The sequence below is a fragment of the Podarcis muralis genome, chromosome 5 (genome assembly GCF_964188315.1).
Source record: "Podarcis muralis chromosome 5, rPodMur119.hap1.1, whole genome shotgun sequence".
Classification (NCBI taxonomy): Eukaryota; Metazoa; Chordata; class Lepidosauria; order Squamata; family Lacertidae; genus Podarcis; species Podarcis muralis.
The window spans coordinates 60,160,809-60,232,711 of record NC_135659.1 but is presented as its reverse complement, the minus strand read 5'-3'; the positions used below and the strand labels follow the sequence as shown (position 1 = coordinate 60,232,711).

Below are 71,903 nucleotides of genomic sequence, written 5' to 3'. Positions count from 1 at the left end.
TCTAGCTATAAGAAACATAAAAATAACACAATCAACAGAGCCACTAAAAGTAATCACCACAATAATCAAAACTACCTCCCCGACAGGATAAACACAATCACCATTAAAGCCAGTGGGACTAAAATAAAACCCAAGAGCAATAAAAAACGTTTTTTAAATTCCCCTAGGAGAAATAAGAAATGTCTTTGGTCTGATGCCAAAAATATGTTAATATGGTCACCAGGTGAGCCGTCTTAGAGAAAGCATTCTATAATGGGGGCAGGGAGGCTGACCACTTCTCTCACATATAACCTGTCTCCTCCATTTTGCTGGGGATGGGGCATGCCACTTTCCCCAGTCCAAACATATCTCCGTATCAAGAAACCATTTTCAAACACAGGTGTAAGGAATCTTGGGCCCTCCAGATGCCGTCGAAGTACAACTTCCTTCAGCCCTAAGAAGCATGGCCAATGGCCAGGGATAGTCGGAGTTGTAATCTAGTGACATCTACAGGGATAACAATTAGCTCTCATAAAGATACATCAACTGATTATTGAAAAACATTCTTTCATCTAATGATGTGTGCTGTCAGGTTTAGGGTGGGAGCATGTGGCTTTCCAACATGGTTTCCAAGGCCAATTGAGAGGCATGTCGGCCCAAGTATGGCCCACAGGTCAGAAGTTCTCCACCTGATTCAATCCCAAACTCTGATCAGCCATCATGTTAAGATAAAGTCATAGTAATAGCCCTATTCACTACAATCCAACAGCAGACCCTCAAGAGTATTATGATGGAATTTGACTAGCTTCCTTTCTGTGAGAACACTGCTGCCAAATTAAATTAGTGCAAACATCAGGATTCTTGAAATTGGAAGGCTCTACAACAATGCTCAGCACAGAATCTTCTAACCTAACACTCAGATTCTTGAGAATTGTGTATTTTATATTTTTTAAAGGACCAGCCTTCTAGCCCTTATGGCTATAACCCTTATGGCTAGCACTTGTGTAAAAACAAAACAAAAAACAAAACCATAAGGTGATTTGCACAGGGTTTTCACCATGGGGTGGAATAATAGTTTCCCTACACCACTTTATGGACCCATCCCACTAGAAAGGACCAGAGCTAGCTCTGGCAAAGTGGTCCAGTAGGCTATCGTGGTCAACAGGACCACAGTCAGGCCAGAAGCCAGCCTAGAATGAATCCAAATAAATCAGTATCATCTAGAACAGTGGTTCCCAACCTTTTTTGGCCATGCTCCACCTAAGCATCTCTAAAATCCTGTCCCCCCCCCCCCTTTGACATATAATTCTTATTATTCAAAAAGTGAACTCCTATTCACGTGGAGGAAGCCTAAAAGACCATTGTTAATAACTCATTCTCGAATTGCCCCCCCCCTAAAAATCAAATTGCCCCGCTGTGAGGCATGTGCCTCACGTTGGGAACCACAGATCTAGAACTTCCTGGAGTTGAACCATAAACACATCCCTACAGCGCCGTGCCCAAGAATAGCAAATTCAACACTGGATTGTCATCCAGTGTCCAGTCATTATATAAATCTGCCATGAATCAAGCCTGGTTTTCTTTAAAAGGGGTTATCACCACTTTCTTCAAGAAGAGCAGAGCCCCACCATTCCTTAAGGAGACACTGACCACCTCCAAGGCCCAAGGTTTGATTATCCAGATCTGACTATTTTTACTTGTTGGGACAGAGAGTGAATCAGAGGCAAGTGGTAGGCCTCAAACCTCCAAGCAGCTTGCCAACATACTCCTGCTGCATGGACTTAAAGGTTCAAGTGATGTGTGATTATTCAGAGATATGTACTTATGTCGGAATAAAGGTCACTGAATTCAGTGGGATTTCTTTCCAAGCTGATATGGCTGCCCTTACCCACAGGTATAAAAAAGCTGAAGTCACACAATACCCTACTATTAGGGCCAACATTCCCCAACTTGGTGTCTTCCATGTGTTTTGGAGTACAACAGCATGGCTATGCTGGCTGGGGCTGATGAAAGTTGTAGTCAAAAACATCTGGAGGGCATCAGGTCGAGTACATTAGCCAGCGTCTGTCTTCTATAAGCACTCCTAGCACAGCACAGGGAGAGAGCCTCAGGTGGCCAGTTCAATGGAGCTTGATCATCTTGTCCCATTGGAACGATGCACATCTCAAATCAACATATATGCAGATGGCCAGACGTCTGTGCATCCAGCTTGGCTCACTGCACTCAAATTGTTAATTTGTAGCTGCTTAGGAAGAATCTCTGGAGACAGGTCCTATGCTCCCCCCTGGGGGGGGGGGGCTGGGAAGCAGAGACATTTGCAAATGTGAGATGAGCAACAGCCTATCTTGAGAGAGGTCATGAGCCGTCTGCTTTTCAGATCCCTATTTAGCTACAGAACTGGGCAGGCATTTCCTGCAGACATGCGGGACGGCTTTCAGGTATTAATCCTTTTCTGATCTACCTAAAGGGCTTTAAATCAGGTGATGTGAATTCATACACACACATGGGTGAGGTTGCAGAGAGAGAGGGGGAATATTTTACTTTCCCCTTCAGTGACTGAACAGGAATGGGAAGCTTTGGGCTGCTGCTGAAAATTTCCCTGGTTCTACTAACATGAAAATCACTGACTGCAACCCAAACCTGGAATTGCACAAGCACAGGAACACAACGAAGCAACACAAGTAGCCCTGCTCTTGCAAAAATTACAGATAAATATCCAGTGTGAGATTGCCTCGATCCAAATCTGTTCATTTCTGCCACCATGATAAAGCACTGCCGGGATTGGTTTGTAATGATATAGGAGGGAAGGTCTAGGAAGCACGGCACAGACGTAATAGGGGTTCAGGTGAGATTCTGCAGTGCTCCAGAGGGAGGGTGCTCCCTGCATCACCACTATCCCCAGAGCCATTATAAGGTGGCAGTAACCTTGGCACTATGAGTGCACATTGGCTTGAGCACCATGCCTTGGCCAGTTATAGCAAAGAGAGGAGCAATGATTTCTAAGGTTGAAAAATGCCAGATAGGTTTTATCCTATTTTATAAATGTGCATTCATAGGAACATTGTAGTAAGTCAGACCATAGGTTCTTCTAGCTCAATGTTGTTGACACTGACGGATAGGGATCTCCAGAGTTTCAGGAAGGGAACATGGCCAGCCTTACATGGAGATGTTGGGGGTTGACCCTGGGACCTTCTGCATCCAAATCAGATGCCCTACCACTGAGCTAGGAGTCCTTCACCAAAATCCATGTTCTCATCCCAACAGAGAAGTTGCATGTGAAATGTAATAGAAGAGTACAGTGATGTACTACTATTAGAGGCAGTTATCATCACCAGCTTGGATGGCTTTAAAAGAGGAATGGGTCAATTTATGGAGGATAAAGCTACCCATGGTTACTAGGCAGGCTATGCTCCTGCCTTCATGGTTAGAGGCATTAATGCTTCTGAATACAAGTTGCTGGAAGCTGCTGGTGGTGTGAACGCTCTTGTGCTCAGGTCCTGTTTTGGGGTTTCCCACAAGCATGTTTGGCAACTATCACAACAGGATGATAGACTAGCTGGGCCACTGGCCTGATCCAGCAGCCTCATCTAATGTTTCTACAGACTATTATCTTTGGGTTACTGGCTGTGTGATAAGAAAGCTTTCACTCACCACTGCATTTCCTCCACTACAAAGCAGCAAGTAGAAAAGCTACCATTCTAGTTCTTTTGTGCAGCAATTCAGTCTGTTAAAGATGTTAGGAACACCTTAGCAGTCAGCCACTGGGGACATTTCCATGCACATTTCTCCTTATGGGAGACGAACAAAGAGAAGTAACCACACATTTGACAGGTCTACCCACTTTTCTGTTATGGGAGGCATGGGAAAAATCTGATTGAAATCTGTACAAAACTGCATGTGGCACTGGTGGTTACCAAGAAGTAAGGCCCACTGCTTCTTTCTCATGGAACTTAGCATGAGATAAAATGATAGCTGAACACTACTAATGTACAGCACAGGTATCATGACTACCACTTGATGTGCACAGAAACGACAGCCCTGTGCTCTAAAAGCAGTGGCGCAACCGCTGTGCCGTTGAAGGCACTAGAACATCACTACTTTCAGGGCACTCAGAAGCTTTAACAATAGAGGTTGGGGCTCCACAAAATCAATAGCTTCTACAGTTCTCACAGATTAGAGGTCTGAATGTGTATTTGAGCAAGAAACCAGAGGCAGGAGCACTGGCGAGAAAATAGAAGTCTGCATGTTACTTCAAATAGCTAGAATCAGAATCCAAGGAAGGAGTGACAGATTGCAACCCACCCAGAGATTACTCCTTCAGCCTTGCTCATGCAGTTAGAGAGGTCGCCATCAGTATGCCTTTCTCTTCATACCTGGCCCTGCTTACTGAAGTGAGGACAACTTTGGTTTTGCTCCACAGCAAAGAGAGGAGGTTGTTGTGTGAGGAAGCCCCAGATGGAAGCGGGCAACAGCAGCCTCTCCCATCATGTATGCCAGAAATGGGGACCCTCTGTCCCCAAACCTCACAAGATCTTGTCCTCCAATTCCCATCAGCCTCCAGTGGTCAGAGGTGATGGTGATTGCAGTCCAACATTTGAAGGGTTGACAGGTTCCCTGTCCCTGATATGCGTTAAAGATACAGTACCAATATCTGGGTTGAAGCCCAGCTACACGATATCTAGGGAAGCACAATACTGCTCACAGTATTTCAGGGAGGTGACTTAGACCGCTCAGGATCTGTGGTGCTTTGGGGCAGAGTGTTATCTCCTGATCATCTTACACACACAGTTACGAAGAAGAATCTCTCATGCACAGAAGCGTAGCTAGGGGCAGTCCAGCTGGTGTCCCAACACTGGGCGCAAGATCTGTGGCAGGGGTGCGCAAGACTGGCCCCTGCCTTTTGTGTACATACTGCCTTGTGTAATGTATGTATTTTAAGAGTTTGTGAGCATTAGGACTGCCAACACAAGACTGCCCTGTAAATTATTTTTGTTTGTTTATGTAAAATGGCAATGGGGTAGGGGGTGCACAATATATTGTTTGCACCCAGGCACAGTTGTGGTTAGTTACAGAACTGTTCCTATAAGAAGCAGGCCTTCAGCCCCAAGGCTTAGAGACAGCTATTTTTGTGTTTGGAGAGTCTGGGACATAGATAATGATGGGTGTGGCATGAATGGTAGAGAAAGGCGATGAGCAGCAGCTTAGGATTTGGCAGTCCCAGATAAATTCTGGAGGGGAGGGTCTGTGCAAGAAAGATGAGGTCTAAGCACACTAACTAAAAATAAACAAATCCCTGTTTAATTGGCCATGATTCCAGTGAAACCTGGTTGTGGTTGGGCTGCAACTTTTCTCTTGAAAGGTGAATGCTAGAAAAAGCCTAGAGTGTGTTTTCTTGAATGAGGAAATAACACACACCCCTCCCCAGGAGCCTGTGTTACGCATCCAGAATTCCAAATTTCCTGGACATGTTCAACTGCATCCTTCCCCGGTCTGTGCTATTAATTCAGCTGAGTGGCTCTGGGAGAAGTGTTTTCAGTTGTCATGGTAACAGGTCCATGCAAACTTGAATTTGGAGTATCACTGCCACCTACTGGTTGTGTGCAGTAAATGGGCAGTTTTAGGTCAGTTTCTCAACCTGCGTACCTTATTATTGATCCCCATCTTATCTTACTGGTTTCTAAAATTAGGGGGGAAATGCTTTTTTAAAAAAGTTGCCATGAATGTGTTCGAGAAATTCAATTAAAAATGAGCTATTCATTTTTTAAAAATAATGGAGGGAAGTACATTGGAAGCTGCATTATTCAAATAACCTAGTGCCAAGGGTGAAGAAAGGTATTACGCCCTAGCAGAGGGCATAATATAATCCAGTGCATTAAAATCCCCAAACACAAGGAGCTCCAAAAGCCCTGATCAAACTGGGAGAGGGGCAATGAAAAAGCAAATGGCAGTCAACATATACGTCTACAAAACAATGTGCACCGCTGATGTTTTAAATTGCCTACAACTCACCCAGGAAATATCTCTCGGTTATAACAGGAGAAAGCTGCTGCAGCGGCAAGGGCAAGCATTCAGTGCAGGGAATTCTTAAGAAAAGGACTGAACATGTTTAAAGTGAGTTTAGTGATCTTGTTGTACAAATACAGACATTCGACTGCAGTGGCGGCTGATGCCCATTAGGAATGCTGGGGCAGAAGGCAGGGAGCTCAACAGTGAAGTACAGCCAGATCCAAGGACAGGTGGAGTTTTGTCCTCATCTTTCTCCTTGCTGTGTTCTAGAAGGGCAGCACTGAGACTGCTAAGGAGGAATCTGACACTGGTGTAATGGTTAACTTGTCAGAGAAGGACCTGGGAAACTATTTGAATAGCCCTACATGTATAAAACTTAAGAGAAGATACAGAATAGCCCAACTAAAATAATCAGAAGGATACATCGTGTTTCCTGTGGTGAAAAAGGCAATTCTTTTTTAAGGACAACTAAGCTGAATATAGGAACGCGGGTGGTGCTGTGGTGTAAACCACTGAGCCTTGGGCTTGCCAATCAGAAGGTCGGCGGTTCGAATCCCCACGACGGGGTGAGCTCCCGTTGCTCGGTCCCTGCTCCTGCCCACCTAGCAGTTCGAAAGCACGTCAAAGTGCAAGTAGATAAATCGGTACCACTCTGGCAGGAAGGTAAACGGCGTTTCCGTGCGCTGCTCTGGTTCGCCAGAAGCAGCTTAGTCATGCTGGCCACATGACCTGGAAGAACTGTCTGCGGACAAATGCCAGCTCCCTCAGCCAGTAAAGCGAGACGAATGCTGCAACCCCAGAGTCATTCGCGACTGGACTTAACGGTCAGGGGTCCTTTACCTTTACCTTTTTTAAGCTGAATATGTAATTGGTGGTATTCAACTAATGTACCTAACTTGCCTCATCTTCATTCATTTCAATGGGTCTACTTTGAGTAAAACTTAGTTGAATGCCACCCAATATACATATGGATGGTCTAGAATGTGCAAATAGACAAAACCTGAGAGGCATGTTTAGCCACGTCTTATATGCTGGAAAAAACCCCAACTTTAGCATCCAATAGCATTTTTCAGGAAGTCAATCAGTATGAAACCTACCTTTCTGGAGAACGATTTGAAGGGCCAGCTCTACACAAATCTACTGCAGTAAAAGGATTCAACTTCCCCTTCCATGCCACATTGTTTAGGGCTCCCTTGAGCCCAGGGGTGGTCAAATCTTAAACCTTTCTAGAAAGATGATGCAGTGCTTCCCAACCCCATGTATGAATGGCTACTTACCCGTTTCTAGGAAGCTTACCTCTACCAATTCTCCATGGAGAGAGACTTTTGCCCCAATTTGCCTCCAAGTCACAGCTCCTTAGAGGGCTCCCTGCTGCATAACTTTAATATGTTTTAGTATTTTAACTTTTGTATGTTTTAAAGTATGACTGCATTTTTTTTCTTGATTTTCTTGTTTTATGTTTTCGTTTGTATCTTTTTGGAAACTGCTTTGAGGGTTGCTGTTGGGTTTTGGTTTTTTTTACAACCAAGCATGTAATTTTTTTATGAAATAAGTAAAATAATTAAAACTGACATGTCTTCTGAAACTACAGAGGTACCTCAGGTTACATAAGCTTCAGGTTACATACGCTTCAGGTTACAGACTCTGCTAACCCAGAAATAGTGCTTCAGGTTAAGAACTTTGCTTCAGGATGAGAACAGAAATTGTGCTCCGGCAGCATGGCGGCAGCAGGAGGCCCCATTAGCTAAAGTAGTGCTTCAGGTTAAGAACAGTTTCAGGTTAAGAACGGACCTCCGGAACGAATTAAGTACTTAACCCGAGGTACCACTGTATAGAGAAAATGAACAGCACAGAGGAATACACACACACACACACACACACACACACACACACACCGGTATATACTTTAAAAATCCATTGTTACCTATTCTACTTTTTGAAAAGAAGCTCCCTGGAAGGTTGAATACACTTGCAAAACTATGGTATGTCACATTTCAAATGCTACATGACTGCTTTGCAGTTTTTTTCCAGATAGTCCTTCAGACTCTATTAAGTTTAATGCATACAAACTTCACTATGAATATTTGGTTTAGGATTGTTAGTTTCTTCAGCAAATACCCAGCATGCCTACATTCACGACAGCCTCACTGCTAAAGACTGCTCAATATTTTTCAAGCTTTTATGTTAGGTTCACTCTACCAGATCTGTCATAACAAAGCACCTGCAAAAAAAGAACTTCTAGCAAACCACCACCACACAAATACACCAATGCCCACCTGCTTAATCTTTAATTAAAAGAAGAGAACAGGCAAGGGTGAGAAGGAAAGCAACTAGTAAATATTTAATCTGGGCACGGTGATTACGTTAACAAGATCACTGGGGTTAGAGGAATGAGAAGTGGCACTTACTGAATGGTAAATCCCGACAAAGCCACCAAGGGGATAAATAAAATATCCCAATAAGGCAGGGATAAAAGTGATGCAGACACCCAAGGCATTGATTACCGTTAATGGGCAATAGATGCTGGGGAAAGCATTAGAGGTTTTTTCATCCAAACGCTTAAAGGTGCACAGCACTTCCACGCGGGGATTAAAACCATGAAGATAAAGTGAGCAATATACATGTCTATCTGCGCACTAGGAAATAAATTCCAAATTGGGAGTCCGCGGCGCCCAGGGGGTCTGAGGCAACATTCCCATAACAAAAACTACCATAGAGTTATCATTATTTTTTCAAAAGTAGGGCATTTATTCTACATTCTACGTTTACTTATTGTTGGTGTTGCTGTGGCTGCTTTTCACAAGGACACTTTGTCTTTATTTTGTTGCTTTAAATACTTAGTTTTATTTTAGGATGATGTCTCTGAATTTAACACATTTTAAGCCACCTTGAACTGTTAGAAGATTGGGGCATAATGAACAAACAAATGGGGGGGGGGGAGTGAATTTCACTCACCATTCTGAAATAACTGGCTGAAAATGCCCTTTCCCCATTTTCCCTCATTATTTTTAATTTTTTTCCAATGTAGCAAAAAAATTATCTGATGTTAAGGAAGTGGACCTTAGCGCACATTTTGTGCATCCCAATGAACTGAAAGCTGCTTACTTCCAGGTAAGCATGTTTCGGATTGTAGCCTTAAGGATCTCTGCAGTTGATCTGTGCAAACATTTACCTCAGAATCCAGTAACATTTTGGCCGACCATTAGTGAAACTTGAGTACAATCAAGAGCTTTTAGACCAAAAGAATTCAACTATATTAGCTTACTTGAGCAAATATTCAAATTCACAACCTTGGTGAACTTTATCTGAATGGCTTCAGAGTTGGAATATCTGGATTTAATTCCATGTGAATTCAATCATTTAAGCAGCCAAGTAATTAATGCAAGTAAGTCAACCTGCATTAATTTCATTTTAAAATTAATTGCCTTATTAATGAGAATACTAATAACATTAATTAAAATTAAAATTAAACAGTGGTAATTATGTTTTGTTTAAGCACAAGCTTTTAATGTTAAATGATTAGCAAATCCTAAGTCTCGTAATCACACTAAACACAATGCACATGTGATAATAGCCAGTATCACTTCTACGTGGTAAGGACTTCTGGAAGTGAAAGTGCCTAATTATCCAAAATGTTTTCACATACTCACATCAAAAGCAATAAAAAGAGCTAGCCATTCTTTTTCCTTGACTTCTCTCAGGACCAAACAAACCCACCTGACCTCGCAAATCAGTTTTTTTTCAGCACAGCTACAGACACGTCTAAACCCAGGAACACCTGTCAATGCTACTTTCAACTTGGCATGGTTGTCATAAGTACAGTGGTAGGCTAGGAGTAGGGAGACCCAGGTTCAAATCCTGACTCAGCTTTGAAGCAAAATAGTGGTGTTGCGGGGGGAACACTGTCTGGAGCTCCTTGCAGTGGCTATGGAATGGAACCACTACATTCAGACCGTAAGCCAGGATGTAGAACTGGACCTTGAGACCTTATAGCAATCTCAGAGACAAAAGATGCATACATACATTGGCTGCCAGATGGTTTGCAGGCCCAATTTAAGGTGTTCAGCCTTGTGTTTAAAGCCTGGGGAGGGATCCCGTGATTATTGCTGCGAAGAGATGCTGAAAAGGAAGCTTCAGACAGGAAGGCTTAGTGGAGACAACATTTCATCTATTCTGGTGGGAAGGGCCACGGATCAATACTAGAGCATAGGTTTTGTGTGCAAAAGGCCCTCTGTTCAATCTGGCATTTCCAGGAAGGGACGGAAAAGCTCCATCTCAAGAAACCTAGAAGGCTGTTTCCACTCCACATAGAACATGGTGCCCTGCAGATGTTGCCGGACAACAACTTCCATCATCCCTGACCAATGGCTATGCTGCCTAGAACTGATGGCCACTGAAGTCCAACATCTGGAGGATCCCTCCGGTGCTGATCATACTGAGCTAAATGGACTCAGTGACATGGACTCAGTATAAGCCAGATGCCCACACTCCACTTTACCCTCTGAGCAGTTCCTCCGCATCCCAGTTGGTATGAATCTACAAGAGATCAGGCACCACCAGAGGGAAACCCCATGCTATTACAGCAGGAATAGGGAACCTGTGGCCCTCACAACCCATTAGCCATACTGGCTGTATCTGATGGGAGTTGGGGCCCTCCAGATGTTGTTGGACTCCAGGTCGCAGTGGGTGAGCTCTTGCACTGCACCCTGTGGGAAGGGCAGAGGTGGGACTTGCGTGGGCCTTTCCCACCTAATTGTGGTCCAGCAGGAAAGGAAGCACACACCTAGATAGAAGCTCCATGCCACATTTTGTGTACAGATAGCAAGATCCATGCCTGTGCACTTGTCTCCGATTAAGACCTCTTGCCGATGACAGATTAGTAAAGAGCAGGTTTGCAATGGGAAAGATTGCTCTAGATAGTCTGCCAGTTTCTTATTAGCATGTCACTGCAATAGTTCACTATTCCTGTGTGATGGCTGTCCCTCTAGGCCTTTTGCTAACACAACAAGCAGTCTGTTCCTTAGGAATAGAACCTGAAGTATGTCCAGCTTTTGTCAACTGCTGTTTATTACTTGCAGGGATCTGGGATCTCTTCACAGGCCTTCATTAGGCAGAACAGCAGGCCTCTTGTACTGTAGATTTTAGAGGAAATTCCAGAGCCAGCTAGCTAGCCCACATACAATATTCATCTACAAATGCGGCAAGCTGCTTCAGTTCAAAAAGGGGGGGTTCTGGTGACATCAGAAGCCATGGAAACAAACACAGGAGATATGGCATCAACATTAATCACAAAGCCATCAGTGTAGTTGACAGCTAGAAAGCAGGAAATAAAATGGAACATGGAAAAACTTCAAGAACACACATTACTCAGGCAGGCTCATCCCTCAAAGATTTCTATCACCAAACAAGTTCCCGCTGCCTCATTTGCAGTTTGTTCAGATTGGAAATGCTGAGAAGGAGGCAGCCCAAGAGTCCCTGTATTTCTCATCTCTTGCAGGGAGAATCTTCAACAGAGGGTTCAAAGGCAGAAGGGGCAGTTGGCACAACTGAGCTACCAAAATGCTGTGGGACTCCGGCACCTATAACCTCCAATAATCTGGCGTTACATATTTCAACATATGGGGAGCACCAGATTGACTACCTCTGTGAGAGAGGGTAGTTGCTCTGCCTTAAAACAGGACCGACAAGCATGGGGTTGTTTTTTTTGCAGTAATTTCTCCACCCTATCCAGTTGAGCTGAAACATTGCATATTTACTTAACAGGATTTAAATACCACTTAATCATTAAGTAGTTTACATAAAATATAAAACATTCAATTAAAATACAGATGAAAATTACATGTTAGAAACCAGATGACCTAACTTTATCAAAGTGAAATCAGCAGTTTTTAAAGTACACATAATAAAATTGCATGTCTTGGTAAGCTTGACTGAATGAAAGAGGTTTTTGGTGGGTGCTGAGAATTCAGCCAAGGTACATGCTTCATTTAAATAAATAAAAATTCACCCTTGGTAGTAACTTTATTAGGACAAAGGTTTAAGAAGCAGGAAGCTCGAGAGCAGGTATAGCTCACCAGCGCATCTTAGCTCCTACTTCTCATACCGTTTTCCTTACCTTTCGAGTATGTACCTTTCGAGTATGTACCTTTCGAGTATGTACCTTTTATCAATAAGTCTTCCAAAGCCAGGGCTGCCTTCCTATATTTGCAGAGAGCTTGATACAGCAGGACCTTCCTGCGTTTCTAGGGTACTTCAGCAACACCTTAAGCAGCAATGGACATGAAGCTCATCGGACAGATCTCTGCAGAGAATCCATTGCCACATGTTCTTCTTTACTGAATACCAAGCGAATGCACTGAAAGAATTGGAAAGCATTTCCTTGACAAGATATCCCGTCAAGCAGTCCGATGCCAAGGTGAACAATTCCATCACACTCTAATAAACTCTTCTATGTTTTAAAGAAAGACAGAAAGATACACTATGTCTACAAGGCAATCCAGGGTCAGGTGTCTGCTTTTCAACCAGAAGCAGGTAAAAAGCTCTTCAGGCAAAGGTGCAAATTCACATAAATATATCTTCACTCTTTCTCACAGGCCTGACCCAGACACCTGGAGTTTTGTAGGGGAGAGTGAGCTAGCCAGGTATTAATAGCGCAATTCAAAATGAATGCAATCAGGAAAGACGGCAAACTGCAGTTTTTCCCCAAAGCAAGTAAGCACTAGATGTACTAGGTCACCACAATAGGGGGGTGTAATCCAATGGCAATTTGCATTTCCAAGTAAAAATTACTTTGCAAGTAAGCATGAATTGGATTACACTGTAATTGTTTGAAAGAAGAAGAAGAAAAGTTTGGATTTGATATCCCGCCTTTCACTCCCCTTCAGGAGTCTCAAAGCGGCTAACATTCTCCTTTCCCTCCCCCCCCCCCCCACAACAAACACTCTGTGAGGTGAGTGGGGCTGAGAGACTTCAAAGAAGTGTGACTGGCCCAAGGTCACCCAGCAGCTGCATGTGGAGGAGCGGAGACACGAACCCGGTTCCCCAAATTACGAGACTACCGCTCTTAACCACTACACCACACTGGCTCTCAGCGAAAGGTAGGTAGCGAACCCAGCAGTGAGGAAAATAGGAAAGTTGTTAGCTTAGGGATGGGGAATCTGTGGTCCTCCAGATGGTGTCAAGACTCCCAACTCCCATCAGCCTCACTTACCACAGCCAATGGTCAGGGAAAAGTATGCATGGTGGTTGTTGGCATTTGTCTGTCTCAATATACTATGGCGGCGTGTCTGAAATCAAACCTCTGCATTAGCAGCACCAAAGTAACCTCCCCCAGGTGCAAGACTGGGCAGCCTATATGGAGGTCCTGGGCTGTCCAGATGACAAGGAGGAAGGAGGTGAACAAGGATCCATCTGTCTCAGGGATAACATCTGGAGGGCCACAGGTCTTTCATCTCCGCCTTAGCTAAATTTAACCAAAGTTTAACTGGCTAACAGGTTTCAGAGAAATGCAAAATGGGTGGTTATCCATTTTGGAACTGGCCTTTAGAAATCTTGTTTCCTCACATTTATGGAAAATACTTCCTCTTGTAGTCAAAACCCAGTTCCCTCATTGCCATCTCTGCAAATCCAGGGAGGTTGTGGAACTCTCCTTGAGATTATTGTGGAGGTAAGGGGGATAGAGAGAAACTTCATCCAGACATGATATAGCAGTGTGAATTTGCAGGTGTGGTGGAAAGAGATGGCGAGCCCTAGATGGGAGGATGGGAGCTAGTCCTGGACTCGGCACCATCTGTGGAAGCACAAGTAATGGCTCAAGCTGCTATACTAACCACAACCTTGCCTAGAAATTGGATTATTCACTAGCCACATTGCCTAATGAGCCCTACCTTTGAAAATGGTTTCGAAACTTCCAATGGAGCAAAATGCTACTGGTAAGGGGAAAGGTGATTTCAGCACATGGAACCTATTCAGACACCAGTTGCCTGGTCCATTCAGACACCAGGTCCATTCAGACACCAGGTCCATTCAGCTGGCAGGCCTGAGGAACAGGGCCTTTTGTGCAATACCCTCCAGACTGTGAAACCACCCCCACCCTCCAAGGCGTGCATGACCTCCACACAAGAGTTTTCAACTGAGTTTTAAAGACTAGTATTTTCAAGATGGAGCAATATAGAGAATATAGCTCTGACAGCTATTGCAAGTGAGCTGCATCAGTTTTTTGTTTAGCTGGCCTGTTTTAAGGAACTGTTGATGCTGCTATGTTTTTAAGGCTATTTTGTTGTTAAGAGCAGCCTTGAGTGGGCTATGCCCCCAAAAGTAGCACATAAGTATGTTTTATAAGTAGTATAAAACTTAAAGGTTTTATAAGTAAATAATACATAGGATTAAACTTGTGTGTTCCCTCAACCATTAGTGAATCCAGGCACTCGCAATGCACTTCCAGTCTCTACCTGACAAGGAGAAGGAATATTGCTGCCACAATTCCAGGCCGCTGAATAACAGCTTCTGTTCTTTATCAAATGAATACTTCTCTCATAGCATATTTGACTCCTGTGTGGCAAATTTATGTCTTGTAAGGCAGAAACTTTCAATGGAATTAGATTTTTCAGGCCTAACTATGTTTAACCCATTATGATACGAAGAGCTTAAAGGTTGTACAGTGGTACCTCGGGTTACATACACTTCAGGTTACATACGTTTCAGGTTACAGACTCCGCTAACCCAGAAATAGTGCTTCAGGTTAAGAACTTTGCTTCAGGATGAGAACAGAAATCATGCTCCGGCGGCGCGGCAGCAGCAGGAGGCCCCATTAGCTAAAGTGGTGCTTCAGGTTAAGAACAGTTTCAGGTTAAGAACAGACCTCTAGAACAAATTAAGTACTTAACCCGAGGTACCACTGTACAAAAACCCAATGGAACTAAAGTAAAAGTTATCTTGCCAATTTGTACTGAACCTGGTGTCAATGGTGATGCTATTCAAGCCAGTATATAACCCCTAATCTCATAAAAATTTATATGGCTGTACCATTTTTAAGACAAGACATCACTTTGGTTAACTTTGCTGAATTTGATGTAGCAGACCACATTCTCATTCATTCATGCACTAAAGTTCCCTAGCTAAGCTGAGAACTGTCTAAATGCTACAAAAGGAGGTTCCTTCTTGTAAGTAACTGATGCCATCTAGCTGCAGCTGAACAAAACTTCAGACATTTCTGTAGAGCAAAAAGCCTTTTTCCTTTTAAGTTGTGGGTAATTTTTATCTCCTCTCTTACCATCTGAAGATGTTTGTGATGGGAGGCGGGGAAGCAAAAAACAATGCTCCAGGCTTAGTAACTTTGCATACAGATGTTATTATTTATTTCATAAAATTTATACCCCGCTTGATTGTAAAAAAACAACCTCAAAGTGTTTTACTGAAACATAAAACAATAAAATCCAGAAAAATTTACAATCATACATTAAAATATATAAAATTAAAATATTAAAACAGATCTACCTCTCAACTCTCTAAGCATCAAGGTAACCTTGTCTGAACAATTGTGTTTTATCAGGCCCCGAAAAGTGTACAGTGAAGGTACCTGCTTGATCTCAATAGATAGGGAGTTCCAAACTGCACTAAACAACCGAGTTCATATAAATGGGAAATGGGTATTATGTGGTACCTGTAGTAGTGCCAACTTTTGAAACCAAGGACTGCCAAGTATTTGCATGTCAAAATGTTACACAGATTAACACATTCAGAAGGGCCGCAGGACAAGGGGAGAAACTTCCAGTAAGGAAGTTTCAGACCTAACCCACAGTTCCTCTAATGTTCCACCTTAATTAATTGTATCTGCCTGCTCCTTAAAGTTGGTCAACATTTGTGTTTTAATTCTCATGGTTCTTCTGTGAAGCCAAGAGAAAATATCCAAGTTAGCAAGTCACTATGAGATTTTATTTGTGTAAGAAAGTCAACGGAACAGCACTGACAATTTAATTGGATACTAAAAACATATCAATATAGCGCATTAAGAGCACTACATGTTCTCATTATGTCTATCGGCCAGCTAGCAGGCAACAAGGACTTTCACTTTTCATTGAATTATATTCAAATAAAAATATAGCAAAAGTAAAGATTAGCACATTTCCTTTTCTGAAATACAAATACATACATACAAATAAAATGCTTTGACTACCTAAGGAGCATTTTTTGGCCAACTTCAACAACAGGTTCCCCACCCACCTAGTTATCTCTGCTCCAAGTTTCCTACCACTTGGAAAAACAAATGTTTTCAAAAGTCCTCAAACAACACTAATGCAAACACTGGGTGCATCTTAAGTTTGCATTTACCGGTAATTCATATTTGTACAGTCAGCCAAGAACACAAACCAGAACAGGAATGCTGTGTGTGATTTTTAAAAAAACCAACTATTTAAAAAAATTAATTATGTGTCACATTGAAAAATTAACTAATTTGTTATCTATAGCCTACTTCTGTGCTACCAGTAGTCAAGCAGTAGTGTACGCAGACTAACACCTTTCTTTGGCTCTTACCGCTATCTCAAAACACACACCAATTATTAAGATAAGGATAAAAGAGAGGTTTACACACTATGCTTCTGACCACTCTCCATTTGGCAGTTTGGGATTAAACTATGCTTATCTTGTCCCCATTGTTAAACTGCATTCCATTCCCACAAATGATCATTCTCTTAGCAGCTGAAAAGGGCTTGACAGGATGCTTATTCCATTTTAAACCCCCCCCCCCCCCAAAAAAACCCCTCATGGTCCTCTCCTTCCTTTAGCATCACAACCACTCTTGACCATGGATTAATGGTGATTTGGATCAGTCCTTCTGATCATACTCTAACACTCTAATGGCTATACCACATCAGTTCTTATAAATGTCTTGCAATAAGAATATATATATATATATGTTCATAAATGTACCAAGTAAACATGTACATAAATATATAAACCACATGTCTGAAGCATCACAGGAAGACAGTCCTGAAACCATTTTAACTCTCCCAAACTGACCAAATGTTTCTCTACAAGGAAAGAGGAAATGGGAAAAAACCTTCCCATTGTCTCAGGAATTAAGTAATTGCCATCTCAAAGGAATGGCCAGACTACCAGAAAAGGCAATCAGATAAGGCATTATCAGATAACCTGGCAGAAAGGAAAAACAACATTCAAATTTCTGTTGTAGACCACCTTTTCTGTATGTATGATGTATGGAGGGGTGGTCTGTGGGATTTGGAACTTAACAGGTTAAGTTTTACCCAAGATGCCACGGCATTCTGACATCAGTTTTCGAAGGTGGGAGGAGCTGGGAGGAGTCGAGCTCAGTTCTCTCTGTGCGTCTGAGAGAGAGGGACATGCTTTGCAATGGCTGCCAGCAGTGATGGCTGAAACGTTCCAATAAAAGCTGTAAATAGACAAACCGGACTGCGTGTGTTTGTCTGGAAACTAAGCTAAGGACATAAGGCTGTTTTACAACGCTGTGCTTCAACTCTGCTACTGGCGTGACTGGACGAAAGAGCGAAGGAACAGAGTCTCGCAGGGAAGTGTGCCGGGCGGCCATGCATAGCTAATTGAGGGCCAATAAATCAATTAGCGGGGGTCGCGGCAAACCAATAAATCGTGTTTATTGCACAGGTTATGGGAGGTCAGCCAATGCCTCGTAAATCAGTCGTAAAACAGCTTCAGGAGGGCTTTGAAGCTGGGATCTGAGAAACGGAGCTGGCCGCGTGTCGGAGGCTGCTTACAGTGAGTCTCGCCTGATGATTGCGTCTAAAAGCACAGAAGCAGCTGGGAGCTGAAAAGGAGCTGAGAAATCGTTTCTCCGGACGGGTGCTGGATAAGCTGTAAGTAGGCTTGGGCCCCTTGGGAGAACGGGAAAAGATGGCGGACGGCCATGATTCATTCTCCGTGCCTTTTGAAAAACTAAACGGCAAGAATTGGGCAGAATGGAGTCGAAAGCTGAAGGCCTGGCTGGTAGCCAAGGGTCTGTGGGAGGCGGTCTTAGGGCCTCCACTGCCTCCACCAGCCGCCGGAGCTTCGGCTGCTGACATTGCAAATGTGCATGCCTCGCAGAGAAAAAATCAGAAAGCCCTGGGAGCTATAGTGCTCAGTTTGGAGGGCTCACAGTTACCCCATGTGGAGGGTTTGGACACTGCGCATGAAGCTTATACTGCTTTGGAAAGAGTGCACCACAGGACCACGGCTGGTGCAAACATCCACACCACCAGGCGTTTGTTTGAGATGAAGCTGCGTCCAGGTGGGGACATAAGACAACATGTTACAGAGATGCTCTCTGTGTTTAATGAGCTGCGGCTGTTGCAGGTTAACTTCACAGATGAGCTGAAGGTTTATATTTTGCTCAGCTCTCTGGACAAAAGTTATGACAATCTATGTCTAACTTTGGAGTCTATGAGTCCGCAGGATTTGACTCTGCCGTACGTCACGGGACGCTTGGCTGACGAACAAGAGAGACGCCTAAGGGAGGGCAAGTCTGGCGCAGGCAGCTCCGCCGGAAGCAAGGGGGGGGCCAGGCCAGATGAGAGCTCCGTTCAGGCTTTTTCCATTCGTCGGTGTTATTCGTGTGGGTCCAACAGCCATCTTAAAAGAGACTGCCCACAAAGAGCGGGGGCAGCTGCACAGGAAGGCTTCAAGGCCAGCCAGCTGCACCCCCATGGGAACCAGTCGGGTTTCCATGGCAACAGGCCTGGGAAGACAGGCAGGCGTGGAACTGAGTCTGGTGGACGTGACAGACACCAGGAGGATTCTTATCAACTCGCAGCTAGTCTGGCTTTGTCTGGGGACAGCTCAACCAGCTGTGGGACAGGCTCGGAGCTTCGTTTTGTTGTTGACTCTGCAGCAAATTGCAATTTGATTCCAGATACCCTGGCTGTCGAGATGTGGAATTGCAAGGCAATTCCGGCTGGAAAAACTGTACTTTTTGCAAATGGACAGAAAAGGAATGTAACTAATACTGGCAAAATGTATATTTCTATTTTACAGGAAAAGGTGGACTTTTGGACCGTTCCTGGGATGCACCACTGTCTTTTATCTGTACCTTATTTGTTGAATAAGGGGTTTAAGGTTTGTTTCGAAGATACTGTCTGCATAATCTCCAAAGGAGGGAGGATATTTGCCAAGGTTGAAAAGGGGAAAAATGATCTCTTTGTTCTTAAAACACCTCTGGAGGGTGAGGGGAAGGTTGGGAAAGCACAGGCTTTACGTGCAAAAACCAACAACCACGAGCAATGTGCTCATGCGTGGCATACAAAAACAGCTCATGGTTCTCTAGAAGAACTGCAGGTGCTGCCTGAGGTTTCCAAAGGTTGTAAAATTACAGAATGTGGATATGCTGTAAGTTGTGAAACCTGCAGGCTGGCAAAGGTAAAAGGATGCAGTTATCCAAAGGTGAAAAGGGTAACCGCAAAATCTTTTGAACTGGTCCACATAGATTTGTGGGGTCCTGTAAGGGAAGCAAGTCTGGGAGGTGCAAGGTTTCTCCTGACGGTGCAGGATAATTTTACCCAGAACACTTGGACCCATGGTCTCAAATCCAAAGATGATGCAGCACAGCTGATCAAAAGATGGATTGAGGAGGTGGAACAAAGATTTTCCACCAGAGTACAAGCGGTGACCAGTGATAGGGGAGCTCAATTTACAGGGTCTGCTTTGCAGAAATTCTTTCACAAGAAAGGGATACGTCACACAGTGACTTCACCCAATCAGAGAGGAGTGGCAGAGCTGAGAAGGGAGGCTCTGGTTCAGGCTGCACAGGTGATGCTGGCAGATGCTGGGTTGCCTCCAAGGTTTTGGCTGGAGGCAATCAAGTACGTGGGCTTCACCTGGAATCGTACCTACAATTCACTGGTAGGTGACACACCTTTTGGGTTGTTGCATGGCAGGAAACCCCAGGTTCATTTTTTGCGAATGTTTGGTGCAAGTGCGTCTGTGCCGGTACCTGCTGCTTTGCAGGGGACAGATGGATCCAAGTTCCAGAAAATGATCTTCTGCGGGTATGAGCCAGCAGCACGTGCATGGAGGTTTGCATATCCTTCAGGTGATCAGAGTAAGGTGCTGATCAGTAAACGCGCTGAGTTCTATGAGCAGGATAAAAGGTCAAAGGCTGCTGTCCAGCGTGATCTGCTCTCAGAATGTCTGTATGATTCTGAGGAGGAAAGGGAAGCAGAGTCTGATCCCGATGATGAGGACCAGGTCCAGGATCAGAGTTCAGAATCCGATGATGACGATCAGGTCACTGACCAAAGTCAGGAGCAAAGTCAGGAGCAGGATGAGGTTTCGGTGGCTTCTCCACAAGTTGTTAAGAGAGCACCCAAAAGCGAGCCTAGTTCTCCTGTGAGTGTAATGGAGAGGATTCGAAAGCGCTTTAAGTCAGAGGGGGAATCCCGTGATGCTGAGGACACACCTTCTGGTGGCGGTGAGTCAGAAGTAACATCTGAGTTTGTGCCTAGAAGGTCCAGTCGCGCAACAAAGGGTGTTCCACCTGAAAGATCAGGCCACAGGTGCGTGGATAAATTTCGCACAGTGTGATTCTGAGAGTGTTGAAGGGGTTCAACAGGTGCCTGGGAAAAATACTGGAAAGAGGTACAAGGCAACAGGAAAGGTGTTGAACTCAACAGGGTCTTGTCAGAATGCGCGGCAACGGGGGGTGTGGGATTTGGAACTTAACAGGTTAAGTTTTACCCAAGATGCCACGGCATTCTGACATCAGTTTTCGAAGGTGGGAGGAGCTGGGAGGAGTCGAGCTCAGTTCTCTCTGTGCGTCTGAGAGAGAGGGACATGCTTTGGCAATGGCTGCCAGCAGTGATGGCTGAAAAGTTCCAATAAAAGCTGTAAATAGACAAACCGGACTGCGTGTGTTTGTCTGGAAACTAAGCTAAGGACATAAGGCTGTTTTACAACGCTGTGCTTCAACTCTGCTACTGGCGTGACTGGACGAAAGAGCGAAGGAACAGAGTCTCGCAGGGAAGTGTGCCGGGCGGCCATGCATAGCTAATTGAGGGCCAATAAATCAATTAGCGGGGGTCGCGGCAAACCAATAAATCGTGTTTATTGCACATGGTCTTGAGCTCCAGGGCAGGGAATTTCAAAATGGATATAGAAGGCCTTGCACGCCATTGTTTGAGGTCCTCCTCCTCCTCTCCCCTGCGTGTGAGGGGAGCAGCCTGTTGCAACAGTTTTAATAAAGATCAGGCTTACTAGCTGCTTTGCTTCTCAACATTCTCTGGTTGGCCTCTGTTATTTTCTCCTACCGATGGAGAACCTACAAAGGACTCTATAAGGGCTCTTGTGTACCCCATAAAGGAATAAGGGCAGATTTTGTTTACAACAGTCTACAGCATGTTACCCCAGAGAAAAACCCATAAAAGTTCTCTTGTACCTACAAACAAACATGCAATTCAGGTCATCATAGCCATTTCAAAATCACAGGAGACCAGTATTAGCTAGGATAGCAGAAGGCCCATTTATTTAATTTCAAACTGTAATTTCAGTCAGTGCAATAATGAAGTTCAGCATTGTTTAAAGATGAGATGCATTTGGAGCAACTGAATTCCAGAAGCTAAAAAGTCAAAGGCCTTCCAGTACAGATAACAGTATTTCAGGGGTAACAGTGTTTGCTGAGATAGCTATTTTAGGTGCATTCTGCAGTGGGCATTTGCAGATCTGGCTGGAAGAAAAGGTGCTGCAGCATGCTAATTGTTTTATCTTGAAATTTAACCTCGTTGCTGCTCTGTAAGTCAACTTTGCATCAGAGATAAATATTAACATTTGAACAAAGCATCACATGACACATGTCTGATCAAATTGAGTAGAATTGCATTTCACACACTAGCAATTTTTAATTTGAAACAATGACAGAAAGTACAAAGCAGAGGCCCGATTAAGCCTACAGAAACACCCACCCACGCCGCAAAAAAGACCACTTCCATTTTGCACCACATCTCTCCTCAGCCAGGAGAGGAGGGGATGAGAGGGAGAGAAGGTGGCAGACGGACCAGCCCAGGCTTCAAAACAGGTCGAGATGTTATCCTCAACATTCTGATGCTACCAAACACACTTGAGTTATCGCAATCCTTCATCCCACATTAATAAATGTTTTACCTTTAATGTACATAAATTTTGCATTATCTCAACCATGAGCGAGGATGTGGAAACTCCCAAAGCAACATCATGACACAAGGAGAAGGTTGAGAACTCTGAGGCTATTATTTTCAGCGGCAGCCCCAAATTGAGGAGGACATCCTTCAGATCTTGGTATTTAGAAGTTTCTTGAAACAAGTAATTCTAAACTGTTTTGGTTTTAAAAGGTTTCACATGTGTATATATGCATACAATGTTAACAGTGATTTTGATTATCACGGAGAAAAGCAGGTTTTCATAGTGCTGTGATCAGGGAAATCCCTGGTACCCCTGCACGGGTGGCCCGGCTTCCCAATGACTCATGTGATGAGTTGGCAGAGAACAGATCTCCTCCTCCCCATCAGCTATGTTTCAACCCTTCTTGACACTATGGGTGAATCTGGGGAGCCAGGAGAGAGCAGGAATAGCAGAGCAAGAGCAGACAGACAGGAAAAACAAACAAAAGAAGAGCCAAGGAAAATCCCTTCCAAAATGGCATTCCTGCCTTTTCTCTTTAGCCATGCCTGAAGCTGCCGGCAAGAGCAACCTGCAGTGGAGCTGGCAGGAAGATGAACCAGTCAGGGGGCTGCCCTATCCACCAGGCGTGCCCTCTCAAAAGTCTGACTTCCTGCCAGTGGGTGGTGACAACCCACACTCCTTCCTCCACTAAAGGAGAAACAAGTCCCTCCCTTCACCACCACCACCACCCACAATATTTATAAACAGCATCACTGTAATAGACAAAAACTCAGCAGTGGTACTTCAGACCCCCACTGCCAGGGGCGTTTTAAGGAAAATAGGTTTTTGTTTTCTTCTTCTTTCAAGCTTCCCCATTTGGGAAATATCAACCATAAGCAGCTTGCTGGCAGGTAAACACTGAAATAGCAGAAAAATTAAGAATCATCCATAAAAATGTTTGCTAAACTCACACAAAAAGCCACCCACACCCCAATAAGCTAAGGTGGTCAACCTATGCTGCCAAAACAAATTGTTAATGGCCACAGATGAAGAAAAAAGATACAGCGGTTACAGGGCCAGTTAAACTGTATGCCCTCAGGGGATATCTTGGTCAAAGGGGGCTTTAGAAGAGACCAGGAAGGGATTCTAGCAGACAACATGCCTGAGGGAGGTCAATGTCAGGTGCATCACCCAACCAGTACCATAAAGCTGCATTTGGAATTCTAAAGCAATAGGGCATTCACTATATATGCCAGTTTCAATATGCCAAAGAAAACGTATGTCTGGGAACAATCCTGTAGCGATCCCAAAAGAATGGAGTAAATAGATGACAAGATGTATCTTATAGGCTTTAAAGTGCAAGATGCCTCATTAGAAGACTCACCAACACAAATCCTTAGAAGGAACGAAGGGTGCCAAAAGAGTTGAAGAATATTAGTTTCATATTCAGGACTATTTGAGTAGGCCTATCTTCAGGGTTCACAGAGCTATTTGCATTTAAACTACAGAGATGGGGAATCTGCATCTTAACAGATTATGTTGGATGCCAACACCTATCAGTCCCAGCCAGAATGGTCAAGGACCAGGGATGATAGGAGTTTAAGTCCACAAATATATAGAGTTCCCAGAGGTCCTATTGTTATAAGGTCTGTTTCTGCCCAGCCCTGAATCTTCCTGAAAAGGTATCCCATACCCTTACATCAAAAGTGGGACAAGAAAAGAGTTAAGGAGCAATAACGAGGAAGAAGCAAGAGCAATGCCATGCTACAGAAGTTCAGAAGCAACTGCTGGGGAACAGGCAGATATAAAGGGGGAGGCAGAAGACCCTTCAAAGAACCTGATTCTCTCTCTCTTGTGCACCATTACTCCAGATATCTGCAATGGCAAGATCTTTGGCAAAATCACTGGTAGGGTTATGCTACATTGGATATACATTGGACATTGGATATCTACATTGAATATAGACAGGGCATTTATCTTTTCATCTAGTAATGTACGGGTTCGAAAATAATGTCCATCATGGCTAAATAAAAACTTTTTTAAATTATATTTTATGATGGGCAACTATATTTGCCCTTATTAAATCTTTTTCAGCTTCTCAAAGGCTCTAGCTGGTCACTCTTGAAAAACTGACTGTCGAAAAATCAATTCTTTCAGATACTAAATAAATTGTGGACTATTCTTAAAGCTACAAATAACTTAGAAAACTGAGAGAGGGTGTAAGCCAGCCTTCAAGCTGGTGCCTTCCAGATGTTTTCAATTGCAACAGTCATCAACCCAAGATCTGGAAGGCACTGGGTTCGTGAAGGCTGATTTAAGCGTTAGCTACATCATCATATTGTGAAGAGCCTACACCCAGAGAGGGACATGGAGCACCACCGCATTAACATTTCACAAAAGAGGGGCCATCATTAAGAACAGCCCCATGCACATAAACTCAAATTGAAGGTGCTTTATTCCCTAATTCTGAGGGGTGAGAATTGCACAGCTATATTTCCTAACAAGCATTCACACTAACCTTTGTGAATATTTCCAATACCACAACAAAAGTTATGCAAAGAGCAGGTATCTCTGCTCATGGGTTAAATTGCACAGTAAGAGAAAAACACAGCTTGATACATAGCCACACAATAAGATTTCTGCACTTCAGAACTAGCACCATTCTGCACAAAGAATTGCTCATCTTACGGCTTTTTCATAGGCAGCTGACATAGTTATAACAAAGAACCCTTAGCCAGTCAGTCTGATGACTGCATGCTAATTTCCAGGTTGTATAGTCAAGAAATTTGGCTCACGGGTTTTCCACGTTAGCAGGGTTTGACGTATTTCTTTTTGGAGTTCACATTCCCCTCTGGTAAAAAAATATATATAAATATACTTCTAAATATAAATCTTTATCCTTTAGTTATAATCCACTGAATGATGTTCCTTGGTCCGCAGCACCTGACAAGCGACGCTGCTATGCTATAAAGGTCCTGATCACCATCTGAATCTGTCTCTTACACACTGGGCAAGGTGATTGGCCTTTTTTCAACATTTTTGCACAAGTGAAACAGGCCACCAGGTGAGCTGTCCTTCCATGGACAATATTCCCGTTCCGTGGCCTCTTCTGACACATAATGCAAGGTTTCAGCAATTCTTTGCTACTCTCAAGGGACCATTTCTCTTTGTGCTTACCAAACTGCAACAAAGGCTCTTTGCCTGCAAGATCCAGAGAATCCACAGAGCTTCCAGGACGTAGGTTGGGTTTGATTTCTGATCTGCACGGGTCTTTGGACTGCATAAGTGGAGCAGATACTGTCCTTCGGCAGTCTGGGACATCTATCCCTTCTGTGTCCTCTTTGCTTTGCATTGTTGCAATGTTGGATGAGGAGAGAGAATGTGCTAACATGGGGCAGTCAGAGAACCAGTCTTTCCGCAAGGCCCAGCAGCGGAAACAGTACCGTTTAATGGGAGAGTTAAACTTCTTGCATTTTGTGCACTGCCAATAGTCCTGATGAAAGAAAGACAATCAAACCAATCACAGGTTTGTGCATTCACATAAAGGCTTTCTTACAGTAGAAGCAGTAACCAGCTGCATGAATTCTGTTCTTAAGTCATGGATTAAGAGAATGGTTACTACCTACTCAAGAGTGTCCATAGGCACTCAGCACCCTCAGATACCCACCCTTAGTTCCCAACAAAAAAACTCTTCCAATTCTAACTTTTTTAAAAAAGGTGTTTCTTTTTTGGGGGGGGGCTGTCTATGTTTAGCTCTCTCTGTGTTTGAGCAACACAAGTTTTGTTTTGGTGAAATTGGTATTTTTTTGTGTAACTATTTCTTAGATTTTCCAAAACAGTTGGGGATCATTGTAGTTGAACCCTCTAAATGAGATGTCCTTTTTGCTGAACCTCATCTTTATTGTGCCCCCTCCCATAATGTCTTTGAAAGAACAAAGTCTCTACCCTGTTCTCTATATTGAATTTTCAATGTCTTATTCTAAATTCAAAAGTAGATAGCTCCTTGAGTCAGTTAGAAGGATATTTCTCAAACTCTATAAATATATAAAATCTATTGAACCTACACAATTGATGGTGGCTTACTTGATTACCTCATATACCAAGGGCAATGGCTTTTTGAGTTTAGAGCTATAGTTCAGTTGTCTGGTGCCAGGGACAGTCCAATTTGTCAAACTGGCACAGACTCTAAACTATACTCAAGCAGCAGCAAAACTTGGTTCTGCATGCTATGAGGAACAGGATGACTACTACTTCCATTGCAATGCAAAACCAGAAAAAGAAAAAATTGAGCAGAGAATAATGAAATAAATTCTGTTGTCCACTGATAAGTACTGAGAAAGTGTCTTTGTGCTGGGATTAAAAGGGCAATTTCAGAAACTAACCAGAACACTGCCACAATGATAGAGATCATATCTCTTCCCTCCCTATAGACTTGATTCATTTGGAAGACTAGAAACCACGAAACCTCTGTGCTGATCCACTGAGTATCAAAATGCTCCCACAATGACACAGAACAGTGTAGTCATGTAGCGAGACTATATTCAACCGGCTCTGTAAAAATATCCCGATGAATATATTCCAGGCAGCAAAAGTTTCTTTTTTGTCCCTTCTCCAAATGTGGAAAGATCATGACCAAATGAGACAAGATGGGATGCAGACACACACTTCTTTTCACGTCTGCATCATTCATATGTAACATGGAGATGGGGTGTTTTGCTTTAACTGTCAAGGAGTATAGGTAAAAAGGGCTGAAACCTCCTCCATTGTTCTAGCCAACTTTTCACTATTTCAGACTCACTCCCTGAATCACAGCAAGGAAGGGAAAGAATACCTGGAACAACATTCTCTGGGGAGGCAAGGCTGCCTTCACCAGCACACTATTTTTACTGCTTAAGCAAGACACCCCTTTCCAAACCATACTAAAAGCATAGGCCCATGAATGATGGTCTACTTTGACCTTCAGTTATCAGTTTAGATATTTACTATGCTATAAGGGCCTCTAAAAACTCTATAGATGTTCTAAATCTCTCACTTCTCAGAAGATATAAATTGGTCACATATCAGTTTGTGTCACATACCAGTTTTCCTCAGCCACTTGCTAAAAACTGGCCTCTGAACACCTGAGCTGTAAGCTATGAGGTTAAAGTAGTTTTCCATACAGGAAATAAAGTAGTTTTTTATACTGGTCATAAACATACCCATAACCAGTTACAGATAGGTAGCCGTGTTGGTCTGCCATAGTCAAAACAAAAAAAATTCCTTCCAGTAGCACCTTAAAGACCAACTAAGTTAGTTCTTGGTATGTAAGTTAGTTCTTGTGTATCTGAAGAAGTGTGCATGCACACGAAAGCTCATACCAAGAACTAACTTAGTTGGTCTTTAAGGTGATACCCATAACCAGCTATCGGAAGAATGGGAAAATGGTAAGAAGGCTGAAAGCCTGCAACTAAGCAGACTGCAACTGTTGAACCATGGAAACTATTGTGTTCAGTTTCCTTAGCTCAATCTTTGGATGATGACAAGCTGAATTACCACCGGTTCAGATGGTCCAATAAAACCTACAAATTGATTTGACACATCTGCCCTTTTAAACACAATAAAGGGACAAAAAGATGCGCTGTATTTTGTTGTTATGGATGCAATAAGGAACTTCAACTACCTGAATAAAAAAATGCTTCTAACTTTTGATGCTCAACTTTGTAGCCAAATTAGGGCTATTAAGCCTCAAGTACATTTACCTTGGAGGGAGGATCTATGTCTGTGTCATCGTTTAAGGACTGTGAATCTTCAAAGTCATCAGATGATTCAGCTTCACTCACCTGCAAAAAGTACATAACAAAAAGGAACATGTATGGCCATAAATAAATGCATTTTCCCCCTCCCCCATAAGAAAGCACTTCTTTACTGTCATTATTTGCATGCGGCACAAAAACAAAAATCTTGCAATAAATAAAACAATTTGGATAAAAAGAAAGATGTAAAACTGTAAAATCAAAGCAGGTATCAACACTGATGGCATTCTCCTATGACTGCCAGCAATTATGGTCAACTGATGCCTGTTTTGGCCTAATGTTGCCTGCTACTTAATTCCTTCTGCTTCCAGAATTCCTTGCAGCCAGGGCCTACATTTAAATTTAAAATGCAGCAATATGGAAATATTCTTTAGTTTGGCAAGCACGAGGTTAAAAGCCCACTTGTGTGCTATTGATGAGGCCAGTAGTGTGTGTGGTGGCCCAGAATGGAACACCCATGTTAAGTGTGGACTCCCCCGTATCCCACAGGGGAGCTGAAGAATGAATGTGGTTTGTCAAAAAGATTGAAAGCCACTGCACCAGATCATTGCAACACTTTTAGTGACTGTATTCTCCCCTCACAACCCCCATGTCATCACTGCTATCTAGAGCAGTGTTTCCCAACCTTGGGCCTCCAGCTGTTTTTGAACTACAATTCCCATCATCCCTGACCACTGGTCTTGCTAGCTAGGGATGGTGGGAGTTGTAGTCCAAAAACAGCTGGAGGCCCAAGGTTGGGAAACACTGATCTAGAGAATGGGAATAAATTGCATCTCGCAAAAGATCACAAAGCAAGACCAGTGTCCCATGGCCAAAATCCTATGCATCAGCTGCTAGTCTATGATGGCTCTCAGATTCTGCCCATCTGTAAAACAGATTAAATAACGAGTATGTCAGTTGACTCACGTAATCATGCATTACTCTTGAGGGGGAAATCTGCAGGTTATTTTTTATGCAAGTTGTTCTTGTCTTAAAAACTTGCTGAAAATCTAGACATGAATTCCTGCGAACTACTGAAATATGGAGAGCTTCTCGCCCATCTATTACCATGAAATGAATCACAGAGGGAACTGTCATCCAATGTGACAAGCCTATGACATTGCATGGAAACCTTTGCTACAAAGAAAAATAAACCACTGAAAGTGCAAGCCATCAGATTACTAAAGATAATGGCAGAACTGGTGTGACAAAAGGTGTGTGAATCTGAATTTATGATATGGTTTATCTCTGTAGATCATGGCCTAAGTATAAGATTGGCTTAACTATAATATGACACAAAAATCACCATGAACCAGGAAACAAGCCTGATCCCAATCACCTGCTGAAAGGCGTTCAGGAATATCCTGAGTTCACGCACATCTGATCTAAAGATGAACACATGCAAATATATGGTTCCACAATGGTGAGGTGATTTAAAGGCAGATCACAGACAGATGCCTAGGTTCACATAAATCCTCACAATCACAAATCTTTCATCTTTTTGTTAAGCAAACAGGAACAGGATGGGCAAGGTGAGAAATAGGCAGGAAAATCTGGAAGGGGTTATGGAAATTGTAAGAACCACTCATTTCACAGCCCCCTCCCCTCTCCACTGGCATGCATTGGCAAAAATGTATGAAAAAACCATTAGAGTCCAAGGCTAGTGGGCTCTCATAGCTCCAACAGGACAGAACTTATCCAGTACTCCCTAGGCCTCTGCATACTTCTGCTTTGCCTTAATGAGAGGTATACTTTCCTTCCCCTCCCCCCTTTCTAGTGTTGGTTTATTGCAAAATTGTCATGTCCGTCCTTCTGTGGGCATTTTAGAATAGTTAGGTATCTTCAGCAGGATGTATTTGATCATACATGAATGCTGGTGGTGCACATGTGAGTCTAGGAACACACTTGTAGAAAAAGTAGTAGTAGTAGTAGTTTAGATTTGATATCCCGCTTTATCACTACCTAAGGAGTCTCAAAGTGGCCAACATTCTCCTTTCCCTTCCTCCCCCACAACAAACACTCTGAGATGAGTGAGGGAGAGACTTCAGAGAAGTGTGACTAGCCCAAGGTCACCCAGCAGCTGCACGTGGAGGAGCGGGGACACAAACCCGGTTCACCAGATTACGAGTCTACCACCCTTAACCACTACACCACTGGCTCTCATAACACTGGTTCTCTTTAGTGCTCTGATGGGCTTACATTTCCAGCTTAACATCCATGCTCATTTGGTGGAACAAGCACCATTCAGTTCCTTTGCTCTCGGGACTTACAGTTTTGCTGCCATCTTTTCCTTCTTCACTGGAATGGTCACAGTCAATTGTTTTCGCTGGGATTGTAACACCAAACTGATCCGAAGCAGCTTCATTGAGGAACCACAAGTCATCAGTGGTATCTGAAACAATGGTGGTGTCTACATCCTAGAGCAAAAAGAAGACAGACATGGCATTTACTGATCTACAAAGACTTGTTCTCATTATATTCAATGATGCCTGAATAAAGCTGCAATATATGATATTGAAAAATCCCTTCACCACTGAATCAGAAATGGTGCCAGAACAACTTGGTAGAGCATCGTAAAAACATGCTCTCATGTTGCCACCCTTAGGAGGCATACACTCATCCAATACAACAGGACTCGACAACGTTCTGGACACCTCTTGAGATTCAACTGCTGTAACAGTGGAGTCAAGGTCCTGGCAGATGCAAGCAATTTTATCCTTAAAATGATCTGTAAACCAGTCACAGCAAACTACAATTGATTAACATCCTTCTGGACCGTCTAGAGGGGTTGGGAGCTGGGGGCACTGTCATACAGTGGTTCCGCTCCTTCCTCCTGGGCCGTGTCCAGAAAGTGGTGGTGGGGGATGAGTGTTCAGACCCCTGGGCTCTCACTTGTGGGGTGCCTCAGGGTTCTGTCCTCTCCCCCATGCTTTTTAATATCTATATGAAGCCGCTGGGAGAGATCATCAGGGGGTTTGGACTGGGTGTTCATCAGTACGCAGATGACACCCAGCTCTACCTCTCCTTTAAATCAGAACCAGTGAAGGCGGTGAAGGTCCTGTGTGAGTGCCTGGAGGCGGTTGGAGGATGGATGGCGGCTAACAGACTGAGGTTGAATCCTGACAAGACAGAAGTACTGTTTTTGGGGGACAGGGAGCGGGTTGGTGTGGGGGATTCCCTGGTCTTGAATGGGGTAACTGTGCCCCTAAAGGACCAGGTGCGTAGCCTGGGAGTCATTTTGGACTCACAGCTGTCCATGGAGGCGCAGGTTAACTCTGTGTCCAGGGCAGCTGTCTACCAGCTCCACCTGGTACGCAGGCTAAGATCCTACCTACCCGCGAACTGTCTCGCCAGAGTGGTGCATGCTCTAGTTATCTCACGCTTGGACTACTGCAACGCGCTCTACGTGGGGCTACCTTTGAAGGTGACCCGGAAACTGCAATTAATCCAGAATGCGGCAGCTAGACTGGTGACTGGGAGTGGCCGCCGGGACCATATAACACCGGTTCTGAGAGACCTGCATTGGCTCCCAGTACGTTTCCGAGCACGATTCAAAGTGTTGGTGCTGACCTTTAAAGCCCTAAACGGCCTCGGTCCTGTATACCTGAAGGAGCGTCTCCACCCCCATCATTCAGCCCGGACACTGAGATCCAGCGCCGAGGGCCTTCTGGCGGTTCCCTCATTGCGAGAAGTGAGGCTACAGGGAACCAGACAGAGGGCCTTCTCGGTAGTGGCGCCCGCCCTGTGGAACGCCCTCCCATTAGATGTCAAAGAGATAAATAATTACCTGATATTCAGAAGACATCTTAAGGCAGCCTTGTTCAGGGAAGTTTTTAATATGTAACGCTGTACTGTTTTTAACACTGATTGGGAGCCGCCCAGAGTGGCTGGGGAAACTCAGCCAGATGGGCGGGGTATAAATAATAAATTATTATCATTATTATTATTATTGTCACCTCCTTCTGGCCAAACCGTAAAAGGCCCTGCACTACCTGGAAAAGCTCTGCTGGATGGCACAATGAGAATGTGATGGAAGCAGCAATGTATGCTTTCTTTCCTGTCTTCACTACATAGGCTCGATGATGAGCCCTCAGCAGTGTTTGACAGCATTCAAATGAATGATTCAAAGTCTTTGCAGGTGCCATTTACCCTGCACTACTTTCACAAGTCATATTTTGCAGGCCATTTCTTTCCTGAAGTCTATCTATCATCAGCAAAGTCAAACTATGGAGAGTCTCAACAGTAAAGAATGCTTGAGCTGGAAAGAGCCTATAAATATCTCAGGAATTAATGTTGACCAACATTTACCTGATTCGTATGTATATCAGTTGAGCCATTACTTCTAGACTTGTAGTTGTTTCTCAGATTCCCTAAAAACCACCATGGAAGACCAGCTACATCCCACTCTTCAAGCACCAAATCCAGTGTGGGTTGTTCTTTTGAAAGGTTATCTATAGGAAACAACCGAAGTTCAGATTAAAATGTAATTATTTTCAACTGACTGATAATCCTACGCATTGAGACACAGCTCACTCTCAAATTAATATCCTTCTGCCTGAAGTACTTTGGCAGGAGTAGCCAACATGGTTGTAGACACCAACTCCCATCAACCCCAGGGAGAATGAGCAATAGCTGATGTGAGTGATAATCCCCAACATCAGGAGGGCACCATATCAGCTAAACTTGCATGAAGAAATAAGGCAGACCAAAGCATGTAGATACTCTCAAAACATAGGAAACTGCTCTATACCAAGTCATACCATTCCATCAAGTTTAATGTTGTTCACAATGACTGGTAGCTGATATCCAGGGCTTCAGACCATGAGTCTTCCCCTGCAGACCCACCTGGATATGCCAAGGCTTGAACCTGGGACATTCTACATGCAAAACAGATATTCTACTACTGAGCCACCCACCTTCCCCATGGAATAACTAAATGACTCCCCAGCAAAACTCTCTGCCATTCCTTAAAGATTATACAGATTGTAGGACCTTCAAGTTCACTTTTGCTCACATGCAGTATCAATTTTGATAAGGGGCTGTTGTTTCTGTAACCGTTTCCCCCTTAAATTCAACTAAAATCAAAGGACTCACAGACAAGATGATCAGAGCAGGATGTTTTTAAACCATGTGACTCCAGCTACAAAAGCTGTGGCTGCTGTACAGATTCTCGAGCTGGAGTATTGTTTAGGACAGAGGTTTTCAAGCTTTTTGAGTCCATAGCTCCCTTGACCAACTACATTCTTTCTGCAGCACTCCTGTGGACCTCAGGAGCCCAGTTATGTCACCCCTTGCCTGCAAAGCTGGCAGCCTCTTATCCTTTTTCCAATACCCTCCCTTGTGGAGTGTTCCCTCAGCATCCTCTCCCTTCTCCTTGGGAGTCCTCTGGGCAGCTGCTGCTCTGGTCTTTGAGCTGTCCCCCCTGCCCCAAAGAGAGGTGCCTCCTTACACTGCTCCACATGGGCCTGGGACTTGTCTGTCTGTTCCCAACATCAAGAGCCGGTGGACTGGCTGACTGGGTTCCCTCGCCCGCTTGCTTACTCTGAGGTCATCTCAGCTCCTCGCAACCAGCACCCCAGGACCAGCCCCAGAGGCACCATTTGCCTGCGGAGCTTGTAGCCAGAGCTACTGCTGTGCAAGCCTTTGGGAGGCAGAGACACAAGAGGACATCAGAAAAGCGAGGGAAGGAAAGAGGGACAGAGGCCAGTGTTGCCCGCACGGCACCCCACTGGTTGAAAACCACTGGTTTAGGAGGTTTCTTTGGGAGGTTTTGTTGGTGTTATATTTTTGTATCTTTTTTGTTAGATCTTATTATGACTTATGTGGAATTGTTCAATTTTGTCACATACCTTTTGATCTGTTTATTGTGTATGACTCCTTAATACTTATGTAAATCTTTTCATGTTGTAAGTCACCTTGGACATGGTTTTAACTATGGAAAGGCAGCATTCAAATAAAATGATGATTAAGCTCCTGCCATCCAAAGAAACTTTTAAATAAAAAGGCACATTGCCTACAGTGAGATGCCATCCCTATCTACCACTAGTCAATACTACTGACAGGGCACACTTTTCTACAAAATGCACAGAAGGACTCTAGTGAGGATAAAGAACCCACCTGTTACAACAGAGATGAACAGAGAACTGTGACTTACTCTTAGTGCTTGTTGACCAATGTGTGAAGTCTGAACCTGTGCATATGATCACATATAACGGAAGCAATACTGAGAATAGAGCCCAGATCCGAATATAATAAAGAACAGCAAAATCTTGGCCAAATTAGAACAAAGGAACTCATCTTGTGGCAGTCATGGCTTTCATCAGCTTCAAAGACTTGTACTCACCTTCATCCTCCTTGAACGTATTCGAGACAGACAAGGCAGGTGTGTCAACTTCATTCTCTTTTCGCCCATAAGTGCAATTTCTGTCTGTGCTACTCTGCTTAAAGGAAGAAGGAGAGAGAAAATCATTAGCCCAACAGGTCTTAAAAGAGACACAGGGATGTAACACTTCCTTTCTGAGTCACCAGTTGCAGAGCAACACCGAGGAGTTAAGAGTGTCAAGGTTTGAGCATACAAAGCAAAATTAACAAAGCATATTAACCAATCAAGAATCTGGTAATATCAAGCAGCATTTCTACGTTATAAACCAGCAAAATAAATAAATAAAGCTTCTATCTACTAGTGACATCTAACTCCTTACCTCCATCACAAATCATATAACTCTTTCTCAAGCTGGCCTAAATGTATCCAACAATAGTACCAGAAAAAAGACCTGCCTGGTATTAGAAGCGTTTAAAGAAGGACACTACTAAGTAACTCTAAATCACCCTCTGTTCAAAAAATCCCATCCAGGAATACTGACAACAACACAAGCCGGTGTGACTGAGGACAGGAAGTGTTACACCCCAGTAAACATGTTCAGAGAATGGAACTCTGTTAGGTAGAGAACAGAGAATGGTCACTCTGTCCCTGGTCTGTGGACTCCCCAAAACTTCTGAGGAAGGCAGAAGCCCACCTGTCAAGAAATTCAAAAGTTCTAGCAGTCCACCGTGCACAGGTACAGAGAAGGGGCAACTCTGTACGACAAAAGAAACCACCCATCAGGGTTTACCTTCAGTTGTTCTTGACTTGGATTATTCATGCTTTGATCCTTTGCGAGAGCAAGTCTCTGTGCAGCATCTAGACAGCAGGTAAAGAAAGAAAAAACCTTCCCTGGTAATAACCATTCTCACAACACAGAGGGGTCCCTTGACAAGCAACCAACAAATAGGTTTGGCAGCTGTAGGGTTAGAAGTGTTAAAGATGAGGGCATATAGTCCTACCCATCAAAAACCCTGCTCAAATTCCTATGCTATTCACACTTGAGAAATGGAATATGCACCTTCAAGCTCCTGACCCTTTAGCTGCTCATGTTCTGGCCTCCTACATGACACTTTGTACCACATCTTCCTAGCACTTTCAAGTGACAAACTGCTGTAAGCACCTCGACATTAGAACAGCAAGTTTAATGGGAAATAGAAAAGGGGTTCTAGATCCCAGGCTCCAATTCTGTTTTCAAGCAACACAGAAGTTGCATGAAAACACCTTGCTCAAGATACATAAACCAGCTTATTAACCAACACATAGAAATGTACCAATGCCCATCCATTCATTACTTCTGCTAATGCTCAGCAAGGGAGACAGTTTAGTCCTTTCACTGCTACAAAGGAAGATCTGCTCCAGCAAGGCCTCCATCCTTGTGAGCATAGTAGATAAAAATCATTTTTTAAAAAATTAATGAATAAATCAGATTTTTTATTTAAGTTGGATTTTTTAAAATAAAATGCTTTTGGAGGAAAAAGCTTTCCAAAGATAATCTTCTATTTAAGTTACATTATAGTCCAAATGCTACTATGCATCAGGAAATAAGGGTTTGTTTTTAATTATGTAGCATGAGGCTTTATATGCAATGTTTAACTTTTCTGGTAAATGAATTCCATTAATTCATTTCACAATGTCATGCTCTTCCAGAGGTTTCTGTAAGATTATTTGGGGCAGTTTTTCTAACGAGAAGGTATTATCACAGATGCTTGTTTTTGCAGTTCTCAAAAGTGTGAATTTGTGTCTGCAGAGATAACATGCCTTTTCTTCACAGGAAAAATGTTATAAAATAAGCATACAGAGTTGAGGAAAAAACCTTAATCCCATTGTTCCTTTGCAAACTTATATACACAGAATCAACCCCTTACCTCTTAAATGCTAAGTTCCAAGAGGTTCAATGAACAGATTGTTTGGAGTGGAATAGATCTGCACAAGTAGCTAAGTGTGAAGCAGTAAAAATGAAAGTGCAACCTTGTGAGCAGAATACTCAAGTCTTGGGATCTTTGCGTAATAATTGTGCAAGTCAGTTGCATGTCTGTGCAACTCAGACTTGAGGCAAGTGCTGAAGGCACTTCAGGGCTGGCAACCTCTTCTCAATCCCACTGGGTTCCAACAACTGCACGAACACTTAACTGTACAGAATAGGCACCTGAATATAGAAGCAAATCCAGGGGTGTGTGTGGAAATAGTAACTGGGACCTGTAATTCCTTGGCGAGACCTTGAAGTGCTTGCCAGTCAACTTATAAGAGTTCACTGGTTCCAAGCCCTTCTTCCCAGGACTCGCCTGACATTGTCCAAACAATAAAGTCTCTACTTGGAACGTCAGTCCTGCAGCAGGAATCCCTGAAGTTCTCTGCTCCAGTCCTTGGTTCCCTTTTTCCAGCTTTCCACCAGCCTGTTTCTCCTCAGTCTGTTCTTTCTGCAAGCCTGTTCCAGCCTAGGCCTACCAACTGTCTCTCTCCTCCCCTCTAGAAAAAGGAAGGCCAGCCTATCCAAAGCCAGGGTTGCTGGGAGATATAGCCCCTATAAACAGTAAACTTATTAAACCTTACAATAATTTTATAACTATCTATGTATTTCTAATAGTATAACCAAATCAGTAATTTTTGATATAACTGTAAAAACTACTCTGAACATTTATTATTCCAAAAATGAAACCTTCACCTGGTTGTAAATATTAAGATTATACCAGCAAAAATGAGTCTTTCTGTTAAAAAATGATTTAAATCAAATCTGACTAGTGATTTAAATCATGATTTAAATCAAATCCACCCTGCTTGTGAGCATTTACAGCAGTTTTCCAAAAATGGTCCAATAAACCAGAAACATATAGGTTAGCAACAAATGAGGCTAAATGAAAAACTGCTCTCTAGCCAGAGAATGATGATTCAGGGCCACTTCACAGGAATTCCATCTTTCAATACTGATATTTGCACTGACTTGAAATGTGCAAATCCACTCAAATCAATTAGCTGTAATTAGCCAATAACAAAATTGGAGGGATAAAACTACTCATGCACTGAAATTATAATGTGTATTTATTTGTGGCCGAAGTTGGAGTCAGAATGCCCAAAGTGCACGGATTGTTCAAGCCTTTAAATGCTTGTTAATTTGTTAATAGTTTTCTTAATTTTTCAGGCCATCTCTTCTCTTTTGATTTTATTTGGTAGCGTCAATAAATTTCTGAAAGTTCACTTTTTCTATATTTTCCCCAATACACAGAGTTCTTCTAAGCCACCCATTCAATTCTACAAACATCTCAAATGCAAGTGAACAAGATGCCCACTGAACTCAGGATGGCTTCAGAAGTCTGAGTGGTCTGCATATAATCCTGACTTTATTAAACTATGGTTTATTAAACCACGGTTTAGCATTATGTGTGAACTGTGCCCAGCAGCTTAACTGGCTTGATTACTGCCAAGAAACCATACTTGGTTGTTGGCTTACGGTCTTTGGATTTTTTTAAACTATAGCTTAGTGATATACATGAACCCAGCACCCTTCCTTAACCATGATTTGGCCTCCCAGCCCAAGACACTCACCAAACTATAAAGGTGCAAGACAAGAGAACCTAGAAAACAAATCAAATTTTAGAGAAACAAACTATAGCTTAGCATTATCTGCAAACCAGGCCAAGCTATACTTTCTACTGTAGTAGAAGCCCACTTGTTTGCTCCTCAAAGGATTCTGTGGATCACTCAAGAATGTGCAAATGACTTCCAATAGTGCGCAAATAAAGAACTATGCCACAATTAATCTTCATTAAAATTCCAAGAGAACCTCACCAAAACACACCTTATGAATAAAAACCAAGCTGGATGTAAAATGTTATGAATGCAAACAAAAATGTGTATGTTATATAAACAGTGGGGAAGCCTTATCAGCCTCAGGACTGTGAGAAGTGGGGAAACGAAGTTTAATTTTCTCATTCTACCAAGGTTCTGAAGCTACTATTTTCATTTCAAATGAAACTCCCATTTTCACCTGACTGGCAAATATGGCCAACTGGCACCACAAAAGTGATGAAGAAAAGTTCTAAAGCCTTAAATCACTGGGTGTTGGAAATAGCTATTATCATGCACAATACAAGGGCCAGCTCTGCAAAGTCAGTTTTGTTTTTGGATCTTGCACCAGCACAACTCAAGGTGCATTCAGGCAATACTCAAATTCAACCTGAGGATATCCCCATGGTTGTCACCTAGGTGTGAATTACTATGACAAGAATGAACCGTCGATAATTGTTTATCACAGGATTTGCTCGGGCTGAATTTAAATGACTAATGAATAACTGGTGCACAACTATCAAGAGTGGAGAGGATCACTACAAAAAATGGTTTTCCTTCACATTTTATTTGTGTTTCCCATGATTTCTATGCTTGCCATTTCATACGAGGTGAATACAGTCACTACTTGCAGGATATAGTTTGCCAACTAACTGGAACAAATATTGTTAAGTAGCTACAGTGGTACCTTGGGTTCTTGAATTTAATGCATCCCGGGAGTCCATTCAACTCCCGAAATGGTTCGAAAACCAAGGCACAACTTCTAATTGGCTGCAGGAGCTTCCTGCACTCAACCAGAAGCCGCATCAGACCTTTGGCTTCTCAAAAACTTTCGCAAACTGGAACACTCACTTCCAGGTTTGCAGCATTTGGGAGCCGATTTGTTCTGGAACAAAGCCATTCAACTACCAAGGTACGACTGTATTGTGTTCTATCATGTTGTTATTCCTTGCTTGTAAGCCACTTTTGGATTCATTTGAATGAAACGCAGCATAGAAATAAAATAAATCAAATCATTTTCCCCCAGATGGCAGAAAGTGAGCAAATTGAGGACCTTGCCAAAAACGAGGGGGCATGGGAAGAGTTCCACAAGTAAATTTTTGTTAAGTTGCCAGACAAATAAAGATGAAAATTTATATTTGATACCCCACGTGTTCTGTTCAAAATATAAGAACTGGAAATAAACCATTGGAAGAATATGCATCAGGTATAGGGAAACCTGTGGTCCTCATTGTTAGTGGACCACAACTTCCATTTCACCAATCAATCGTCATGCTAAATGGAGAAGATTGAACAAGAATCCAGTAATAACTGGAGGGCCACAGGCTCATTTTTAAATCTCAATGATAGATAACCATTGGGATTCTGCTCCCTGCCGACAAATGAAGCTAGTTCATCCATTTAGCAGAATCCAGAGAAAGATAAATGAACTTTAGCCAGAGGAATGGATGGTATTTAAATACCATAAATAAAGGGTTAACCACAATGATTTCACTTGGACTGAAGGTTCTCTCAACTGTATTCACAGGGTTGTGTTTGACTATTACTCAGAACAGACCCACTGAAATCAATTTAAGTTCATTGAGGGGGGAAAAAAATCAGACAACCACCAACTGTATTTAACAATCTCATCATCCTAAGTCTTGAAACTATTGCCCAAAATGTGTCGGGGGTGTGAGATGGCTGTAGTGTCTCAAGACTTTCATCAGCAGACTTTACATGCTTTTACTTACCAAAATTAAATTTTATAAAGCAATGCATAAACTTGGCTAATATTAAAAGAAACCTACCTGTAACAGTAACTGTAACAGAAGTCACATTCCGTTTCAGCATCTCATAAACTGGTCTGTGGAAAAGTATTTATTTTTAAAGTTAAGTTCATTCATAGGATAGAGTGTGGTATTATCACACTTATCAAACCTTCTCACCCTTCCACTCAATCTTTAAAGAAAGTAGAAACAGCCAATACAGCCTGCAAATTTTCATAAGCCTAACTCATACAGTTGCCACCCTATCTAGAGTGCAAGCACAATTAAGTATCTCAAAGATTTTTAGGTTAACAATGTATTTTTTTCCTTTAAAAGGAATCTAGCTGTGGTGGGTTGACAAGCAATTTCTAAAAGGGATTATCAGGAGAGTAGATTTTACTTGTCTTTAATTACTTATTGAGAAGTATGGCCTTTCTTAGGACTCCAAGTTTGTTATGACTGTGAGATGACATCTTGCCACATGAAATCTTGTATTTTAAAGCAGGATTTTTGTGATCACACTTCAGCATGTCTGTCCAAATGTGACCCCTGGTATCTACCCTATCAGACTCCTCACCCTCAGTTTAACAGCATCACAAATATAAAATGGAGAAAAGCCTTTACAGCTCTGCGGCTCATCTAGGTGCTCTGCCATAGTTTAAGGACACTATCACCAGCTACCCTATGAAGAGAGCATTTGCCCATGTGGAGGTAATGTGCCTGAAGACTTACCTCACTACACACAGGTTTGCCCCAGCTAGGAGGATGTAAGAGCAGCTTTCTTCAAAGTTTTAAATACCCCAGTTGAGTGATCAATTGGGCATTTGGTTAACTTTTTATTAGGGGACATGTGCCCCCATACCTCTGAGAAAGTGCCCCATTTTGCCTTTAGAATGGCCATTTTACGGAGAAAAGTTTGTGGGGGTGATAAGTTAAGTTCCTCAGGCAGCAAACTCTTATCTGAGAGAACATCTGGTTCTAATATTTATTTTAGTGGTATAGTGTATTTTGTTCTGCTTTTATTCTGTTTTACGAATTTTATCTTTTGTAATGGCCTCGGGTAGACAAAATAAACAACAAAAAATGCAGTATTGTTGGGAGGCTTGGTTAAGCCTGCATGCAAGGCTAGCATTTTGTCCCATTCCAAGCCTCAAGGTCTGACCTACATATGCAACATAGCCAGGTGGTGTTAAGTGGCAACACGGAGAAGATCACTAGGCAGAAGTCATTTTTTGAATGACCACCTCTCCCCATTCTAAAAACTCCCTGCAAATAAAAATCAGCACGTAAGTTACAGAGCAAGGCTACAACTTTTCTCCCTGGCATGCTGGTTTTCTATTTGCTGTGAGGTTTTGTTTTAATATGGAGAAGAATTCGAAAGCAGCACTGCTGTATGTGACCAAAAGCAGCATAAGTCTATTTAATGAAGTGTCTTATGGCACCTTAAATACCAACACATTTATTGTGCCTTAAGCTTTCAGATACTAAAGTCTACTTCATCATATCCATGGCATAACCCTCATCCGCAGCTACATATACAAATGTGATAAGGGTGGGGAAATGAGGTATATTTGTATGGCCAAATACAGTAGATTTCAATTAGATGCTTGCACCCCTAAAATACATTATGCTCAAAGGGGAAGGAGGGATCACTTGTAGATTAGAAAGTTGTGTTACACACAGGAAACTTATTCTATGTATGTTTTAAAGATTTCCTACCTTGGGTCATTCACAGAGAAGCTTTCACAACCTAGAAGATCCCCCAGCTGGTCTCCTCCACAATACACCATGTGCTGCTGTTTTTTGTCATATAGCTGCTTCTTTGAGATATACTCCCCAAGGTAATGTACAAGCTAGGCAAACAAAAAACAAAAAACTTAAGACATGCAGCAATAATTAAACCAGTTAGGATTGTTCTCTATTACAACTGTTTCAGCATTTGTTGAACATTTTCCTCTGTAAATAACATCACACAACGATAGTGGTCCTAGTCAGTAAAAACACTGTTGTAATTTTATATGGCTTCCACCCATCTTATTTTATGAATTAAAGCTCTCTTATTTTATGAATTAAATCTTATCACATCCTTTGAACCAACGTAGATACTGAGGGTTGGATTCAACTAACACAGGGAGCTAGCAGAATGGAGGACAAGAGCTTCCACAAGTGCAACAGGGCTCTCCCATCCTCTCCTGCCCCAATTCCACTCTAGAGGGTCAGGAGAATCCCCAGAATACTGGTGGGGAGGAGAGGGGGAATCACTCCATCTGGCAAGCAGGAATGCTTGTGCTGATGGGGCAATTGAGACAACAGACTTTTAATTCCTCCAATTTCAGTCCTTTATCTTTCAGCTACCCACGTGGCGTAAGAGGGTCATATATACATCAAGTGCTCCCCAACCTGCAGGTCGTGGCACACAAGTGGGTTGAGAAGCCTGTGCAAGTGGGTCATAGGGTTGATAAGTAAAATCAGAATAATTACCACCTTGAACTGGGCCTGGAATCATAATGGCAACCAACGTAACTGTTTTAAAATAGGGGTTCACAGAATCGGAGTCATATGAACCCTAAACAGAACTCCACAATCCAGCTAAAATGGAACTCCCACATCCAAACTGCTTTCCATCGCAAGAAAAAAATGTGCAAATTTTTAAAACATGAACATTTCTCTCTCTCCTTAGAAAGCAGTTTGCATTCAAAGCGCTGGAGAAAGCACTTCAGGGATAACTCTGCAAACCACTTAAGGCATCAGCAACTGTGGGGGGGAAATAGGAAACACAGAATAAACAGACATGGGTAGTTTTTTATAGTCCATATTCATTCCCTAATTAGAACCCCACTGGCTGGAGTTTGGATATATGGGGATCTCAAAGATGACACAACTGTAGATCTGAACATTGATATCTGTGGACCTTAAACTGTCTGGAAATATAACCAATCTAGAGCAGGACTGAGAAACCACTGATCCTTCTAGCACTGCTGGACTACAACGCCCATCATCCCTAACCACTGGCCATGCTGACTGGGGCTGGTGAGAATCAGAGTCCAACAACATCTTGAGGCTCAAAGGTTCACCATCCCTGGTCTACAGCTTAACAGTGGTAAACAGAAAGTGGCATTAGCTATAATGCAGGAGATGGTAATATGTAAATAATACATATGCTCAATGTTTATTTTATTGTATTAGGTAGATTTTTAAAAGCTGGGAATTCTGTATTAAGCAGATATAAAGTAGTTGTCATTATAACCATCAGAGAAGTTTTTATATATATTCACGGTGTAATAAAAGTTTGTTACAAATACCCTAACCTCCTTCTGAGCAGCTTAGGGCTACTTTCCCATGGGTGTCCCAAACACTGCTCAGATACACTGCATCCCTTCAGAGCATTCAAGCACAGTGGCAGATCTAGCATCTAGGTCAAGTATTCCCAATCAGCTTATTTATTTATTTATTTATTTATTTATAATAATAATAATAATAATAATAATAATAATAATATACCCCACTCAACTAGCTGGGTTGCCCCTGCCAATCTGGGTGGCTTTCAACACATATAAAAACATAATGAAATATCAAACATTAAAAACTTCCCAATCCTGGGCTGCCTTCAGAAATAAGGCCAATAGACACAGTGCCCCACTCCTTGTGTGAGAGTTGCAAGTTTAAAATTAAGGCAGCGACCCTGCAATCAGATAATTCTTGAACTGCAAACCAGATCCAACTGAAGTGGTGCAGCCACATACTAGTATATAACACACAAGTGGAGCCTATCCCTCATGTAATACATTAAGCATAAAAGCCTAGTCACCCCTCTGTGTCTCCAGCAAAAGGGAGGGGGGAGTCTCACCTAGAGAAGATAAATGCAAAATGAACAACTACTAGCAGCTTCCACCCACTGCTGGGGGACAAGCCCTTACTGCGCTAAATGTAGTCTGGTGTGGCAAATTAACATTTTAACACTAAAACCCCTTCCATTCAAAGTATTCAATTTGTTTTTTGCAAAAATATTAGAAGCTAAATAAGTTATTTAAATGCATAAGTATTTAAAATAAGTCACGGAGCACTACAGGAATATCTGACACATTCCTAATGAAAAGCCACTGCATTTAATTCCTAGCTGACAGGATACCCCTGTAAATCACAGCTAGTGTCATTTTTCTAATCTTGTACACACTTTGCATTTTCATCTTAAAATAAATGATTTCACAGGGTGTCTTGGGTTTAGCTGACAAGACATTTCCAATGAAATGAGAGAAAATAAAAAAGTATAATTCAAAAACTTTCAAGCTTCAATTGGCAACAAGAAACATTTCTAACAGTCTCGCAGGATTACTAATGCAGTTTCCCTCCCACTCTTAATACTGACCGATAGCCCTAAATCATTTTATAATAGCTATTCAACAATAAAAAAGCTGCTGCTCTTTTAGCATCTGCAACAGGCAGCTCAAAAAACCTTTTGATGAATAAAACACACACCCATGGCAATAAGGATGTGCCTATTTCACATGAAAGGTTCAGAAGTGCTGAGACCAAAATCTGCCCCTCCATATTTCAGCCTCCATGCTCAAACTAGGGGATGCGTTATTAAGAATAGTTATGGATAGTCTTTAGGGACACCCCCCTCCCCCCAAAAACCACTTTCACCAACACTGCTCACTCAGGTTATTGGGAAGAAGCAGAAACATTTCATTCTAGCAACTAAATTATCCGGAATAAACTTGCAAAATTACACACAGCAGCATATCAATCACCACAAGGAAATCAAAAGGTAGCAAACTCGAAGTGTTAAGAGGACAGATGAAACAGCATCTGAAAGTGGCAAATGTTTGTGTCAAATAAACACTGACTACCAAAAAGAAGTAAATATTAGGGAGCATAAGACAGCAGATATAATTCAAAGACCATATGCACAGTCCTCATTTTGTGGAAGTTACCATTACACTTTCCTGTTTCAACAGCCTAAATATGGGAAGTGAGAGGGGTTTTCCAATAGGGGTGAGCCAAAATGTGTTCGCAACTTCATTTGTTTGGGCTATGAAGTCAAAGGGGGGCATTTCAGCAATATTAGGTGTGGTTGAAGAGTGGCATAGAAATACATAAAATAAGGCAACCATCAAAACTGTTTCCAATACAGAAGAGTGTACATATCAACTCACCTCCTTTAGTGTGAAAGTTTCACCTTGAGCACCTGCAGCTCGCAGAATCTTCAGGAGTGGCGGTTTTGGTCGTAGCTAAGATATGTGATAAAGAGAGTTTTCTATAAGCCATGTTCCATAACTTGTGTGAGGTGACAGATTAAATGCTGCCCATAACTATCCCAGAACAGTAAACTAAATACTTCATGCAAACCTGAAACACACAGCTGCAATGTCCCATCCCCACCAATGCACCTTTGAAACAAATAATTTTAAGGAGATGAAGTCACTACAAACAATGCATAACCTCAATGTAAATCATACATTTCACTTTACCAGAGAGAGAAATAGAGATTTAAAGAGAACGAGCATGAGAGGTAACAGCAACATACAAATCCCAAGTATCATAACACACATATTGCTTCCCCACCCTCTCTCACTGCAGCAGTCATAATACCCAATTAGGGCCACAATTATATCAACTCCAAGTGAAACATTATATGAGAGCTTTCATAAGGCTGAAACAATGAAATGCCTGAAGCAAGAAGGCCCATTGGTCTGTATTAAACACCTCATTACCCTCTATATTCCCAATGCTAAAATGAGAGACAAAGGTGAAGTGTTGATATGTTCAGGCTAAGCGGGCAGAACAAGGGAGTTAGCAACCTAGAGTCATTCTAGACCAGTTTCAAAATTACACTGGTCGTACTGACTCCCATTTCCCCACATGTCTGTGGAGTTATGCAGTTCTGCGTCACCAACAGCTTTTAATCACACAGTTTCCAAACAGTACCAAGGCAGCAAATGCACTGCAAATTCCAAAATGTTACCCATCTTTAGCTCAGAATTTTGTTGGAAACTGTTTCCCAGCACTCTCACTACAAATTGAAAAGACCAACCATTTAGGGACTCCTGTGTTTTCCGAAATCAAGCCCAAGGGAAGCATCAAAACTGCATGCCTGCTTTTGAAACCGTTTGCGGGCAGCAGGACACAAATTAAGCTCACTTAAAGTTCAGTGCTACAGTAATCAAACACAAGGCTCATACACAACCAAATAATTAAATGAGAGAATAGTTCCAGATTCCAACTTAAGGGGCCTCTGTCATATGGGTTGATTTCTTCATTTTAAGACACCCTGCCCTCTGCATTTCATTCTAACTCCAAAGAGGAACACCTGAACCACCTCAATGTATTTCACTTGGGACCCTAAGAACTCCAGCATAGCCAAATTGGATATAAAGATTAGATTATTCTCAGCTCCCTAGAATACTAAATTTGACAGCTAATATATGGCCATTAACTCAAATGTCTTTATTTAGTCAATATTTTCTCCCAGCAGTGAGAATAAACAAACATGCTTAATCATATTACCTGGGAACTATGATAGATAGTACCACTTCTAAATTAATATACTAGGGAACTAAATCCCAATGGAAAAGCCAGTTGTCATTAATGGCAAATAAAATTAGAAGCTGAACTCCTTCCTGCTTGATTAGCACCCACTGTTAACTGCACTTGTCTTTCCCGCTTCCATCTATATTGCTGCGTGTTACACCCCCTTTTCCAGCCACTTCTGGGTCGCCGTGATGCATGTGTGGTTGCGCATCAATTGGACATGTGTAAATCGGTCGTTGCCTGTATTTATACATATATACAACCTGAGCCTACGATGGAGGGGTTCACAGCATTAACAGCCAAAAATGGTATTGCTTTCTTACATGCCTGCAGTTTTGGATTCAAGCCAAATGAAACATGGCTCTCTCTCTCTCTGCCTTTCCAGTCTGACCTTCTGGTTCAAATAATACAAATCTGACCTTTTGTCTTTCTAACAGACAGCTGAGGGAGGGTAGCCCACCCATTTGCCCTCTGACTGGAGCCACACCCTTTGTTCCACTTAGGACCCATATTTAGCAGGCCTTTAGCAGGCTGGCCTGGCTATTCCAGCAACAGAATCCATGCTGGATCCAGGAATTAAAATGGGGCCCAGGCTTCAGTCAAACCCCTCCTCCCAAAAAACTCATAATAATAGGTTACCTGTTTGACTTGTTGAGGTGATGTTCTGCAGGCACTCTCTGGTGATAGATATTGTGTAGAGGTGGAAGATGACATTTTGGCAGTGAAGTAGCTGTCTGTCTTCAATACAAGCCTAAATCCAAAATAAGATTTACCAATTAGTCTGAAAGAAAGCACACACAAAACTATGCCAGAACAGACGCTATTCAGAAGCCTTAGAAAACCATTTGGCACAAAATTAAATAATAGGATCCTAGGAGTACTTACATGTCTAACATTAAGCCCACTCTATTACTATTTTTTAAGTTTGGTTACAACTTTAAAAAATCCAACACCTACTAGTCTAACATAAATTAGGCAATTATGAAGGAAATGCCTGCAACTTCTCATTTATTGCACCTTAACTAGATATTTTTCCTCTTCTTCTAGAGACTAGTGTCTGAAACAACTTCTTCGAAGTGCAGCCCCAAGCAATCTTTACTCTTCTGACCCTTTGAGCCCTAATATAACCAAGTCCCCTCTGGCATGTTGAGGCAAATCCCTAAAACAGTGACTGTTAGGATGAGTCACTTGAACACTAACAGCTGAGTCATTAAACTAGTACCCAATCATGGTTAACTTGGTCAGCAAGCAGGGCTGGGGCAAGCAACTGAATGTACTAGTGCTTAAAGCTAATGATATAACTACAGTTTATCCTATAAACTGAAAAGTTCCACAAGTGTTTATGAAAAATACAGTATGCTATATGCAGAGCTTTCAAATCAGCAAGCTTTATTTTCACTCAGTTCCAGCAAAGAAAGCATGAGATAGCAAAAATCCCTAAATCAGAATCCAGAATTATTTATTGTGGCACCATTTACAATAAACAGCTAGTTAAAATGGCAGTATCAGAGCTCTCTCCTATGGTATTTATTCTGAAGTAAATCATACTGAAGCATGTATGGACATGAGCTTTATTACAAATGTTGGGTTTGGTATGGATATTGCAACTTGTGGAGAGACTGATATAGAGGCTAAATGAGATGGCTACTAAATGATAAGCATGAGATCTCAGTAGATCTATGGATTGTGTATTATCAGATTTAAACAAATCAGACTGAAAAGTCGAACTGATTAAAAACCTATGCAACCTATGTATAGACACAAACTTAGTATGTATACATTAATTAATTAAATAGAAAAAGGATTACATCCAAATTCCAATATTTCAGAATGAAATTAAGGGAAGACGTTTTACATGCACTGAATTGACAGCCTTGTTCTCTAATGTGGCAGTTTTCAAAATAACTATAAAACATGTACAGACCTGCATGTCCTAGTGGTGGGGATTAAAATAACAGGCTAGGAGTAGTTACAGATAGGTATGGTCTTTAAGGTGCTACTGGAAGGATTTTTTTTTGTTTAGGCTAGGAGTAATGGAAGTTCATGTCATGTTTCTTAACCTCTGACAGAATAAGTAAATCCCTCCAGCTGGATTTTCCATAGTAAAGAATACTAATAGTAGGCTAAACCAGGTTTGGATCTTTGGATAACCTTGTAAATGATGGCTGGCAAAAAGTATGGCATCTATGCATAACTATGACTTTCTCTTAGAGCTCACAACAGCACTTGAAGTTTAAGAATTCAGAAAATAGTTTTAAAACAGCTAAAAAATATATTTAGCTTAACAGAACATGATGGCCACAATTTATTTAAAACCATAAAACACTAGACACATGGACGTACTTCCCAATAAAATAGATGTTCATAAATGTTCCAAGCAAATGCATACTAATATGTAAACCACATGTCTGAAACCCACAGAAAACCATTTTCTCTCTCCCAAAATGACCTCAAATATTTCTCTGCAAGGTCAAAGGAAATGGGGGAAATCTCCCAAGTGTCTCTGTGCTCACAAATCCTGCCTTAAGGGTACATTTAATGTGTGAATAGGGTGAGCATTTGTCCTGGATTCAGGAATTAAGTAGTTATAATAACAGAAGAGTGGCCAAAACCCAGATAATGCAATCAGGTAAATGGCAGACAGGAGATAAACAACACACTCAGGATTCTGTTTTAGACCGCCCCCTGTGATGTATGTATGATGTATTGGGGGAGGTGGTCCTGGGCTACACCCCTTCTGTGATGTATGTATGATGTTTCTGGGGGTGGTCTGGAGTTTGAGGGTGGGCAATTTCAAAGTCTATACAGTGGACGCTCGGGTTGCGAATGTGATCCATGTGGGAGGTACGTTCGCAACCCGCAGCACCACGTCTGCACGGGTTGTGATTTGGCACTTCTGCGCATGCGCAACGTGCGAGCATCGAAACCCAGAAATAACCTGTTCTGGTACTTCCGGGTTTGGCGCAGTGAGCAACCTGAAAACACACAACCCGAAGCGTCTGTAACCTGAGGTATGACTGTATAAGGGTGGACGCACCTTCGTTTTGAGTCCCTCCCCCCACCTCCTGTGTGGGGGGGAGCACACTGTTGCAAGAGCTTTAATAAAGATCAGGCTGACTAGCTGCTTTGCTTCTCAATATTCTCTGGTTAGTCTCTGTTAGTTTCTCCTACCGATAGAGAACCTACAAAAGGACTCTACATGGGCTCTTGGGTACCCCATAAGGGAAAAGAAGCAGTTTTTTCCTTATAACAGGTAGAATTTCCAGTACATACTAGTTGAATGACTCCGCTGTTCCAAGTGACTCATCTGAACACATTCACTGTTTCAGGACTTGCCTGAGCATGTCCTAGGGGACTTGGTTTTCTTTGGGTTCAAAGGGTCAGAAGAGTAAAGATTACTTGGGACTTCACTTTGAAGAAGCTATTTCAGAGGAAAGATAAATACCCCATTAAGGTCTAATAAATGAGTTGCAGGCTTTTCATTCATAATAGCTTTATTTATACTTGACTGGTAAGTGTACCTGTAGGTTTTTTAAGTTGTCACCAACTGAAAAAAGAGTAATAAGGTGATCTTAGTTTTGGTCATGTAAGTATCCCCTAGGATCTTATCACTTATTTTTGTGCCCAATGGTTGTAAATTGCCATGAGATTAGCAGCTATAACAATATTTGGGAGAGGGGGCAAAAACACTTTGTTGCAAGCTGGTACTATCAAGTATTGCAGGGGGTTAGGGTTGGACGAGATGACCCTTGGGATATCTTCTAATTCTACTATTCTGATTCTACAAGCATTCATTTATGCCCTTTAAGATGACACAGAAAAATGTGTAGAAATACCATCCCACATGCTATAACAGTCATCCAGAATTCTGAGATCACAGAAAATGATCAGTCCCCCGTGAACTGTTTGGGGACTTAAAATAAACAAGTGATGCAGTGAGAATGCGCCTGTTCAGGATACTACTTTCTATTTGCCTTCCATCCATCCCCAACAGTCAGTTAGTATTCTGTTGCAATGGAGGATGCCAAGAACTCACTGGGCTATTGAGTTTTCCAAACCTTAGGGTCCTTGTTTTCCTAAATATGTTTTTTTTTTAAAATTTCTGGGAACCTTGGGCATTCCCTCAAGCCTGGTAATATCTCCAGCTTGTGTATGAAAGGTGCCGTTTCGGTTATATAAAGACAGGCACTCCTAGAATTGAGATTGCCGCGCGATGATGAGCATACATTGCTGTCTACTTATTGTTCACTTTCCAATGCATTACTAATCTCTTAAAAATCACTTCCTTGTTGCTAAGCTTTACTTAAAATGGCTAGGCAGGACAACTAAGCAGCAAATGCCGGCTGTCATTCGGCAACTTTCATTTCAGCGTCTTACGTAAAAATGACGGGCGCACTGAATGATGTAAGGACCTGCGCACTCCCTTATTTTTAAACTTTCCCTCTAAAATATTTAACACGTTCTCCAACCATTTTTCCACGATGTCAGAGCCAGCTCCGGATTAGTTATAAACAGACTCAAAAAAGTAATTTCAAAAGTTGCTGGGGAGGGGAGCAAAGAAAGATACTTTAGACAACGCCCTTAGTGATGGGGTGCTTACACAAAGCACAAGTGCATGGAAGACAGATGAAAGATACCCTTCCTTTAAATAAATAAATAAATAAATAAAAAGCAATGTGCCTGAACTTGGCGAGTTTAAATATGAGAAATGTCAAAACAAGAGCTAAGCATGTGTGCAAATGCCAGTCCTTTAAAAAAAATATACTTGCTTTAATTTTGCTTTTCGGACAAGTTAATGCTGTAATGATGATGACCCTCCCCTGTGTTCTCCCCTCCTTACACGAAAGAAAAAGGCAGTCAAAAGTCCCATAATGCCCAAGTGCTATTGATCCAGCAGGGACCTCCCCTCTCCAAAGCCTAGCAAGCGGTGCCTTCTCCCACAGCCTGGAACTGGAGACTATGGAAGACAATCTTACTCAGCTAGGAATGATGGCCAAAGAAGAAGACTCTTCTACGCCAAGGAAAACAGAGCGTCTCATAAATGCTTGGTGTCCAGAGCAGCTTCTTCACGGCCCCCCTCGCAACACGCCACTTCCAACCTCCCAAAACTAACATTTGCGCCCGCAATGACTCCAGGAGCCACAGTTGCCAACTGAGCAGGGAAGAAGATGGAGAGGAGCAGCCTGCCTGCCCTTGCTTCCCCCCACCCACCCACACCCCCGCTAGCAACCGTTCCCTATATTAGCGTGTAAAAACACGCAACCGTGGGCGCAAGTCGACGGACAGCGCTTTTTTTACCACAAGGGCTTTTCTGCACATCCCAGGTCAAGGGGGCTCTCGAAGCGGACGGTCCCAAAAGTCGGCAACCCCCGTCCCCTCCCCGCGGCTTTCCCCCTCCTGCGCTTCCCCGCCTCAGCCCCGCCACCGACCCGCCTTTTCCCTAAAAGTTCCTTTCGCTGAGGGGGAACTTGGAGCCCCCCCCCCGAGCTGTTCGGCATCCGGCCACCGTTCGCCCTCCTACGGAGAAGCCGCGAAGCTCTCGGGTCCCTCACCGCCTACTCCGGGACTCACCCTAAGGCCGCTCCACGACGCCCAGCAACTCCCGGCTAATTACGGGGGACGGGGCGGGGCGGGGAGGACGGGGCGCTTAACAACCCCGGCGGCTCGTCGCCTCCATCTTAGCGAGGGCGGGAAGGCAGCAGGCCTCGGTTTCCGCCCAGCCTCTCAACATGGATACCCGCGCACTTCCGCCCAGGCCGCAGGGATAGGCCAGCGCCCACGTGCCTATGGCGGGACCAGCGACACGCGGGAACAGCTTACAGAGAGTCTCCCGCCAAGTCACGCACCACACCATAGAGGTTAAAGGGAAACAAAGGCTAGAGCGGAATAGCGGGCGGGTAGAGTGGAAGCCACAGAGATAAGGAGGAGAGAGATGCTCACCTGCAAGAGGAGCTTGCTTCGTCGCACGAGGCGGGCTGCCCACGCGCGGGGTGTAATTGCTGCAGGTGATTGGCAGCAGCTGCCTCTCGTTCACACGCGGCCGAAACAGGTGTCCCCTGATTGGGGTGTTTCCCCCGCGCCCAATTCGGATCTTACTCCCAAGTGGGAAAATTGGGTTCAGTCTCTGAATCTTTAAAAGCGCGATATTGGCTGTATGTAAACCAGTGGAGCACGAGGCTTCCCCACGGAAATATGCTCCGCGTTTAGTCTGGGAGGAGGCGATTTCAGTTAGACTGGCTTCTTCTGCACGGGAGATTTTGGACTGGGAATCCGGTGTAGTCCCAACCCCACCTGACTTTGTTTAAAAAATTCACCCGGGAAAAGCTGGCTGGGAAGTCCAACCAGCTTCCAGAGTTCCCGGGAGGCTCCTCTGTCGGTTAGGAAGAAGCGGGAGATGCTAACTGAGTAATTCTGAGCAAGGCGGCTGCTAAGCCAGGTATTTATTAGAAATACTGCTGCAACAGGGTCCCCACTCTCAACTCGCAGGAAGGAGAGAGAACCTGAACAAAAAAAAGGTTCCATTTATACCCGTTGATTTGGGTGGTCTATAGGTGTGCATCTAGAAAATGTCAGGCCAGTGTCACTGAAGGGGAGGCACCACATGTAAGGTTTTTACAGGTCATGAGTTTATCAGTACGTACATCCCAGGTGTTCCTTTGCAAAAAGATAACAGGAACAATAGTCTTGCATTGTTCTACCATTGTTTCCCTTTACAGTGAAGAGATTTGCATGAGATAGCCAACTAGTTCGTGAATTTGCATGTGATCTGACAGATCACCACTTCTTGTAACCTTCCCTCCCCACCTTTTCCCACACTGTGACATGAGTGAAATAAACTTTGTGTGTAAACTTTATCATTGTTGCATTATTATTTTTCAGGTTATTTCAAAAAGGAATTGAATGTTTCCCTTTTGAATTGGAATATTGCTGGTTTTGCATAGCTGAACTTGTTTCCTAGACACGGTGGCGCTGTTGAATTCCTTTAACAGTTACAGTGTAGATAAGCAACACCTAGCTTTGGGGGTTCATTTGAACGGGGAGCGTTTATGTACATGGGCCCTCTATAATTGTGGGAGATGAAGTTAACAGTTTGCAATGTTAACAGCGGATTACATTGCAGGGTAAATTATCTAAATTAAATAAATTATCTAAGTAAATTATCTTTTAGCATCACCCCCTAACCTGCAGTTAGGGCCGGCTAGAGTGGGGTGTCAGGAGGCTCACTTCATCTGCAGCCTCAATCTCAAAGAGAGCCTCAAAATTAGGCACTTGTTAATTTTTATTTTTATTTGAAAAGTTTTGTAACTTTGAATTGGTGTAAGTAAAAAAACCTGCTCCTTTTCCCTTATGGGGTACCCAAGAGCCCATATAGAGTGCTTTTGTTGTTGTTGTTGTTGTTGTTGTTTAGTCGTGTTCGACTCTTCGTGACCCCATGGACCAGAGCACGCCAGGCACTCCTGTCTTCCACTGCCTCCCGCAGTTTGGTCAGACTCATGTTTGTAGCTTCGAGAACACTGTCCCACCATCTCGTCCTCTGTCGTCCCCTTCTCCTTGTGCCCTCCATCTTTCCCAGCATCAGGGTCTTTTCCAGGGAGTCTTCTCTTCTCCGAGTGCTTTTGTAGGTTCTCTATTAGTAGGAGAAAATAACAGAGACCAACCAGAGAATATTGAGAAGCAAAGCAGCTAGTAAACCTGATCTTTATTAACTGTTACAACACGGTGCTCCCCCGCATGCAGGAGAGAGGAGGAGAACCCTGAGCCATGTGTGCAAGCTCTTACATAGAAAATTTTAAATTTCCCACCCTGGAGTCCAAGAACACCCCCAGAAACATCATACATACATCACAGAAGGGGTGTAACCCAAGACCAACCCCCAGATACAACGGTTATGGGCCCAGGGATTGAGGCCACAGACCCAGTGCCAGCAGAGGAAGGACTGGGGGCTGCTTTTGTCCCGGTTGGGGTCTCCTAAACTGGCAGTGTGAAGCAAGCCTCTTCAGAGACGAAGAGAGAAAAGCTGCGAGGAGACAGACAGTGAGTAAAGCCTGTGCGTAAAAGCGAAAGTAGGCAGGCCGGACTGTTTGTGCAGCTGCCAAAGCAGCTCACACAGAGAAGCTTTGATTTATGACTGCTTCTGAGTGTTCCTGACTCCATTTAATCTCTGGGACAGAGAATGAACAGGAACAAATCTCAAGTCCTTGAGTTACATAGAGGGAATGCCTGATGCGTCAGGTCTTTGCTGAGAAAGAAGCCTTGATTTATGTGCTACAGAAGGGAGGACATACCCTGATGCTTATGAAACTGGATTCGTGCAGCAGCAAGCTTTGCCAGGACAATAGCTGTATGTGGAACATCAGCTATGGGGGAGGGAGCAGTTTCCCCCGATGCCGCGTTGAAGTAGCAGACATGAACTTTGAGAAGACAGAATTATTCTCATGCATTCCCTGTGAGTTTGGGAATGTGGGGGAGCAGTGATTTTGTTCCCGAAGCTACAAAAGCAGTTTGATGCTGTGTCTGATGCCAACAGCCAGAGTGTGAGTGTGTATATATATAAAGTGGTGCATCCCAGATCTAGCTAAGACCCAGACCCAAGCTGCTATGATAAGAATTTTAAGCACTTAGATATATAATAAATGTTCATAAATGTACTGAGCAAACATGTACATAAATATATAAATCACATGTCTGGAGCAGCACAGAAATACAGTCCTGAAACCATTTTGACTCCCAAACTGACCAAATGTTTCTCTGCAAAGAGGGAGAAGGTGAGGGAACCTTCCCATTGTCTCAGAAATTAAGTGATTACCATCTCAAAGGAATGTCCAGACTACCATGAAAGGCAATCAGATAAGGCATTATCAGATAATCTGGCAGACAGGAGATAAACAAAGCACTCAGATTTCTGTTGTAAACCGCCTTTTCTGTGATGTAGGTATGATGTATCTGGGTGTGGTCTTGAGCTCCAGGGTGGGGAATTTCAAAATGTCTATATAAGGGGAGGCACACCTTTGTTCTGGGTCCTCCTCCTCTCTCCTGCGTGTGATGCGAGCACCCTGTTGCAACAGCGTTAATAAAGATCAGGCTTACTATCTGCTTTGCTTCTCAATATTCTCTGGTTGGCCTCTGTTATTTTCTCCTACCGATGGAGAACCTACAAAGGACTTGTGTAACCCATAAGGGAACAAGACCAGATTTTGTTTACAACACTGCAAAGGTGCATCAAGGGGGTAATATATGTCGCTGGCTTTTGAAATGGGCTCTAGCCCACAGCAGCTCATTAATGGCATAACAAAATGTGTTCATGTTGTATGAGATGCCACAAGGCTGCCCCTATCGCATTGCAAGCTTGCCACCAACAAACAATGAGGCAGATCGATGCAGTGAGCAAAATAACCTTCGGGGCCCCAAGCCGCTGGTTACTGCAAATGACTCAGGCGAAAGGAAGGTCTCTAACCCTGCCCAGTTTAAATAAAAAAATTCCTTCCAGTAGCACCTTAAAGACCAACTAAGTTAGTTCTTGGTATGAGCTTTCGTGTGCATGCACACTTTTTCAGATACACTGAAACAGAAGTTGCCAGATCCTTCTATATAGTGAGAAGGTGGGGAGGGGTATTACTCAGAAGGGTGGTGGGAATGGGTGATAGGCAGATAGCTGTGGCGAGCCTGTTGACGACTCTTAACGACTGCAATAGGTCTTACAGGAAAAAGCAAGGGGTGAGAAGGTGAAAAATGGCTTTGTCATGTATAATGAGATAAGAATCCAATGGAATCCAATTCCACTGAATCCAATTCCACTGGAAGGAATTTTTTTGTTTTGACTATGGCAGACCAACACGGCTACCTATCTGTAACCTGCCCAGTTTGACAGAGCGGGACTGGGGAGCAAGGGGGATGCGTTCTTTTCACTGCTGCCGCGCACATGGCGGCTTCCCTCCAGATCCGGAAGTGGCGGCTCGCGTGGAACACTGGTCTTCTGCGCGTCTCTTTGCCAAATGGGGAACCTTTTTGTCTTTATGGGCTCCAAAGGAAGGGAAGGGGAAGCTTCGCCCGCTAGGAAAGCAAAACTAGGGGAGCTGCTGCTGCAGCAGTTCTTGCATGCATGCTGCAAACCGAGGTCCCTGGGCTGTGCCTGCGCAAATACTGACATATTTATTTGTTTTGCTCCCTGCCAAGCAGTGTGCATAGAATAACCCTGAGCCGCCGTGCAAATTAATATACCGTGTGCAGCTGCTTGTGGGTGTTTTTGTCAATGCAAAACTGACACGTTGTTTCCCGAAACGGGGGTTGGCAGGCGGAAATGGGGGCAGGATTTATTTTACGGGGGAAATAACCAACCTCCCGTTGCTCTGATTGGTTATCGCAGGGCAATGGGGGTAATTAGCACATTGCGCGCTCTCCATGAGCTTCGCTTTCTCTAGCGCCGCAGTGGAGAAGCTCAGCACGGAGCCCGGATAGCTCAGTCGGTAGAGCATCAGACTTTTAATCTGAGGGTCCAGGGTTCAAGTCCCTGTTCGGGCGGATTCCGCTTTTTTATTTTAAAAAAAGCTTCATTAAATTTTCTGTTTACTACTTTCTGCAGTCCGATTTCCCTTGAATAGTCTTTTTCGGTGCGTTATGCTAGAGACTAGCCGATGGCGAGAAGCTACTCTTCTAACGTGCATTAAAAAGAAAACCCCGAGACATATTGCAAAGGAACCCTGTAACTTAATTTTTGCTATTAAAACCACCGCTTTGCAGTTCCATAGAATCTTTATTTGCCATTTTCTATTAAAAATCGTACTCGCCCGAACAGGGACTTGAACCCTGGACCCTCAGATTAAAAGTCTGATGCTCTACCGACTGAGCTATCCGGGCGCTCTACAAACTTTTGTTTCCACACTGTAGATGGTCTTTCTCGTTCATCCTGGCAACCTGTCTCTTTGTGGCTTGATTACTGTATGTGCATCCTTTCTTCGTGTGTATAAAAGTGCAGATTACTTGCTCGCCCCTTTTGTTAATTTCTTGCTGCAGTGATATTTCCTTCCTGCCTCGTTTTTTTTTTAATCTCTGATTCTGCATGAGTAATGAAGGAAAGAGTAAAAAGCATTGGAATAACCAGTCTTCAATTTATATACTTTAAAAAAAGCGAGCGTGCGGGGGCGAACCTTTTTGCAGATAACAAGATACTAGCAAAGTGTTCCCCCAACTTCAGTCCCCCCATGCGACTGTTTAAACAAGCAAAGCACGTATCAAATCTCTGATATTCTTTAACACTGCAATCCTATGCCTGACTACTTAGAAGTAAATCCCATGAGTTCAGTACTACTTACTCCCAGCAGATAAGGGTGTATATTGCAGCCTAGGGCCTCCCCTGAACAATAAAATGAATGCAACGTGGCACTTCAATGTTTCCAAAAGTCCAGCAGGCAACTGAAATATCTCGGATCAGAAGACATAGGGACTGAGCTCTAAGCTTTTATTTTCCAACGCCTGTCCTTGTTTTCAAAAGCTCTGTACATATTGTTAATCAGATCTTCTGAGTGCCAACCCCCTTATGCACCACAGTCAAAGCTGCACCTTCCAGGCACAAGACAGAGATATCATAGAATAAGAAGGGAGCCTGAGGATAATCCAGCCCAACAATGCAATGCATTGCATTTCTGCAATGCAAGAATCCTAACTAGATCATCCACCCACCCTCTATTTATGGTGTTAACTAGTCCCTGATGGCAGGCTTGTCCACACAGTTTAATATGTGTTTCTTCTCCTATTCAATTTGCTTGGTCCGCATGACATTGCCCTCAAACAACAACCATCTCTATGCTTTCTCCCTGTAAATCCGGGTTTACCTGGATTTTGCGTGGATAAATTGAGGGAAATCATGCTCTAGTCCTTCCACTTCAGGTTGCAGATGAATTGTTTTTAGTGCGGATGCATAAGTCATCACTTTCTGCTGCTCCCCTTTCCATGCTCCTTTATTTACCAGGGCTTGTATTTCTTTTCTGACTGTGCTTGTAACTATGGGAAGTTTTTGAACATGGGTTAAGTTCCTACACACACACACACACACACAACCCTCAGATTTGGACAAAAGCAGAAAACTGCAAAGGTAAACAACATTAAAATAAAATTCTTCACCAGATAGACTGCCACCTAAAAAGTGTGTGCTGAGAATTTACAATTGCTTTCAATTCTTTTCCATTCCAGCATGCTAGTAAGGGTGCATTGGAAATTTAGCTATAGGTATACCGGTATATAGAGTGCACAGATTTGCACAAAACCAGAAAAAAATGTGCTAGCTAATTTACAATTGCCTGTGTTTTTGCATACTTCTTGGCCAAGGATATATCTTTTTTAAGCATGGTGTGTGTGCGGTTTTCTATGCTCATGCCCTGTTGGTACTTAATTGGCATGATAGATTAGAAGACAATAAGGCAGTGACAAACACAAAAAAGAACATCCACTGGTTTGAAGGGGACAGACCAATGCTGCTACTTACATACAGATTCAAATACGGTACATGTGGGTGTGAACGACTCTTATTTGAATGGGGGAAATGAAGGTTAACAAACAATGCTCAAAAGTGGACAAGCTGTAGCTGTACTTCTCCTGAAGGAACAGGTTCATAGCTTGGGGATTCTCCTGGATACATTACTGTCCCTCCAAGAGATGTTGAGTGGGCAGCAATGAGAAAAGAGAGCCTTTTCAGTGGTGGCCTCCTGTCTATGCAATGTTCTCCCCAGTGAGGCCAGCTTGGCATTGAACCTATTATTGGAGGTCATATTAAGACCTTTCTCTCCTCCCAGACATTTAATGGTATCTGCCGTGTTTCATAAGCTACTTTTTTCTGTTGTGCATTATTGGCCAGCTGGTGGATGGATATATTACAGTATAGTGGGGTGCTTTTAAAAGATATTGTACTGTTCCTGTGTTGACTTTGTTGCAGGAATTTATGTATAGGTTGGGGGGTTGCCCCTCCAGCAGATATCATGCACATGCACCCCACTACCAAAATCAGCACAATTACTTTTGTGACTTTTGTGATTTGTCCCCACAAAACACTTCATCGCAGTTTCTTCCAGTCTATTCAAGGGACCTCTGCTGCACAATACCAAATGTAACAATTCACTGATAAATGTATCTATGTACTGGCTCACAGGGAAAACTTCAGAAATTCATATACTGTAGACATGTGAGCTCAGCTACTCAGCAGCCCTTCTGCCTGAGTGATAATCCCTGGCATCTTGATACCCGAGTGCCAGACAGGTAGCCATTCCAGAAATAAAAAACCCAGATGAAGACAAAGGGGTGTGATTAACTTGGCTGGGAAACAGGGAAATGTAAATATCTCTTTTGTTTCACTTGATGGGTGTTTGGTGGAGGGCAAGGGGAGGAATGGGGCAGGGTCCAGGATGCTCAGATTACTGCCACCAGAACTCCCCTTTCATTATGTAACCATGATGTATTAGTGATGTAGTTTGGGGGGGGTGTAACATGGGGATTAGTAAAAAGGTAAAGGTACCCCTGACCATTAGGTCCAGTCGCGGACGACTCTGGGGTTGTGGCGCTCATCTCGTTTTATAGGCCAAGGGAGCCGGCGTTTGTCCACAGACAGCTTCCGGGTCATGTGGCCAGCATGACTAAGCCACTTCTGGTGAACCAGAGCAGCGCACGGAAATGCTGTTTACCTTCTCGCTGGAGCGGTACCTATTTATCTACTTGCACTTGACGTGCTTTCGAACTGCTAGGTTAGCAGCCAATAAAAGTTTGGGTTCTCTTTTGTATGGGGCTTCCATTTTGTTTCACCTGGTGGCAGGTGGGAGTCCTGTTGCAACAGTCTTCAATAAACAATAAACAGCCTACTGGCTGCTATTTTGCTCTGGTATTCCTGGCTGGTGTCCTTGTTTTTTGTCCAAGGGGGCCCTCAGATTTCTCCGTTAACAACTTTAGTTTAAAATTCTGTATGGTTTTTTTTATAAGCCACCTTTAGACTTTCTAAGTATAAGGCATCTGAGAAATGCAATGGGACAAATTCCAAATTGTGCTCTTCCAATTGTTCCACCTGTCTAAGAAACTTGCCAGATGGAAATATCCCCCATACTCCCATAAACCACATGCTGTTCTTGGGGTTCTCAGTTGCAACCCCCCAACGTTGATTTTAGGGCATGGGGAGGGAAGGGGGGGAATCCTGTTGCACAAACAGAAGTCTTCTGGCTTTCTGTTCTCAGATGACAGGAGTGCTTATCAGAAGCCTTGGATGGCACGGGATAACCTCAGTGATCGCTGTACAAATACAATGAAGGGACTAGCGCAGCTACCCCTCTGGAAATAATACTGTTGTAGACTCAGAGTTCAGGCTTAATGGTCACTTACTCTTATTTGTTTGCTTTTCAGTGCATTGTTTGGTTCTTTCCACTAGGGGGCAGGTTTTACCAGCAGATTGTGTGACTCTTAAGGGCAAGAGATTCAAGCAATCTGCTTGAAAGTAGAATTAGCACCATCTGAAGAGGCACTACAGACAAGCAGACTTTCAGCATATGCTACTTACATTGCAGCAAATGTATAATATCGATCGCCTTACCCCATTTTGTTTTCTTCTGCAGTGTCTGCATCGCACCTCGGTGTCACTCCGTTTTGGACATGCATAATATACTGCCTTTACATTAGCAGTTTAAAATTCATTTCCGATTTAGCAAAGCGTTTTTAAGCTTCCACGAGACGTAGCTGCGGGTGGGTTAGAAGATCTGCAAGCATCAGTGACAAAAGAACAGTGCAGATGATTCCAGGCTTCACAAGCCTTAAGATGGGCTATAGTTCACTGTTCCTCTTTCCATAAGACTTGTGAGTTGCACAAATGTGAAGCTCTAGGCCATGGGTAGGCAAGCTAAGGCTGGGGGCTGGATCCGGCTCAATCGCCTTCTCAATCCGGCCCACAGATGGTCTGGGAATCAGCGTGTTTTTACATGAGTAGAATGTGTCCTTTTATTTAAAATGCATCTCTGGGTTATTTGTGGGGCCTGCCTGCTGTTTCTACACGAGTAGAATATGTGCTTTTATTTAAAATGCATCTCTGGGTTATTTGTGGGGCATAGGAATTCATTCTTCTTTTCCCCCAAAAAAATATAGTCCGGCCCCCCACATAGTCTGAGGGACTGTGGACTGCAGAAAAAGTTTGCTGACCCCTGCTTTAGGCAAAGGAACTGGGGAGTGACATTTCCTTAGCTGCAAAGGTGAATGATTTCAGTGGAGGAAACAATGTGCAAAAACATACCTACTGTACAAAAGCAAAATTTACATTCACTGCTGTGCCCACTTTGCCCAGAAGTGAATGTGACCCCTTCACTGGTTCCCTGACCCTGGAAATGGGATAGCCCTATGCTTCTAAGGCATGGGTCTGTGGAAGCAAAAAGGAATAGCCGCGACTTAGGCTGTGTACACATTACCAGTTTTAAATGCAGCTAGCACCTTGGGCATGGGCACATTTATCCCGTACCTTTAAAGCACCTGACTTACCCCCAAAGAATCCTGGGAAATCTTCTTTTCCCCCTTCACAGAGCTACAGCTCCCAGCATCCTTAATACAGAGGATTCTTTGGGGAAAGTCATGCGATGGTGATGGGAGTGATGGTGTGGGTGTGCCCCTTTTTCTCAATTAGAATTGAAGCAGTCTTCTGGGGGGGGGCAATTTAAAGCACGGTATTTCATAAAAGGACAGGATAGATGCAGGCTAGATATGGCTAACATGGAAGTGTACTGGATGGAGAATAGATGGGAGTGTGCACAACGTCCTTAATGCTGCTGAAATGACAAAAGCGTGAGGAACTGAAAGTAGATTGAGAAGCAGTGGAGGAAGTGCTGTGGCCCCTGAGAGGCTGGCTGGCGGTGGTCTGCTCTTCCAAAGCAATGGCCCACTTACTTTCAGATACAGTACAACGTAATATTAAAAGTGGAATCTGTATTTCGTGCATTCGTGCATTTGTGTACCAGGAGTTAAATTCTGTAAATGCCTTGCGTTTGTTGTTGTTGTTTAGTCATTTAGTCGTGCCGAAGGCATATGATCGTGTCCGCCTTTCTGCAGAAGCTCATCCGCTGGAGTTTGATGCTGCATTGCGCGCGGGGGAACCGACGGGCCCCCTTGCACTTCACACGGCAAAGTTGTTTGCTCCTCTGCTTGTCTCCGAGTCCAAGGAAGGTGCCAGGCCCCAGGCAGCGGCGCAAAGACTCGCCATATCTGTATTTCTTGCGTACATGCATGCAAAAATAAATTACGGTTAAGATGTTTCTGTTTCCTGCTGGGGACACGATCCAAGGGGTTTTGTGGAAGGCCCCGTTGAAATGATGAGACCACCAGCAGCAGCTCAAGATATTTTAAAAGAAAATGGCAACTTCATCTCATTTCTTCAAAATGTCACTGTTTTGGGGTGGGATTCAGTCATATGTTGTTGTTGTTTAGTCATTTATTCGTGTCCGACTCTTTGTGACCCCATGGACCAGAGCACGCCAGGCACTCCTGTCTTCCACTGCCTCCCACAGTTTGGTCAAAGTCATGCTGGTAGCTTCGAGAACACTGTCCAACCATCTCGCCCTCTGTCGTCCCCTTCTCCTTGTGCCCTCCATCTTTCCCAACATCAGGGTCTTTTCCAGGGAGTCTTCTCTTCTCATGAGGTGGCCAAAGTATTGGAGCCTCAGCTTCAGGATCTGTCCTTCCAGTGAGCACTCAGGGCTGATTTCCTTCAGAATGGATAGGTTAGATCTTCTTGCAGTCCTCCAGCACCATAATTCAAAAGCATCGATTCTTCGGCGATCATCCTTCTTTATGGTTCAGCTCTCACTTCCATACATCACTACTGGGAAAACCATAGCTTTAACTATACGGACCTTTGTTGGCAAGGTGACGTTTGCAATTCACCAAAGCCAAGGTCCCAAGCACAGTGAGGGGGGGAGTTTCCTACCCTCTCCCCCTTGTGGAACCTGTGTGCTTATAACAGTCCCATGACAGGCAGAAATCCAATCGGTATAGCTTTCCCTCGTATAGAAAACTTTGGTAATTAAGTGGTATATAAATACCTTAATCGAAATGAATAAAAAGCTGCACTTGTTTAATTTCTACTGCTGCGAGCACAGCCTCTCTAAGGAGCATCGGGAGGATGATTGCGTATGTTCTTGCACGTCTGTGATCACTCATAAATTATTATTATTTTTTGAATTTATATACCACCCTATATGCAGAGGTCTCAGGGCGGTTCACAGAACAAAATCAAAATACAAAATATAAAACCACAAAATAAAATTAGTTTCAGCAATGAGCATGACTTCGAAGTATATCCTAAGTGGGGTGCCATTTTCAATCAGAGGCCATATCCCATTTTGGACAATTTTCTGAGGGCCACATGCCTCTGTTGGCAGGGACAAAACTGGGTACAGCAGTGAATGTAGCAAGAGGTATTATTGGAGTCGAAGGACACATTCCAGCCTGGCAAACACAGTCTAGGAGGCTGCGAAGCAGAACCAGTGAGGAGTGGGCTTGGGTAGGGTCTAGAAACAGTTCTGACAGCCAGGTGAAGAGCCCTGGAAGGCTGCATTTGGCCCCTGTTCTAAGCCAGGATGTTGTTAGCAGGGCTGTCGGCTTTTTATCTGGCAGGGCTCCTGGGCTTCTGAGAGCTGCCTGACATCCAGAAGTGCAGCAGGTAAAGTCTTCCTAGCGTGCAGGCGCAATGATAGGAAAAAGCTTCACCTGGTGAATGACTGCGTGGAGACTTTGCCGTGGTGTTTGCGTAGGAGTGTGTGGGATAGTTTTGGTGTTGCTTGTACTAAACTGCTACATTCCTTTTTTTTCCTTTCAGGTTTTGGAAGCTGAAACAAATCGCCATATGAAACAGAATCCGAAAATCCAGCAAAAGGACTAAATGAATTTTGCTGCTATCCCAGCCCTTAACACATGTACTGGAAGCAAAGATCATTCAGAGAATTTTTCCTCACCAAGTTGAGATAATGTGCACTCAGAATTACATGAACATATATGTGTTCAGGATGTAGTGTGTGTGTGTGTGTGTGTGTGTGTGTGTGTGTGTATGTGTGTTTGTGTCTGTGTGTATGTATAAAAGCTGTGTTCCTCTCCGCTCTACATCAAAGAAAGAGGCTGGGACGATTGTTATGGATGTGCATTACCATGCGCTCATCACAGCCAGCCCATTTATTAGTTGTATCAGTGACAGCAACCTCAGCTGGCATGGCGTGAGATCAGCACAATAAATGGCCACTTAGTTACAAGCACACAGGGGCTCATTTTCTCTGTATGCATTGACATTTTCATTTTAATTAATCCATTTCTGGGACATAATCCCAAGCTGACAAGCCAGAGGTAAAGACTGTCTCTTGGCAGAAGTATTTTTTGTTTATTACATTTCTATTCTTTGCCTATCCCAAGGAGCCCAGGGCAAATTCACACTTCTCCCTCTCCCCAAACACCATTTTATCATCATAAAAATCCTGAGGAGTAGTTTGGACTGAAAGAGGGTGACCGACCCACTGAGCTTTAGGGATGAATGGAGAACTGAAACCCAGCTTCCCTAAGTACAATGCTTGGAACATAATATATTTGTTTTGTATTTTGTTTTGTTATTATTTTGTATTTCATTATCATATTGTAGAGTTTTGATTTTCCTTGCTGTAAACTGACACTAGGGATGTTAACTGCAGACAACAGGCTATAAATAAATTGGTTTTGTTGTTGTTAGGATTGTAGGAAGCTGCCCTATGTCGAATCATGCCATTGGTCCATCTAGCTCAGTATTACTTACACTGATTGGCTGCAGCTCTCCAGGGTTTGGGCCAAGGGTCTCTTCCAGCCCAACTTGGCCAGGAATTGAACAGAGGATGATGATAGTTGTTACACTGATGAAACATCTAAGATGACTTCTTCATTTTCCATTTTCCAGTGCCCTTAACATTCTTAGAGCAACTCCAGTCATTCATTACAAATTGTCGAAATGTGTTATTTAAGCCATTAGTCAGAATAACCTTCACAATGTCCATATGCTGTTTACACTCTTCCATACTGGATTGGATCAAGAACGGCAGCCAACCCCCATCATTTAGCCCAGACACCGAGGTCCAGGACCTTATGATGGTTCCCTCACTGCGAGAAGTGAGGTTGCAGGGAACCAGACAGAGGGCCTTCTCGGTAGCTGCGCCCGCCCTGTAGAATGCCCTCCCATCAGATGTCAAGGAAATTAAAAACAATCTGACTTTTAGAAGACATCTGAAGGCAGCCCTGTTTAGGGAAGTTTTTAATATCTGAAGTTTTATTCTGTTTTTAGTCCTCTGTTGGGAGCCGCCCAATGGGCTCCCAGATTGGCGGGGTATAATAATAATAATAATAATAATAATAATAATAATAATAATTAATAATAATAATATCAGTGATCCTCAAAGACCATCCCTACCCTACCACCCCAGAATGTATCTTGACTGTGACCCAGATCAAAGTACAAATTCTTCTCATGATGATCAAGGGTTAGATATTGATGGAACTATTCCTTTGCCCCATACGCCCCCCATACATACTCCGATCTTTTGCTCTGAGATAGATTAATATTGTGGGGCTCAAAAATCCCGCTCTTTCATTTTCCTGATGATCTGCTTGCCCTTAAGCTTCAGATGAGGACACAAGTGAAGACTGCAAATGTAATCCTCTCAGTCAGGCTTGTTGAGAAATACGTCTTACAGAGTTCAGCAGAGGTGACCTCCCTAGGAAATATGCATAGGATTGCGATCTGGGTAATTTTCCACACTAACCCTTTTTTCTGGTATCGACAGCATCGTTTGCTCACACATGAACCAGAAGCATCTATCCCAATCCAATGCATTCCCGTGTTTTGCCCATTCTCCTCCTGTTCTGGTGGTGGTGGTATTTGGTTGTCACTTTCCTCCCTTCCAAGTGCTAGACCATCACGGTTTATCAAACAAACAACACAAGAACAGTACAAGGCTTTTAGGTGTGAACTGACTGATGCTGTTGACTCAGCTGCTTCGCAGGCCTTACTTGCAACAGTGTGGAACCCTGCCTGCCTCCCTTGTTTGGCAGCTTCACCACCAGAGCCGTCTTTCCCATTGGTCTTAGTGGTTCGTTGCACCAGGGTGCTGGCCTCTCAGGGGCACCCTAGCGAGTGGGGGGGCTGTGTGGCTTTGCCGGCAGCCTCCCCTTTCCCTGCACGCCTGCCAGCTGCGCCCCGCCAACTACAGTGGTACCTCGGGTTAAGTACTTAATTCGTTCCGGGGGTCCGTTCTTAACCTGAAACTGTTCTTAACCCGAAGCACCACTTTAGCTAATGGGGCCTCCCGCTGCCACCTTGCGATTTCTGTTCTCATCTTCAGGTAAGGTTCTTAACCTGAGGTACTATTTCTAGGTTAGTGGAGTCTGTAACCTGAAGCGTATGTAACCTGAAGCGTATGTAACCCGAGGCACCACTGTATATGGCTGGCGGGTGTGCAGCTTCCTTCCCAAGCCTCCGCAGGAGGAGAGCGATCCCTGCAGAGGCTTAGGATCCCTCTCAAGCCTGTGCATCTGCTAAAGACGGGGTCGTTATCCTCCTCCTGCTTCCTGGCGTGCAGCCTTCCTGGCCTGCCTTCTCAGGTGCCCCGATGCCAGAGAACATGTCCACCAGCACGTTTTCCTGCTTGATCGCCGCTGCCACGCCGGGGATCGGGGTGGTGGGCGAGGCAGAGGACATTTTCCACCACCCCCTCCCTTGTTTTGGAGTTGCCATGAGGGGTGCACCGGAGGGATCTTTGCACCACGGCACCGGATATGCTTAAGACGGCCCTGCTCACCACTGTCCTTTCCTCTGCTCTTCAGTGAAATTGACAGGATGGGGGTGTGACGTTACCATATGAGAGTGCTGGAGGTGAAATAGTTAAACAGGTTACCCTATCAGAAGGGGGGGGTGGAGTCAGAGGGACTATAAAACCAGCTCTGGGAGGGGCAAAGGGGTGTGTTTGTTGGGAGTTGGGTGGTTGGTTTGGAGTGGGAGTGAATTGAGATACAGTTTGTGGATAGGTTGAGTTAGCGTAGCGAAATAGGCTGAGTCAGGAACAGTTAGGGGCTAGGCCAGGGGTCTGCAACCTTTAAGACAAAAAGAGCCACTTGGACCCGTTTCCGAAGGGAAAAAAAACTGGGAGCAGCAAAACCATTGCGACATTTAAAACAAATATATCTCCGGAGCCGCGATCTGACAGCGGGCGGGAAGGTGACGTCGGGACGGTGCATGACTAACGCACGCACCGCCCCCATGCGACGTCACAGCCAGTACAGCGCCCGCCACAGTGGGGAGTGTTGGGGCGCACAATGCGCCTCCTCCCCTCGCTAGTATCCGCCCTGGAGCCGCAGCAAAGGTGTAAAAGAGCCACATGCGGCTCCGGAGCCGCGGGTTGCAGACCCCTGGGCTAGGCAGACAAGTAAATATCTGAGAGGTGGTTTAGTGAGTGAGAGCAGGTAGCAAAAGTTATAGGTCTGGATAGGCACCCCATGACTGTAATTGACTGATACTGTTTATGAAACCACACGCTTGTTAAACTGTAATAAATAAACAAAAGTTTATGTTTCAATTTAATCCTGACTGGACTCAGCATTGTCCGAGGTAGGGCCTGGGTGGTGGCAGCGAGAAATAAAGTGGTGACACAGGGATCAATAGACAGTGAAACGTCCAGGAACCCTGTGTGATTGCCACAGGGCGGGGAGCCTTTCCTGTTCCTTACCTCAAAAAAGAAAGAAAAAACTCTGATTGAGAACACACATGCACTTTGATGCAAATATAACCTAAAAGACCTCTATCCTGACAGCGATAAGGCAGGGAAAGGATGTGAATTCTCAGAAAGGATGTGCCAGGGGCAGAAGCAGGCAGAGATAGGCAAGTTAGTTCCCACCAAGGTTCTGCAAAGTAACGCCGCTCTCCGCTGCACTGCCTATCTGGGGTTGCAACATTGCCTGCTTCTGTCCCTTTGCCCTTCCTTGTACTTGAAAATATTCATTTTTGTTAATGCGTGGGGTTATGTTCTGCTGCTGTGCACAATCGCCAAACAAAGTTAATGCTACTTTAGGGTTAGTTTCACATCAATAACCTTTCGTTAATGCAAAACTAGCACTAACTCTGTTCCGTTCAGCGCGGCAGCTGCTGTCCTCTGGATGCACTCCCTAATTTTCTCTGAAGGCCAGTTGCCAGAGAGCATGAGCTGGAGAGAGTGATGTTGCACATGTGTCCTGATTGTGGGCTTCCCATGGGTATCTGGTTGGCCACCACCAGAACAGAATGCCAGTTTAGATAGGCATTTGGACGCATCCAGCAGAGCTCTTCACGTTCTTACCTCTTGTTTTGAGGAGGCTTGGCCATTTCAGGACCAAAGGTCAACTCCTTTTATCCATTTAAAGCCTGTGATGGAAAGAAGAGAAGTAAATGAATTTCAGCAGCAATATTTTTATTTGTTAAATTTGGCTGCTGAAATTAATAGGGTTATGGAACCAGAAGCAGATTTCTGTGTGTAATAGTAGGGCTTTTAAACTCGGGTACCAAAGAACATCATAAACCATTTGATGTCTGTTGCAGGGAGTAGGCTTATTATTGCATTATTTACTAGGTTTTGTTTGAAACATGTCAGTGTTGATAGTGCTCTAGCGCAAGTCACTCCCGTATCTGGGAAATGGCCAGCTTCATTCAACTCGGGTCTTGATGCAAACTAAAAAATCATCACTGTTCTGATGAAGTGGTCTCAGGCCCACAAAAGCTTATGCCACACTAAATATGTTTGTCTTCAGAGTGCAATAGGGCTACCCCAACTAGCTTCCGGAATTGTCATTTGGGGCCTCTCAATGTCTGTAAACATCTACCAGAAGCCTGTACTGGAATCTAACTCTTCAAACTATTATAGGAAAAGCAAAATCTTCCATCCAACTTCTTCTTAACTAGGACCAATCATGTAATTACCATCAGCAAAAGGAAATACTGGACAACGCTGTGTTAAACAAATGTTACCTTTGACTTTCCAATCATTTTCCTTACTGCAAAATGTCCAAAGGCTTTTTGGTGGGTGGAGAAGTGGGCCTGTTGTGCAAGAGCTCCAAATAGACTTAAATTGTGCAACCTGAATTGAAGGTTCGTATAGTTAAAGCTATGGTTTTCCCAGTAGTGATGTATGAAAGTGAGAGCAGGACCATAAAGAAGGCTGATAGCTGAAGAATTGATGCTTTTGAATTATGGTGTTGGAGGAGACTTGAGAGTCCCATGGACTGCGAGAAGATCAAAACTATCCATTCTTAAGGAAATCAGCCCTGAGTGCTCACTGGAAGGACAGATCCTGAAGCTGAGGCTCCAATACTTTGGCCACCTCATGAGAAGAGAAGACTCCCTGGAAAAGACCCTGATGTTGGGAAAGATGGAGGGCACAAGGAGAAGAGGATGACAGAGGATGAGATGGTTGGATAGTGTCTCGAAGCTACCAGCATGAGTTTGACCAAACTGCGGGAGGCAGTGGAAGACAGGAGTGCCTGGCGTGCTCTGGTCCATGGGGTCACAAAGAGTCGGACACGAATAAACGACTAAACAACTAAACAACAACAACATATGACTGAATCCCACCCCAAAACAGTGACATTTTGAAGAAATGAGATGAAGTTGCCATTTTCTTTTAAAATATCTTGAGCTGCTGCTGGTGGTCTCATCATTTCAACGGGGCCTTCCACAAAACCCCTTGGATCGTGTCCCCAGCAGGAAACAGAAACATCTTAACCGTAATTTATTTTTGCATGCATGTATGCAAGAAATACAGATATGGCGAGTCTTTGCGCCGCTGCCCGGGGCCTGGCACCTTCCTTGGACTCGGAGACGAGCAGAGGAGCAAACAACTTTGCCGTGTGAAATGCAAAGAGGCCCGTCGGTTCCCCCGCGCGCAATGCAGCATCAAACTCCAGCGGATGAGCTTCTGCAGAAAGGCGGACACAATCATATGCCTTCGGCTCCTCCACAAAAGTCCAGAAAGCAGCCGGAGCCCTTTTTAAAGCGCCAGGGTTCACGGCGGCCGTGCGCGAGGTCTCCAGGAGATGGCGCGCGCCTTTGCGGCGCCTCTCGTCTCCATTGTCTCGCTCGCTCGCATCGCCCGCCTCGCTTGGCTGTGCTGGGAATCTGCAGTTCGCCGCTTTCGCTCGCCAGCTCCCCTCCGAAGAAGAGACCCGTTCCTGGAGCTGCTGCTTGGATTTTAATGCCAGATGCACGAGGATTAGCAGATCGCCCCGAGGAGCTATCCTGGAATTACCACAGGAGGAGGCGGAGGAGGAGGAGGAAAGGGGGGAAAGGAAAAGGCATTGTGGAAGAGAGAGAGGAGAGGGAGGGAGGCGCGCAGGGAAAAGACGATCGCTTGGAAACGGCAGCAACAGACCAGGAAATCGCTGGGCGGACACCAGGTAAGCTGGGAGCAAGAGGAGGCGTTTGCGAAATGGACTTAGGGAGGCACCGGCAGAGAAGATGTGCGAGACCCAGGTTTGGAAACCAACCAGTTCTCCCTTTCGCAACATGGAAATCGGGGAGGGAGGAAGCTTGTGCAGGGAAGCCGCTTCCACTGCAGTCCCAGCCTTGGATGCAGTGCAGCAGGCGCAGCAAGCCTTGGATAGCAGGTTGCGCGCATGGAGGCTGAGCCTAGCTTGCAGAGGAATGCTTCAGGAGCGGGATCCTGCTCAGTTCCTCCAATAATCTCTTCCCCAGTTGCAGCGATCTCTCTCTCTTAAAAGCTAAAGCTGGCTTTACTTTAATCTTTCCCTTGGGGTTGGCCTTTCTCTCCCCACCCGTATAGCTTGAACCACATGTGCTGGGATCTCCTTGCAAATGCCTGCTCGCTTTGCGTTCCTCCCTCTTACAAAGCGACGAGCTTTGAGCAAAGCAAAAAGCGGGGAGAAGGGACCGCAAAAGGGGCGCGGTGCCGGAGGGTTGGTGGGGCGGGGGGTCGTGTAAGAGGGATAAATCCAGTACCTCGGACATGGGCAGCAGAATCTCTCTTTCTGGGCAAACTTCCCCAAGCTGACGGTGCCCGATGGATCTCTGACTTTTCTGAAAGTTGTAATACTACAATTCCTCTTCTTTCTCTTCCCCGCCCCCTAATAACTCTCGGAGGAATGGACAAGAATTGCCCAAGCTTGAGCGAGAATACAAGGTTGGGCCTCTGTTCCATTTATGTTGGTTGCTTTCTGCAAAATTCCTGGGATCAATAATAATAATAATAATCTATCCCTTGGGATAATCGATTCCAGAAGCCAGCAGCAATGTTAGCACTATTATTCCTTTGTCTAGTATTAGAATTATGACTACTGTCTGTGTCATGAATATGTATTTTTAAAGCCTGGCTCTTGCATTTAGGAAAACGTAAGGAGCTTACGTTTCCCATGTGTAGACTGCTTTATATGTAATTTATAGGGTTCTTACTATAATCCTGGTTAAAGTGATGAGCAAGGGAGCAGAATCCTTAATTAGAGGGTCATCCCTGTTTTTCTTTTTAGGAATCCATGGAGGGGGAAGAGCCATTGACCTACTAAGAAAAATAGTGTTGTGGGGTTTTTTTTTAATCAGGCTTTGGGTTGTTTTTCCTTTGTGCCAACTGTGCTGTCAAT

At 43.7% G+C, this 71,903-nt stretch overlaps 2 protein-coding genes and 2 non-coding genes across 10 annotated transcripts in view; 2 read left to right on the top strand and 2 right to left on the bottom strand.

The window, feature by feature from the left end:
- Nucleotides 1-21,445: 21,445 nt before the first annotated feature.
- On the bottom strand, nt 21,446-52,239 carry MDM4 (MDM4 regulator of p53). Of its 6 annotated transcripts, none has more exons than XM_028734260.2 (11): nt 52,218-52,239; nt 46,917-47,028; nt 44,903-44,977; nt 41,466-41,599; nt 39,789-39,844; nt 34,967-35,034; nt 34,198-34,294; nt 32,163-32,305; nt 30,125-30,271; nt 27,822-27,902; nt 21,446-25,576 (listed from the first exon to the last, which is right to left on the bottom strand). In XM_028734260.2, exons 2-11 carry the CDS (start codon nt 46,989-46,991, stop codon nt 25,043-25,045), a joined length of 1,410 nt encoding a protein of 469 aa, XP_028590093.2. In that variant the 5' UTR covers nt 46,992-47,028; nt 52,218-52,239; the 3' UTR covers nt 21,446-25,042. The 6 variants fall into 6 exon arrangements, 4 of the variants coding, with proteins under 4 accessions (XP_028590093.2, XP_028590090.2, XP_028590094.2 ...); XM_028734257.2 differs by lacking the exon at nt 52,218-52,239 and adding an exon at nt 51,849-52,008; XM_028734261.2 differs by lacking the exon at nt 52,218-52,239 and adding an exon at nt 51,849-52,008 and having other exon boundaries at nt 34,198-34,291.
- Nucleotides 52,240-56,722: 4,483 nt separating this feature from the next.
- Nucleotides 56,723-56,795, top strand: TRNAK-UUU (transfer RNA lysine (anticodon UUU)). Its single transcript has one exon. It is a non-coding gene; the product is annotated as a tRNA-Lys (tRNA).
- Nucleotides 56,796-57,058: 263 nt separating this feature from the next.
- On the bottom strand, nt 57,059-57,131 carry TRNAK-UUU (transfer RNA lysine (anticodon UUU)). The gene has a single exon. It is a non-coding gene; the product is annotated as a tRNA-Lys (tRNA).
- A 13,252-nt stretch (nt 57,132-70,383) lies between these two features.
- Nucleotides 70,384-71,903, top strand: part of PIK3C2B (phosphatidylinositol-4-phosphate 3-kinase catalytic subunit type 2 beta) — a 90,618-nt gene continuing 89,098 nt past the window's right edge. The window contains exon 1 of one of the 2 annotated variants that reach the window (XM_028734220.2): nt 70,384-70,706. The gene's annotated coding sequence lies outside the window, so the exon portion shown is untranslated. Of the gene's footprint in view, nt 70,783-71,903 lie in introns of both variants that reach the window. The other variant, XM_028734221.2, reaches the window with a different exon arrangement.

Bases quoted from the DNA above. Each gene is read 5' to 3' on its own strand.
- MDM4 (XM_028734260.2), bottom strand. From the start codon at position 46,991: ATGTCATCTTCCACCTCTACACAATATCTATCACCAGAGAGTGCCTGC. The intron at 39,845-41,465 runs GTAGGAAATCTT...ACTTTTCCACAG, and splicing joins TTCTCTGTGAATGACCCAAG to ACCAGTTTATGAGATGCTGA. The intron at 27,903-30,124 runs GTAAGTCCCGAG...TACTTTTTGCAG, and splicing joins GAAAAGATGGCAGCAAAACT to GTGAGTGAAGCTGAATCATC.